General features: G+C 39.4%; 2 protein-coding genes and 2 long non-coding RNA genes across 18 annotated transcripts; 1 reads left to right on the top strand and 3 right to left on the bottom strand.

Annotated features, from left to right (window-relative positions):
- Window positions 1-5,225: 5,225 nt before the first annotated feature.
- Window positions 5,226-9,729, top strand: LOC145093639 (uncharacterized). Of its 14 annotated transcripts, none has more exons than XR_013702992.1 (6): window positions 5,226-5,486; window positions 5,564-5,711; window positions 6,057-6,158; window positions 7,018-7,388; window positions 8,136-8,468; window positions 9,608-9,729. It is a non-coding gene; the product is annotated as an uncharacterized LOC145093639 (long non-coding RNA). The 14 variants fall into 14 exon arrangements; XR_013702983.1 differs by adding an exon at window positions 5,921-5,942 and having other exon boundaries at window positions 5,227-5,711; XR_013702988.1 differs by having other exon boundaries at window positions 5,227-5,711; window positions 8,136-8,314; window positions 8,419-8,468.
- A 13,556-nt stretch (window positions 9,730-23,285) lies between these two features.
- LOC145093641 (putative disease resistance RPP13-like protein 1) lies at window positions 23,286-27,775 on the bottom strand. Its single transcript, XM_079031837.1, has one exon. It carries the CDS (start codon window positions 27,150-27,152, stop codon window positions 23,370-23,372), a length of 3,783 nt encoding a protein of 1,260 aa, XP_078887963.1. The 5' UTR covers window positions 27,153-27,775; the 3' UTR covers window positions 23,286-23,369.
- A 744-nt stretch (window positions 27,776-28,519) lies between these two features.
- Window positions 28,520-31,592, bottom strand: LOC145093642 (uncharacterized). Of its 2 annotated transcripts, XR_013702996.1 has the most exons (7): window positions 30,598-31,592; window positions 30,187-30,286; window positions 30,057-30,109; window positions 29,716-29,944; window positions 29,232-29,374; window positions 29,068-29,140; window positions 28,520-28,776 (listed from the first exon to the last, which is right to left on the bottom strand). It is a non-coding gene; the product is annotated as an uncharacterized LOC145093642 (long non-coding RNA). The 2 variants fall into 2 exon arrangements; XR_013702995.1 differs by having other exon boundaries at window positions 29,716-30,109.
- Window positions 31,593-39,415: 7,823 nt separating this feature from the next.
- On the bottom strand, window positions 39,416-39,889 carry LOC145096065 (uncharacterized). The gene has a single exon (XM_079033837.1). It carries the CDS (start codon window positions 39,887-39,889, stop codon window positions 39,416-39,418), a length of 474 nt encoding a protein of 157 aa, XP_078889963.1.
- Window positions 39,890-72,089: the final 32,200 nt, after the last annotated feature.

Genomic DNA, 72,089 nt, shown 5'->3' on the forward strand with positions numbered 1-72,089 from the left:
TCTCTAAGTATGTGAAATCTCTCCCAAAAATCTCTCTGAATGTCAAATCTCTCCAAGTATGTCAAATGTCTCCTAAATCTCTCTAAGTATGCCAAATCTCTCCAAGTATGACAAATCTCTCCCAAATCTCTCTCAACTTTCTATAATCACTCGGGGCATCCCGACCCTCGAATTTGGCGAAAACAGCCCAAAAACGGAAGTCTACGCGAAAAACGGACTTAAGAAGCCGAAACTCCTCTTAGGAAGCGAAACCCCTCTCAAGGAACCGAAACCCTCTCAGGAACCGGAACCGAAACCTCAGCAGCCGAGACCGAGACCCTGAGAACCGAGACCTCCTGCAAGCCGAACCCTCCTGAGCCGATCCCGAAGGCTGCTCTCGGGCCGAACCTCGCTCAAGCCACCAAGACCGAGCCTCGCTCTCGGTTCCTCCTTCTGCACTTTCGGTCTTCCCTTCTACTCTCGGTCCTTTCCCCACTTTCGGTTCTCAACTCCTTAAGAGCCGAGGCCTCACGACTTCGGCCAGGAACTTCGGATTTTGACGTTTTCACCCATTTTCAATATTTTTAACATTTTAAGCTCGTTTTTCGAGATTTTAACACGGGATTTTCACCCAAAATCATATTTTAACATAATGAACCCTAAATATTCATAATTTAATCATATTTTCTTGAAAATCCTTATTTAAATAATAAAATCTAGTGGGTGAATAATTAAGGTGGAGTGTTGACTTTGCTTTACTTTATGACACAAGCAACCACCCCCACACCCACTCTATGACCAGTCACACCTCCCCACCTTACCTAGGTCACTTCAATGTCCTTTCCACTCAATTATCATCTTTCCCCACGTTCTTAGAGCTGGAACAACCCATCCTCTCTCCTCACTTCTCTCATTTGCTCTCATTTCACCAAGGATCCAACTCCACTTTTCTCTCAAACTTCCTCTATCAAATTCAAGATTCAAGGCTGATTATCAAGCTTTCTCACACTCTTGGTAAGTATAATTCATCCTCTCCATGATTATTACACTTTCCTCATTCTCAAATCAATGATTCCTTACACAAACATCATCACATTCTTGTTAGATCTTCGAATCTACAAGTGATTCTTCAAGTGTTCTTGAGTTGAACACATCTTTTCTCCATCATCCATCTACTGAAATCACTCAAGGTGAGTTCATACCCCTACATTTTCATGTTTTCTCAAGTTTTTACCGGGGGGGGGGGGGGGGGGAATACAAGTTAAAACACCAAGAACATAACTATACCTTTCTAACAGCCTTCATCAGAAAAGTTCAACTCCATTCACGGACTGCTTTGGACAACTTAAACATTTTAGTTTTAAACATTTTTTAGGTGCACGTAGTTCCACTTCTTAGCTTTAAAATGACTACTTGCACATCTTCACACGATGTTTCTACGATTTATGGTGATTTTTGCAAAACAGCGTGTCTTTTCAAACACAAATCCGGACCAGTCTGTGAATATGAGAGTTTTAATACAAGTTAAAGGCTTCCAAAAATCATGATAAAAATTATTAATAAACTAGACACATTTTAGGAACTCTCAGAATTTACGGATCTAGTTTTCGACTTCGTATGATTTTTCTATGATTTTTCTAAACCAGTGCAGAAAGGTTAAATTTAGTTAACAGCTTATAACTTTCAAAACACTTTGTAACATGTTGTGCAAAGTGTTAAATCTTGGATGACTTCATATATTACATGTATTTCTTGTAATGATATATTTATATAATAGGAAATTACTTACTGAATTTATAAGAATCCTCCATCATAACCATTAGTACAAAAAAAAAAAGCAAGATAAACATTGTTATGTTGTACTATACAATTGACTTACATAGAAAGGGTTCTTATACACCACAAATAAACATACTAAACTATAATAAGTATAGTTAGGTTGTATATACATTTCAAACATTTTGATAAACTATAATAGGTATAGTTTATGATCATTTACATTACAAAAAGATTTTCATACGAATGGGGTACATTCCAAAGTACCGGGTTTTCATACAAATGGGGTACATTACAAAGTACAGGGTTTTTATACAAAAAGGGGTACAAATACAAAGTACTGGGTTTTTATACAAAAAGGGGTACAGATACAAAGTATCGGGTTTTTATACAAAAAGGGTTACAGATACAAAGTACCGGGTTTTTATACAAAAAGGGGTACAGATACAAAGTATCGGGTTTTTATACAAAAAGGGGTACAAATACAAAGTACCGGGTTTTTTATACAAAAAGGGGTACAGATACAAAGTACCGGGTTTTTATTACAAAAGGGGTATAGATACAAAGTACCAGGTTCACATAAATAGTTGTTATGATATTACAACTATATTTCATCTAGAATTGTTAGACTTCAAATATAATCGTTGAGTGTATATGCTTGATTCGTATAAGAATTTAGTCTCGATTGGCTTAGAATTGGTGGGGCCCGCCTCATCTCCTGTTCCTCGTTGGGTTGTGGACCTAGGGCAGACCCACTATATTCAACGTTTTATCTAACTTAAATCTTATATAACTTATATACGCTGGACGATTATAGGGGAAATCTACTGGTCATTCGAGGGTTCATTAACGCATCATATAGAAATATTTTGTTCATACTTAACTAAGAAAATATTGGATTTTCTGGAAATCAAACTCTATCGATTTTACAAAGAAAACGGTTTCTACTTCAAACAAAACTCTTATGAACTCACCAACTTAATTGTTGACACTTTTTCAAAACTACTTGTATTCCCAGGAAATCAGTGAAACAGGAAAAACTTCAGCGCTTTGAAGATGGGACGTTAAACCGTCAACAATTTACTTTTGTCATCATAATGTAATTGATATTTGAAACATGTAAACATATACTATGGTGTAACTTTTTCGATTATATTTATGATGGTTGTATTTACTTTGAACACTATTATACACGTTGTTGTGATACTGTACATGAAGTCCTCCACCCCCAGACGTTTCCGCCATCCTTGGTTTAGGGGTGTGACAGATTGGTATCAGAGCATTGTTTATAGTGAACTTAGTATATCGAACCACATCTCTAAATATTATTAAAAGAGAAACCTTATGACATCATCTTAAACAATCAGAACCTTTGATTACATTTCATTTATAACATTTCCACCCTTAGATTATTTTAATGACATCATCATGACCAAGTCAAAGACCGTTTCTTTTGAACAATCCGTAACTTCTCTATAGGAATGAAATGTAATCAAATCCCATAAAATCAGGTTTTAAATTAGGCATTGAAATGATAATTTTGATCTGTTTTCTTTTTTTACATTGTTTTCTTCAATCAATTTTCTCTTAAAATCACATATATATCAATTACGAAATATATATCAAGGGAATCAAATTGTCAATTCTCCTCTGTTTGTGAAGATGAAACATTGTAAACCCTCCTGCCAAGGATTTAGCCACGATGGTATGCAGTATGCACAAATCAACTATGTCGAGTTATGTCAGGTGATTTCGTAATCTCCTACGATTTTTCTCTGTCTCTTATCACTCAGGTTTATATATTTCTTTCATTCTCATCACGTTCGCCATTATCTATCTCTCTCTCTCTTGCGTTTCTTTGATAGATTAAGAAGGTTTAAGATGATGTCAGGTTAGAACTATGAAGCTTTCATGTAATCTCTTTACAATCCAAAATTTTTTGTAATTTTTTGACATTCTAGTAGATTTTTTGTCCGAGATTTATTTATCGATTTATTTTAATACATTTTCTCTGCTTTGAAGGTGCTTCTTTTGCCGCTATTGCCAGATTATACTTAGCCATGCAATATTCTTCTTATTGAGGGCATTAGTATGTTATAACAGGTGAAAGCAAGCATTCCTAACTCCAATTTTTTTGATTTTCATGACATGGTGTCCATTTGAAGAATGATTTACTTTGAAACTACAAACATTTCAGTTGGTATATTTGAAGTAGTTCAAATTTGGTGCTGAATTATTTTATAAATAAATATTTTTTCAGACAAAGAGGAAAATATTGGTCATTTAATGAAACTTGAGCATGTTGGATTATGAAGGCCTTTGTTTTGAATTTACTGGTTGTAGTAGGGTCCTTTATATTGTATTACATCTCCTTTGTTGTTGGTATTTTCAGATGATTCTCAGGTAAACTTTTTTTTCCTGCATTTTTAAAGGTTGCAATTTCCATTCATTTATATGGAAATGGAAACTTAGGCTTACTTTTATTGCTTACAGCCATATGTGAATTGGATATAAGAAAAATAATTTTGCAAGTTCTTATCATTTATTTTACAATTTTTTCTTTGAAATTGGGTACATGGTACCTTTATTTTTTGGCACCAATTTAAATACATCTTATGGTGTTGTTTAGTATATATTGTCACCTGATGAGAAAGACATCTTCCTCCCTTTCACAGAACACACATGCGTGTCAATGTAAAGATATATAAGTATGAACTAAAACTAGATTTCTAAGGTTTTGTTTCTTTTTTTTCCTAATAAAGTGTTGAATGTGCAAAGTGGCAACCTTATTAGAAGTTTTAGAGGAGAGATCCGAAATTTATAAATTATTTTGGGTACATGTGATGGACAATCGTTTCTCTTTGAGGTTTATGTCAATTTCATACATGAAAATATTGTGAATAGCCTTGGGATGGTTTTGGAGTTTCTGAAGGTTAAGGGTATTCTGGTCATCAATGAAATTCTGGTCATCAATGAAAAATACATGAAAAATGAATTTAAAAGAAACAATAATGCATTGGAAAACTGGTTTTTTTGAATAAAATGATATTAAAACTGAAATTTTGATTTTAAAGGGCCAAAAGATAGAAGAATTTGGTTTGAAGTTATAAGGGCAATAACAGTTTAATGTGCTATTATGATTTTTAGAACCGGAGGTTTTATTTTTAAGTGGGATAATTTGGTATGTATTGAAACGATAATACATTGGGAAACTGGTTTTTTGAAATTCAAATTAGCTTTGATGTGACTTTTAGGATGAAAGGTGCATTTTTTATTATTATATATATAATTAATTTACAGCATCCTTATGAACAGTACCTAACTCGGGGTACTGTTCAACGGGTTGCTTTGACTCAACCATAGTTTCTTTAACATGTCCGCCGATCCACCGCCTACCCGGATACTGTTCATGAGTTTGTTTACCGTGGTTAGTTTAATCCCCACCTACTTACTTACCGTTCCTTCTTTCACCGCCTCAGGTACATCTTGAGATAGATTGTTTCCAGCTACCACCACCGCCTCAATAGAATTGCCTTCGCCCCTCCTTCTCTAATCGATCGACACTTCTCTCTAGAAATTGATTTAATGGCCGATCTACAATCGGACGCACCCTCCGACTGGAAGAATCCAAAGCCAGTTACCTTCATGAAATAATCTTGTCGGTTCTGCCCTCATGTAGGCGACGCGACACCTCTATCTTCAAACCCTCCACCTTCGTTAGATACTCTGATGTAAGTTTCAATCTCGATTTCTACTTTGATTTCTACTATCCGATTACGCTTTCATGTTTGATGGCCTGATACGTTAGCGAATTGGGCTAAACCCCATGGAAGCATAGAGAATAGGGCATAAACAAGTACGTGCCATTTAATCGACGTTCATAATCAGGAGTTAAGAAGAGCAAAAGGGTATGCGCCATTTAATCGAAGCACCTCGAGTAGGAAATTGCTAAATTGGTAAATCCGATCAAAAATCTTGAAAAACGCATGATGTATAGACTGAGGAGCCCTCTAAGGCTCTTTTCAATCGATTTTCGACTCAATTGATCACCTTCAGTCCTTCTTAGTATTGTGATTTTCGATTTTTATGAGTTGTAAGCTGGACCTCAATTTCCAATAACCTGTTATTGTATTCTGAGTTGTTTTTTTTTTTTTTTTTTTTGAAGCACACCTCTAAGGGCATCAAAAGTGAGAAGCTTTTGAGTTTTTTTGTTCTTTTATTTCTCTTCTGATTCAAATTCATCTCTAAACCTACTGTCATCAATCATCATCTCTTCATCTGTTCTTTTTGGTTTGTTATAGGATGATTGTTTCCTATTAGGGCTCCACTATTGTAGAAAGGATTTGTGACCTGTTGGAGTTCGATAAGGTCTTGAAGTCCAGTTTCTCATTCTATTTCTCGAGGTATATGTTTTCAAAAATTGAAGTTATATTAGTTTTATGCATTATGAAATTATAATTTTTCTGGTTTCTGATGAGTGGTTATTGATATTATGATTGTGAAGAAAGAAACCGACTATCTTTTTACATGAACATTGTGGTTATTTTTGTGCTATTTTTAATCTTAATTTATGTGAATTTACTTGGATCCTTCTCGGGACAAAATATTCTTTATGGCAGTTCCTTAGTGCATTATATATTTATCTGTTGTGTAGGAAGATTGTGTTAAAAAGAACTATGAAGTTGAAGTATTAGCAATGCTTGGTGTTTTATGTAGAAAAAAGTGACTTTAATATTTAAAACCATTAATAAAATCATTTCCACAAGAAAATATTCTTATACCAAAAACATTAAAACGTTAATTCTTAAAGCTTCATTGGTTGGATTTTTAGGATTTATTAAAGATTTAGTTTCTGGGTTTGGAACCTTTTATCCTTCATTGTAAATTATGAGTTTTCTAAGATATGACTTTTTTTCATTAATTGTGGTGTAGGCTCTCCATTTATAGCCTCATATATATAGCCACATTGGTTTGCAAGGCGTGTATTTGTTTTTTTGTTAACTGGATCTGAATTGACTATTGGTAGAGTAATTAATTTTTGTTGTTAACTGAATGTGACCAATATGGTGCTATCGTTTTTTTTGGTTAAAATTTAAAATTCAAGTGAATTGTACTATTAACTTCCAATTTATTTCATCTTATTTTTCAGAAAAATAATTGTAGGGTTATATGCAAGAAACAGCATGATACTTCTGTTATAATTTAGACTTTTTAAAGTATAATAGTTTTAATATGTTTCTTTTTTTTAAAACTCATTTACAGGATAGCTTAAGAGATCCTAACCGGGAAGGTGTTGATGATAATCACCTGAGACAACTTATTAGGCCTGCAATACATTTTATCATCTCTTATGCACAATTTTTTTTATTTTTTTATTTTGCATTTATTTGTAAATTTTTGTGATGACATGTACGAATGATATATATTCTGGTGAAGAGAAAGAAAGGGTCTCATGCTAGAATGTTTGACATTACAAAGACACCAGAGCAATTATACATATTAGTGGTTAGCTTTCCTTTTTTACCCTCCAGTAAGTTTCTTATTCAAGCAATATTTTTTTTTTGGTTTTAGGTACTTGCAAATTGGAATGCACGGGGACAGGAGGGATATCATCGAAGTTCAGGGATATGCCTGTAATTTCACTGTGCTATGATCTTATCTAAAGTGACATTTTACTTTCTTTGAGTCTATTTCATTTTTTTTATTAAAATTGCATTGTATGCTTTTGCTATTTAAATTCACATCCAACCACCTACACTAGTTTATAATTAATTTATAAATTGCTTTTAGATAAACATGATATACTTTTTGACAAACTGTTCCAATGTATTATACAAATAACAATTTTCAATATTTTTTATTAATGATTAACTTCTATAATATTTATATTATTTTAATATTTATACCATGTAGTATCCTCATGTATGATTAACTTCATTTGATTGTAATATCCTCACGTATGCTAATTAATATGTTTGTTTGGTAAATAACATTTTCTATCCTTGTGGTTAGTTGCATTTTCGGATATACGCCAAAAAGACACTTTCTTTGTTTGATGGTATAATCTGATCATGGGTATTAACTATTTGTGTGTGAACTTTTCCCTTTTGACCAGATTATTACGATCATCAAATGACATTTTTATTAAGCTTTTGTTGATTTTGATGTTCCAAATTATTTTGCATGCAACCTGTTTCTACAAGTGTGTATGTTTTCAACGAAATATTTTTAAATTGTGTATGTACTCTATTGTCCATTCTTTGCTTTTATGTCCCATAAAATATATTTTCAAATGTTTTGTTTTCATTCAAAAATTATTTATTTTCTATCAGATTTTACATTTCATCCTTAAACTTAGAAGCTAAAATGTTGTTGTGTAGATCCATTCTAAATATGCTTGGGCAGAGGTACTTTTATTACTGCATGCATTAAGATCTATCCAAACCTAGTCAACAAATCTAGGTTGCTATTTCTTTGATTGAGCTATACCAGTCTGGGAACAAAAAAACATCAAAAGAAAAGCTTCTTTCAAGCGATTTGTGGCTGCCCGGACTGAAAGGTTCAATCACTCATTCTTAACTACATCAATTCTTCTTTTTTGTTAATTTTAGTTGGACATAAGATGAGTGTTCAAATTCCTGAATTTATTCAATTTAAGGAAAGATATCGATAGTGGTTTCTGGGAACATCTACAAACTGATTGCAGTCTTAAGGTACACATATGATTCATGTACCTACTGCCATCTACCCTATTTATTGATGAAATTCTTTATTTTTTATCACATAATAGTTTGTTTTGTAGTAAATCATGTAGACTTGATTCCACTTTTACATCTCCACATGCATTTCTTATTCTTCTTTTGAGCTTATCTATTATGTATTTTATGCGCACTCCCTATTTGAGTAAGACCTTGAACCAAAAATATATATCAGTGTAGTTAGTAAGGTATAGTTTTTTTGTTTAGGTAAATGGATGAATGTGAGGACATTATACAATGAGCACAAGGTTTCTTGGATTGGCCAGATATGTTGGATTCTACTTTACATATAAACTTCACATCTTTTAGGTTTCTCCTGAATTATGAGATAGGATGAAATATATATCATTTCTTCTTTGATTCTTGACTATGGAATGTGATTATGTTTGATTAGGGATTAACTTTGAGTCTTGATGAAAAATTGTAAGAAAATGGCTATACATTTATTTATTTACCGACATGGCTACTTCTGTCTATATAGTTTCATTTGGTCGCATCCATTGTTCCTAATAAATTCAGTAATACTCGTGTTAAATTTTAGTCCTATGTGAAAGATACATATAATTGATCACTTTTCTCTATATTGATGAACAAATAGTTGAGAACACCTACTTGTGATTGATAGTTGTGATTAACTATCCCTTGCTATATATATAAAAAAAAGCTTCAGACCTATTTACAATTTAGGGATTTTGGTTGATGTAAAGTATATATTTTATCGTAAAATTGAGGTGGGCTTGGTTTTAATTCATCAAAGAATACAATGGAATTAAGAGCACTTGTTGTAGGGTTAAGCATTCCTTCAAGAGCATTGGCTTCGTGATAGGATTCTTCTACTAGAATTGGATTTTACATGATTCCAACTAACAGGAAATTGTTCTTTAGATTAGGAGGTAACATACTGATTAATATATACATACCCATTTCGACTTTTATGGGTTATAAACATGATTTATCCTTTTTTATGTTCTAACGTCTACAAATGTCATCATTAGTTGAACTTTTCTAGATTCATGTATTTCTTATTGATTTTGATAAGGTTACTAATAGTAATATCCTTTTTTATTCTACATATTTTTATTTTCTAATTGTAGCTATGGGATACAAGACAACAATCTTGCTGAAATACGTTTAAAGTTCTTGTACGTCCTCTTTCATTCAATGTGTTACAAATAGTGGAAGTATAAGAAAAAGTTTATAAAGTTATTCCCTCTTCCATCGCCTTCTTCTTTTATCTCATGGAATTGTTGTGGTTTGGTTGAAGCTTTAGCCCCTGCAATCATTTCTTTTTAAAATTTGACTTCACTTATATCTTTGTGTGATGTTCTTATATAGAGATTACATTATGGATGTTGTATTTTATCAAAATTTCTATTTCAAGATTCGCCAATTATTGTGGTTATGTTGAAGCTTTAGGCATATGCAATTACAGGATATCTTCTTTGTTTAAATTGGAAATTTAGTATTACACTTTACAACTACCTCATTTGTTGAATTTTTATGGTTGGATTTATTTTAATTACTCTTTTCAGTTGAATTTTTCATGCCCTGTATGTTGCTAAAGAGACGTCGTATTCCTGAATTATTGTTGGATTGGCTTGGATATTATAACAATTAAATTAAGATTAGTACAACAAAAACACCTCTTCTTACAAACATAGCAACATATTTATGCCTAAATCTAAAATAGCAATTTATTGTAATTATCAATGATTTTTGTTTGTTTTTGAAGTTTTTTTTTTAGTTTATACTCAAGAGTTTATACCATTTTTAAATAGGCATCTTATATTCCAAATGCAAATGAAGCTCAGTTTGGCCCATAAAAGCACCATACTTATGGCTCTTTACCGATAATAGCAATGCATGAAAACTTTACAGAAATGGTCCATGTGCAAAAAAAATATTACACAATTGGTCCCTAGGAAAAAAACATTATAGTAAGTTATCGTGCAGCAAGAAAAATATGCAGGAAAACATTACCAATGAAACATTGATCGGTCGTTGCCATTAACAAAAGTCAAGGAAAATCATTAACAAATGTTGGATTATACTTGCGTAGACCCGACTCACTCATGATAAGTTATATGTGGATGCTTCTTGTGTCACAAGTAAAAAAAGATTGAAGGTATTCATATGTGACAAAAAAGGTTGTCTAACTAATAAAACAAAAAATGTTGTCTACAAAGAAGTCATTCAACGATTATAGATATTTAGACATTTCATTGTTTTTTTTTTCGAAATATTTCAATGTTACCAATAACGCCAAGTCTGATTCTGTTAATTTATATTTTTTTATTATTATTGTAACAATCATTTTCAACTGTTGGATTGTACTTGCGTAGACCCTTCTTCACTCATGGTCAATTATGTAGCCGTTTCTCGCATGCTTAGTAAAAAAGGATTGAAGGTACTCATCTTAAATAAGGAAGGTCATTTAACTAATAAAACAAAAAATATTATCTACAAAGAGGTCCTTTAGATATTCTAGATAATCAGACATTTCATATCATTTTTTAACCATTTCAATATAATCAATAACGTGGTGTACGAAAGTAGTGTTGTTTTTTCTTACATGTAGAGTCTTTTTCATACTAAAACATCGTGATCTAATAAAATTAGTTTTCTTGTCCAAATATTAATTTATCATGTAAAAAATCCAGTTACTAAATTTATGGATTTGTTATTTTACAATTTCATATTTTTGGACATTTTTGTACTTAAACAAAACATAAAGTGGGTTTCAATAGTAAATGACATTTTTTTAACTAATATACTTTCGATATAGTTGCCTTGAAAGTTTTTGTCGACAACTATATCAGGTCAAAGCATTTAGGATTAACAAACTTGGACTTCAATGTACCATGGGAATACAAATAGAAAATGGCAACGAATTTGACTATTTTACCCCTGCTCGAAAACTGCTTTTAATAAAAGCATGAATTTGTTGTTTTTGAAACAGAGATAATAAATATGAAGTCATTGTACTACGGGATTAAAATCTAATAAATGCCAACAAAAGTAATTGTTTTTTCCCTCCTCAAAAACTACTTTTAATATATATATATATATATATATATATATATATATATATATATATATATATATATAGCTCCAAAACTACTTAATTAATCATATTATTAGCACAATATTCTTTCTGTCAGATTAACACTTTTTGTTCGACTTTAATAATATTTTCAGGAAAATGTCAACACAAATTGAATTTCAAAAATAGCAACGAACTTTCAATACATACTCCACAACAACAATCTACTTCTGACTAGGATGTACATTTCTATTTTTATGTGGGTATTGAAGGTTTGTTGGTGTTATTAAGTGTAGATATCATTGAAATAAAAACAATGCTCATTTTATCCACTATTGGACATATATGCCCTTACACAGTCAAGTTGACATATTTGCCATTCCCGTTCTATTTTCCATATTTGACCTGCATAGTAAATTTACATATTTTCCACATATTGAACAATAATTACCCTTAAATATTCAAATTGATATATTTTCCACCTATTGGACATTTTACCCTAAAATATATTAATGTGTTTCTTTCGGTTGTTGTAAGTCTTTGGAACAAATTGGACATTTTACCCTAAAATATATTAATGTGTTTCTTTCGGTTGTTGTAAGTCTTTGGAACAAATAACATTGTACTTTAGTAAGTCAACTATTTTTTTCTTTCTTTTATTAGTAAATAAAAATAAATATTATTTAATGTTTTATTATCACAACAATTTACTTTAATAATATACTCATTATATCATTGTAGTCTTAAATTGTTTTATATACTAACCTAAGATACAATAATGCTTATTTGTTGTATTTATAAATATGTAAATATATGTAAATCTCTTGTTGGTATGTTGGTGCTTGCAAAAAGTGTTAAAATTAAAAAAAAATCTTTCAAAATTCCTTACAAATCATTCCCAGGATAAAAGCCCAAAAAAGATGGTTGGTTGCTAGATCCATAAAGCCAAATCGTAGTTTAAGCCCATTTAAAATTGTTCAACCAAAACGTATCCCTAAAAGCAGTTAACTCAAGATTCATGTTCTTCTCCTCTATAAAAAAAACTGCCACATCTACAAGAAGCAACATCATGATCCACAATATTTTCAATTAAGGTAAATAATCTAACAATCTATTATTAATTTCAACATATATTGTGGATTTTTGAAATAAAATCACAAGGAATTCAACCTAAAAAGTGAATTAGAAAACATTGTCTTCAAGATGTTTGAATACAAAAATTTTGGTTTTAACATCTTCATATCCGTCAACAAATTTAGAGTTTGTATCTCATCTACGACAAAAAACAGTATAGATAGTTTTGTATGATTTTCATATCTTTCTTATTAGCCCTAGATACCGTTCAACAATATGTAAAATAAACATGTTTGGCATTATTATAATGTGAATTAAAAACAACATGTAAGTATACAAAAAATATTTAATCATTGATTTTTTCTTTTAAAGTAAGATATTTTACAACATAATGTGCTTATAAACATCAAAGTTACACGTTATTGAAATAAGAAAGTGATTTGTAGGACTGACTTCATGGCGTATACTGATGGTCAAAAAGTTGAAATCTCTTAAAACGAACCAAGAGGGATCCTACTATCCTGCAACCATCAAGAGATGTAGATCTAATAGAATATTTTTTGTTAATTATCAAACCCTGCTTAATCACGACCTCATGCCACTAAGAGAGTTTGTAGAAAAAGAATAAGTGAGGTTAGTTCCTCCTCAAATTATGGTGGATGTATATAATATCATATCAATGGTGGATACAAATGACAGAGATGGTTGGTGGGTTGGTAAAGTGGTGGTAAAAGTAGGGGACCTATATGAGGTGTATTTCGAGCTAACTGAAGAATACATTGTTTTTCCCAAATGAAAAGGTAACAGTGGACCAGGAACGGGAAAATAATTCTTAGGTTTATTGATTACGGTAATGTACTTTGAATTGTTATGAAATTAAAATAGTTATTATAATGTATGTTAATGAATTTAAAATAGCTATGGAAATGTACTTTTAATTGTTATGTTTCCTGTGGTGTAATATCTATATACAATTCTATGATTTTTATGCGTTTCCCCGCGTTTAACGCGGGTCATAATCTAGTAAGATATACAAACTATAAATGCATTGGGACTAGAGTCTCTTATTTAAAGTTTTCAAAACAACTATACTTTTAGAAATAAATAGTTTTTTATTAAAAGTATACATGCATGCATACATGCTAAGGTCAGCATCGTTCTAGAACAAAACAAAAGTAATGATTGTTGGATATCACAGGTAAACTCGGGGATGTATGGTCAGTCTTGGGAGTGGCATAGCCTGATCAACTATGCTGGTCCGAGGAGTGATTGGCATATGCCCAAGAATGGTTGTGATGTGACAACAAGTCTAAAAACTTACCAACACTACCACAATGAAATACCATAGGGGTATTTTGCGTTATTATAAATACTTATCTGAGAACTAAATAGATTTTTATCAATAGGTCAATAATTGCTTAGTGGATACATTAAAATTATATGTATCCAGGACGTCATAGACGTAGAATTGTGGATCTTTGCTTTACTTCCTGTTCTCGTTGGATTGGGGATTTAGAGTTAGGGTCGCTTATTCGAAGGTCTATCATGTCCCAAATACATATGACTAGTATGCACTAAACAATGTATTGAAGTACCTGATAAAGATCATCTTATAATTATCTAATTAGTACGCCTACTTAGTTATTTCTTATATTCCCATTTCTCGCGAAGATATCATGGCTGGATTCTATCCCTACGACGACTCGTACTACCCCAACCACGGCAATACTGAATGGCTCGGAGAGGAGTCAGGGAATGATTACCCAATCCCTATGGATGGTCACCAAGCTGAAGACTTGGTTGATGGTTCTGACTCCGACCCTGAAGTGGAGAACCTACCCCGATGGCTCTTGTTCCGAATCCTAACCCTCGTCCGACTTTCCAAGGCCCGACGCCTCTTTGGGTAGAATGCTTGGAAACCTGGAGCGAAGAGCAAGCCCAACCTATGCCGTTTAGTGGAGACCGAAGCTTCTACGACATAAGCGAAGGAAGCTCAACAGATAGAATTCTTTCAATCTAGGTCAGTAGAGTTGCCCGAAATGAGATTCAGGGCAGAACAACTCTCCATCATATCGTAAAGGTCGATGCAAATGCAAGAATGCATACAATCCGCACCAATCGCCTTGAGCACACTCGTAAAAAAATCTGAGAGAGACCATGAAACCCGGCTGCAAGCACTGGCTAAAACACGAACCGAAGTCATAAAAACTTCGAGTACGCCAGAGGGTGTACGAAAGGCACATGCTTGATAAGGAGCGGCAACTAGCTGAACTAAGGGTTCACCAGAGGGATGACCGCCGCCAGTAGTAGATACCTTACTTTCTTTCCCTGTTAAAAATGAATCGTTTTTCCTATCTATGTCCTATGTGGCATCCTCTATGAAACTATCTTGTACTGTAGGTACTTTTGGTTAGGCCTTTAGGCGGCCAAAACTCTCCTGCTCCGGATGTGATGTAAGACCCTCTACAAAGTCAATTTTCCCAAGCCTGTTACATCTTAAACATCAATGACATTGTCAGTCAACTAAGTTCTGTGTCACCCCTTGTCCAAATACTTTCATCATGCTACCATAGAAGTCTATCTGAAACCCACACTAGTCAAGTTGTTGGACTAGAGTAACTTAGCTCCGGGATCGTTCCTAATTCTCTTTCAAAGGTTGGATCAAATTTCAAGGTTTCACTTGGATACAAAACCTACTAAACTCATGAAGTTCATTCATATGGACTTCCTTTATGAATTACATATAAGGCATTCTTAAATCGGAGCATAATGCAGAAAAATCTAATTCAATAACAACTGACTTGTCTTTGCTAGTATAAACTTACCATCTGATCATTCTTTTGCAATTTATGATAGAACTATGCCGCCAAGGAAAAGACCCAAACCTTCCGGCAGCACAGCACCACCATCTCCAACGCCACCTCCTCAGTTTGATCCCGCAATGTTCCAAGCTGCAGTAACAGCAGCCGTGGCAGCTGCAATGTCACAAATTGGTACAAATGGTGCTGGCGGTGCTGGATCGGGAGCCACAAACTCTAACCACGGGGACAATACAGGACGCACAAAGGAATGCACTTACAAGGACTTCACAAATGGCAAACCCGATTCTTTCGATGGAAGTGGGGGCGTCATCGCACTAATTCAATGGTTCGAGAGAACCGAAGCAATCTTCGAAATTTGTGCTTGCCCCGAAGCGAGCAAAGTCAAGTACGCGGCGTTCACCTTCATCGGAAGAGCTCTCACTTGGTGGAACGGCAGAGTTAAGTCGCTTACGCTTATAGTGGCTAACTCGTTAAGTTGGGAGGACTTAAAGAAGATGATGCTGAAATAATATTGCTCAAGAGGCGAAGTGCAAAAGCTGGAGCAAGAATTTTGGAATCTCAGAATGGCAGGCTCTGACCTTACAACTTACACCAACCGATTCTGTGATCTAGCACTCCTTTGTCCCTCTATGCTCACCCCGGAAGACAAAAAGTTGGAGCGATACCTCTGGGGATTGTCCCCCGAAATTCAAGATAGCGTACTGGCCTCAAGACCAACTACCTTCGACAGCGCCAAGGAGTTGGCACAACAACTCATCGACCATCGTGCCAGTCATAACACTACGACAACCACGCCAATTTTTGCTGTTCATGCTGCCACAACCCTCACCACGCCAACTCCCATGAAACAATACGCTGGAACCCTTCCGAAATGCAACAAGTGTAACTTCCATCACACTGGGGCTTGCCGGAAGATACATTGCAAAAACTGCGACAGAGAGGGGCACACTGTCAGTTTCTGTAAGGCACCAGCACGACCCATCAATCAGGTCTCTGGCTTTAGAGCAACCCCAGCCTGTTTCAAGTGTGGAGAAACGGGACACTTTAAAAGGGACTGCCCAAGAACAAGAGATGCCAGTGGTGGTGGAAGGGTGCTTGCGATCACCGAAGGAGAGACCACCCCAGAACTGCCTGCAAATATCAGTACGTGACTCTAACATCGACGTTTAAATTCTAAATTTTTTTATATGTTAAATCTAGCATCGATTAAAGCATGCATAGTAGTAATGCCAAGGAGAAAATTGAGAGCATAAACAATAAGAAATTCCAAGGCCGACATGTGACATCAGGCAGGTTATTCCTCACCATAATCAATTTCTTATATTGCGAAAAGTTTCCCTAATCTTTCCTCCGAATTCTTGGATCCCCATTCAAAGTGCAAATTTCGGGACGAAATTCCCTCTAACGGGGGGATGATGTGACAACCGTCAAATTCTAGTCAATTCAAAGTCAAATAAAGTCAACAAGTCAAACCGGTCAACTCAGCTAACCCTTGTGTACTAGGGCTTACATTATGTATTTACTAAACAACTCGCTATTCTAATGAGAGATCATAAATCGAAAAGTACGTACGTCTAGATCTCCTTAACCTAAAATTGTTGTAAGTGACGAGCCAAATCGATAAAACAATGTTGCATACTCATCAGGAGTGTGTAAGATCCTTAAACAAGGCTTAACAGGGTTTACGGACCTTGCATTGCGAAGCCGGACACCCACATTTGTCACAAACGAAACCTCTCTCAATCGTTTTCACTCTTTCTCTTCTTATCGAGAATCTCTCCCAAATCTCTCTAAGAATGAGAAATCTCTCCCAAATATATCTTTGTATGTGAAATCTCTCCAAGAATGTGAAATCTCTCCCAAATATCTCTTTGTATGTGAAATCTCTCTAAGAATGTCAAATCTCTCCCAAATCTCTCCAAGAATGTGAAATCTCTCCCAAATATCTCTTTGTATGTCAAATCTCTCTAAGTATGTGAAATCTCTCCCAAAAATCTCTCTAAATGTCAAATCTCTCCAAGTATGTCAAATGTCTCCTAAATCTCTCTAAGTATGCCAAATCTCTCCAAGTATGACAAATCTCTCCCAAATCTCTCTCAACTTTCTATAATCACTCGGGGCATCCCGACCCTCGAATTTGGCGAAAACAGCCCAAAAACGGAAGTCTACGCGAAAAACGGACTTAAGAAGCCGAAACTCCTCTTAGGAAGCGAAACCCCTCTCAAGGAACCGAAACCCTCTCAGGAACCGGAACCGAAACCTCAGCAGCCGAGACCGAGACCCTGAGAACCGAGACCTCCTGCAAGCCGAACCCTCCTGAGCCGATCCCGAAGGCTGCTCTCGGGCCGAACCTCGCTCAAGCCACCAAGACCGAGCCTCGCTCTCGGTTCCTCCTTCTGCACTTTCGGTCTTCCCTTCTACTCTCGGTCCTTTCCCCACTTTCGGTTCTCAACTCCTTAAGAGCCGAGGCCTCGCGACTTCGGCCAGGAACTTCGGATTTTTGACGTTTTTCACCCATTTTCAATATTTTTAACATTTTAAGCTCGTTTTTCGAGATTTTAACACGGGATTTTCACCCAAAATCATATTTTAACATAATGAACCCTAAATATTCATAATTTAATCATATTTTCTTGAAAATCCTTATTCAAATAATAAAATCTAGTGGGTGAATAATTAAGGTGGAGTGTTGACTTTGCTTTACTTTATGACACAAGCAACCACCCCCACACCCACTCTATGACCAGTCACACCTCCCCACCTTACCTAGGTCACTTCAATGTCCTTTCCACTCAATTATCATCTTTCCCCACGTTCTTAGAGCTGGAACAACCCATCCTCTCTCCTCACTTCTCTCATTTGCTCTCATTTCACCAAGGATCCAACTCCACTTTTCTCTCAAACTTCCTCTATCAAATTCGAGATTCAAGGATGATTATCAAGCTTTCTCACACTCTTGGTAAGTATAATTCATCCTCTCCATGATTATTACACTTTCCTCATTCTCAAATCAATGATTCCTTACACAAACATCATCACATTCTTGTTAGATCTTCGAATCTACAAGTGATTCTTCAAGTGTTCTTGAGTTGAACACATCTTTTCTCCATCATCCATCTACTGAAATCACTCAAGGTGAGTTCATACCCCTACATTTTCATGTTTTCTCAAGTTTTTAGGGGGGGGGGGGGGGGGAATACAAGTTAAAACACCAAGAACATAACTATACCTTTCTAACAGCCTTCATCAGAAAAGTTCAACTCCATTCGCGGACTGTTTTGGACAACTTAAACATTTTAGTTTTAAACATTTTCTTAGGTGCAAGTAGTTCCACTTCTTAGCTTTAAAATGACTACTTGCACATCTTCACACGATTTTTCTACGATTTATGGTGATTTTTGCAAAACAGCGTATCTTTTCAAACACAAATCCGGACCAGTCTGTGAATATGAGAATTTTAATACAAGTTAAAGGCTTCCAAAAATCATGATAAAAATTATTAATAAACTAGACACATTTTAGGAACTCTCAGAATTTACGGATCTAGTTTTCGACTTCGTATGATTTTTCTAAACCAGTGCAGAAAGGTTAAATTTAGTTAACAGCTTATAACTTTCAAAACACTTTGTAACATGTTGAGCAAAGTGTTAAATCTTGGATGACTTCATATATTACATTTATTTCTTGTAATGATATATTTATATAATAGGAAATTACTTACTGAATTTATAAGAACCGTTCATCATAACCATTAGTACAAAACAAAGCAAGATAAACATAGCTATGTTATACTATACAATTGACTTACATAGAAAGGGTTCTTATACACCACAAATAAACATACTAAACTATAATAAGTATAGTTAGGTTGCATATACATTTCAAACATTTTGATAAACTATAATAGGTATAGTTTATGATCATTTACATTACAAAAGGATTTTCATACGAATGGGGTACATTCCAAAGTACCAGGTTTTCATACAAATGGAGTACATTACAAAGTACCGGGTTTTTATAAAAAAAGGGGTACAGATACAAAGTACCGGGTTTTTATACAAAAAGGGTTACAGATACAAAGTACCGGGTTTTTATACAAAAAGGGGTACAGATACAAAGTACCGGGTTTTTATACAAAAAGGGGTACAGATACAAAGTACCGGGTTTTTATACCAAAAGGGGTACATATACAAAGTACCGGGTTTTTTATACAAAAAGGGGTACAGATACAAAGTACCGAGTTTTTATTACAAAAAGGGGTACAGATACAAAGTACCAGGTTCACATAAATAGTTGTTATGATATTAAAACTATATTTCATCTAGAATTGTTAGACTTCAACTATAATCGCTGAGTGTATATGCTTGAGTCGTATAAGAATTTAGTCTCGATTGGCTTAGAATTGGTAGGGCCCGCCTCATCTCCTGTTCCTCATTAGGTTGTGGACCTAGGGCAGACCCACTATATTCAACGTTTTATCTAACTTAAATCTTATATAACTTATATACGCTGGACGATTATAGGGGAAATCTATGGGTCATTCTAGGGTTCATTAACGCATCATATAGAAATATCCTGTTCATACTTAACTAAGAAAATATTGGATTTTCTGGAAATCAAACTCTATCGATTTTACAAGGAAAACGGTTTCTACTTCAAACAAAACTCTTATGAACTCACCAACTTAATTGTTGACACTTTTTCAAAACTACTTGTATTCTCAGGAAATCAGTGAAACAGGAAAAACTTCAGCGCTTTGAGGATGGGACGTTAAACCGTCAACAATTTACTTTTGTCATCATAATATAATTGATTTTTGAAACATGTAAACATATACTATGGTGTAACTTTTTCGATTATATTTATGATGGTTGTATTTACTTTGAGCACTATTATACACGTTATTGTGATACTGTACATGAAGTCCTCCACCCCCGGACGTTTCCGCCATCCTTGGTTTGGGGGTGTGACAGAGCCTTCTAGCTACAAGGAAGCCATGGCAGGCCCTGAGTCTACCAAGTGGAAAGAGGCATTGGACAGCGAGATCCAGTCTATATATGACAATCAAGTTTGGAACTTGGTTGACAATTTATCAGGTCGCAAGACAGTTGGGTACAAATGGATCTTCAAGAAGAAGAACGACATGGATGGAAAGGTACACACGTTGAAGGCACGGATGGTTGCGAAAGGCTTTACTCAAACCCCACGGGTTGACTATGATGAGACCTTCTCATTAGTGGCCAAGATCAAATCTATTAGGGTTATGCTAGCCATAGCTGCGTTACATGATATGAAATATGGTAGATGGATGTCAAAACCATTTTCCTTAATGGAAAGTTGGTTGAAGATGTTTACATGAGTCATCCAGAGGGTTTTGTGGATGCTAAGTACCCCAATAGAGTGTGTAAGCTTGAGAAATCAATCTATGGATTGAAGCAAGCTTCTTGCAGATGAAATATTTGCTTTGATGAGAAGGTCAAAGAGTTTGGCTTCTCTAGGAGTGAGGATGAGTCCTATGTATATGTCAAAGCTAGTGGGAGTATAGTTAGCTTTGTAGTATTATATGTTGATGAAATACTACTTATAGGAAATGACGTTCCAACCTTATAGGAATTTAAGTCCTGGCTTGGAAAATGTTTCGCTATGAAGGATCTAGGAGAAGCTGCTTATATTCTAGGAATAAGGATTTTGAGAAATAGGAGTAAAAGACTAATTGGACTTAGTTAAAGTACTTACTTGGATGTAGTGTTGAAGCGTTTTAGCATGGAGAACTCTAAGAAAGAAGAATTACCTATCCAGAGCAGCACCAAGTTGAGTAAGACTCAGAGTCCGAGTACCAATGCTGAGATAACAGAAATGAGTCGAGTTCCATATGCTTCCGTCGTTGGCTTGATCATGTATGTTATGACATGCATTCGCCCTGGTGTGGCTTTTGCTTTGATCATGGTCAGTCGATATCAAGGGAACCCGGGTAAAGCTCACTTGATAACAGTTAAGAAGATTCTTAAGTATCTACGAAGGACAAAGGTTGGGTCCTTGTACTTCGTGGCAATGATGACTTGAGAGTTACCGGTTATAGTGACGCCAGTTTTCAAACAGACCGAGACAACTTCCGTTCTCAATCTGGTTGGGTGTTTACACTCAATGGAGGAGCAGTGACTTGGAAAAGTTGCAAGCAGGAGACCATGGCTGATTCAACATGTGATTCGGAGTATATAGTTGCGAGGGAAGCGTCAAAGGAGGTTATATGGTTGAAGAACTTCATTGGAGACCTTGGAGTTATGCCAACCATAAAACAGCCCATAGAGATTTTCTACGATAATGAAGGAGCAGTTGCCTTGACCAAGGAACCAAGGGATCATGGAAGATCCACACATATCGATAGAAAATACCACTTCATCAGACATTGGGTAGAAGAATGACTCCTCGTCGTCAAGAGGGTATCGTCAAAAGAGAATCATGTAGATCCCCTCACAAAGTGTATGAGTAGGATTAAGCACGTTCAACATGCAAGGAGCATTAGTCTGAAGGACGATATTAGTTTTAGTGATTAGATAGATATTTTAGAAACCTGTAACAATATAAATGTAATTGACATTTGATGATTAAGTAATGAAGCTTTATTTATGAGTATTGCTTACTATCTTTTGTCAGTTGTTTATTTTGTGTTTCAACTTTGCATGTTTTACTTCCTGAATAATTGGATTGTTCAAAATTTCCACAGTCAATCATACTTTGGGAGTAAGTATTGAATTAAGATTGTCATGAATTGGCTTGTAAATTGTCTAAGTGTTTAGACATAGCAAATGTTTGATGTAACGTTCATGAGTACTCCTGAAATGGGGATTTGAGTATTGGATTAAACTCATGCTCATTGAACTGCTTCATGAAATTTATCACGGGTAATTATGAGACGATAATATCATGTAGTCTTTAAACCGAGATATATGAGTTGTTGTTTACGAGTTGGTTGTGCCAGGCCCGGTCTGAATTGATGTGTTCAATTAAGTTCTTCGTCATACAAATCAGAAATCGGAAAACAAACTGTTGGACAATAAGAACGATTATATTCCATGTCTTTGTCCAATAACAACATTTTACTTTTGTATTATAGAAATTAAATATTCTCCACTTATTATTCCTATTCATCCTCCTATCACTTTTAGATGATAGCATGTATATTAAAAAATTATTATTTTTATTAAATATGACAAGTTTCATAAAATTCCATTCTAACCTTTAAAGATCTTGAATCTATGTTGATGTAGCTCCAATTTATGTGGTTAGCCTTGTTATTTTAACACCTATATGATGCGTTTATATTCTTTACAATGAGTAAATAAGATAATCATGAATCAGTGAATTTACTAAACCATAAGACTGACCTGATTGGTGTTCTCTCTTTTTGCTCTGTTTTTAATCTAACTTTCAAACATAGACTTATGCCGACCTATTAGTTAAACAACCATCCATTTAACTCATTTGAATTTGAATAGGTTGTAAACTTGAAATGTGTCTAGTTAGTATTCATATTGTTTTGTTTGTACTTTATTATATTATTCCTGTGATGATTTCAAAATCCAAATTGTACAACTTCAACAAATAATAAAAATTCTAGGATCAAACCTAGTACACAATTTATTTTGGAATTTCAAATTGATTGTTTTTCTGAAAACTTTAATATATTATACAGGGCCTTCCATGTACACAATTTCAATCATATTCAACAATCATAAAACCAAAAAGAAGCAATTGCATGTTCATGTTAGCAACCATATATTGAGATACAAACCAAAACTTATATAATATTTGCATGTTGTTGATTAAAAGAAAGAAGAATCAATTATTATTATTATTATTATCAAAGGTAGAGGGAGGATCATACATAGCTTTAGATTAAGTTTACAAATGTTCAGCTCAAGATATGTAGATACAGGGGATAAGCGAGATGAGGGGCCAGTAGGAGTCTCTTCTATCACTCCTTTCTTTCAGATTCGGGCATCTAAGTATAGTCAAACTCAAAAGTGAAGTCAACAACATTCCTGGTAGATCTATCGTATTTGGGCAGTAGTAAATAGAGAGATGCTGGAGGGAGGTGAGGTGTTGGAGTCCCACTGAAACCAATTCCAGTTTCTCAAATCCATGTATGCGAAGAGAAGTAAGAGACGAAGGAAGAAGATGAGACAGTTGACTAAAATTAGTCACATCTTCTGACTGTCCACCCAACCGTAGGTCAACAAGTGAGATTGGAAAATTCTGTGGGCCCCACTCTGAGATAGGCGTCTTCAACCACCCTATTGAAAGGGAACACAAGTTTCGAGGCCAAAGTCCACGAGGAAAGGAAGCATCCATGCTTGGACAATTTTCTATTGTAAGATGTTTTAAAAAAGTGAGATTCGGTAGCTCGTGGTCAGGAAATGACTCCATATTTTGACAATTTTTTATTTCCAATTCGGTAAGGTGAATGAAGCAACTCAGTTGAATGATAGATGTCATATTTGGGCAATTACCTATTTGTATGTATTCAAGCATCTGCATGCTTGAGTTGATAAGCTCCTTTTGCAACAATTTCTCACAACCTCGAATGGAAAGTGACTTGAGCTTCTTCCCTCCATTTCGGAAGGAGACGGATGTAACTGAAGCACAATCAAATATACTCAATGACTCGATGCTATCCGGGCAACTGAAATGCTGCATTTTTTTACAGAAATATATCCTGATAAACTCCAGGTTGCTCCCATGGCCAAAATTAACCTCCTCTTTCTCTCCTAAGCTCACCAAATTTGAACAATAAGTTACTTCCAGCTTCCTTAAATTCACAAGAATGTTACCTGCCTTTGCATCTGATTCCAACAAGTGTCTTATTTCATTACACCATTCGATTCTTAATTCTTCAACTGCCCCAAGACACTGTAAAACACCTCCCCACACCTGATCATTAAGTCCTGAAATATGCCTGATATCCAACTTGGTGACCAAAGAAGCTACACGAATCAGACTTGTTAACACATCAGGACCACAACGGTTTATTCTTAGAACCCTTAGTGAAGGTTGGGTTTCAAGTGAGATTTTAACCAAATTAGGACATCGATCTAGCGAAAGCTCTTCAAGGCATGGAAATGTTGCATTTGTTAACCATGCCTCCCAACCCTTCATATCTCGAAAACTCAGAATTTTAAGTGAAGGGAATGCAAGACTAGTCCCACGAAACTCCGGGCCCACAACTTTAACCATAGCCATACCTTCAATAAATAACTCCTTAAGTGATGGAAGCTGCCCAAGTGGTGGTAGAAATGTACTATTTTTACAACCATTTATCGACACATGAGCCAACCGAAGAAATGACGGATCCCCAACCCAATTTGGAAACTCTTTACCTCCATATGACACAATTCCGAGCTCTTTCAGACTATCATTATGAGGCTTCAACACATTGAACAACTCCTTTTCAAGTGTTCCCTTTCGAGAATCATCAAATACATCACTCCATTCAAATTCTAACTCACTTATCCGCTTTTGGGATAAGTTTGCTTCTTGTGCATGCATTACGCTTTGCACTTTGTCCAACCCCTGAATGGAAATTTTTCCTTGGAGATCCTTTAAATCTTTAAGCGCAGTTATTGAAAACCCATTGTCACCTTCAATGATAAATTTAGAGAGAATTCTTAGACTTTTCAACCCACCAATCCCTAAGGGCATCTTTTTCAATAGTGGAGTATCCCTCATGTCAAAATGCTGCAAATTTTTAAGCTTTGAGAAGCTCTTGGGCAACTCTTTTAAACTACGACAGCCAAAAATGATCAACGTCTGTAGATTATAAAGATTGCTGACATTATCGGGTAAATGTGTGATTCCAGTTCGAGATAAATTAAGATACCTCAAGTGCTTCAAAATACCAATAAATTCAGGCACCACATTTATGTTAAGACAACTCAAACTTAGGACCCTTAATAATGGTAGCTCACAAAGTAGTTCGGTTAGAATCTTATTTGATATGAAAAATATTTCCCGACTTTTCTTCACCGCAACTGAGGTTGCTAAGAATGTCCTCAAATTTTTAGCTCCTTTGCATGCCTCAAACCTTTTGTAAACCATGTATTTCTCACAAACAAATGACATATGGCGATATTGTTCCATACCTTCCTTCCTAACTTCCTTCTTCATCTTAATGTCTAACCTTGAAAAAAGATCTCCAGCAACAGATGTCGCCAAATCATTCATGAGGTCATGCATCACAAACAACGATTTGTCATCAGGCGCATGTTGAAAAAACGACCTTGACACCAACTCTTCAAAATATTCAACACCCACACGTTCCATTGACTTGTTTGTATGTGATCGGTGCAAAAACCCTTCTGCCATCCACAATAGAATCAACTCCTCCTTGTTGAACACGTAGTCTTTGGGGAACAAAGAGCAGTATGCAAACAAGTGCTTCAAAGAAGCTGACAAATCATGGTAGCTTAGTCTAAGAGCTGGAATAATCTCATCTCTCTTTCCTAATCTCCATATCTCACTATCCAACAGCTCCTTCCATTCTTCCTCGTTTGTTTTTGTCCTCAATAACCTCCCAAGTGCTATCAAAGCCAACGGCAAACCATCACATTTTTCCACGATACCTTCGCCATGTGATTTAAGTGTGGGATGTGAATCAAAGCTACTTTCACCAAATGCATGTTGAGCAAATAAAGATAGAGCACTCTCATGTGTCAAAACCGAAAGACTGTAAGCTTGAGTACTGTAACCCAATTGGGTTAACAACGAAAACTTCCGGGTTGTAACAATAATCTTACTTCCTGGTGCCCCAGAAAGAAACGGGCGTTCTAGAATTTCCCATTCGGTATAGCTTTCACTCCACACATCATCAAGAACAAGCAGAAATCGTTTCTTTGAGATCTTCTCTTTTAAAGCTACTTGAAGCATATTTAAATCACTAAAATCTTGGTTTCCCCCGCCTATAGATTGGAAGATAGTTTTGCTTATTTTGAAGATATCAAACTCATCAGAAACACAAACCCATGCCTTGAGTAGGAAATGATCATTCCCTTGCATTTCATCATACAAAAGTCTAGCTAGAGTGGTCTTACCTACCCCACCCATACCAACTATGGGCACAATGCTAAAATTTCTATCACATGGTTCATCCCGGAATAGCTTTTGGAGCAACGCATTCTTATCACCATCACGCCCAACAATGCTAGATGCATCTACTAAAGAGGTCTGTAATCTTCTACTCATATTCATATGTCTTGGGCTTTCACCTTTCACCCTTAAACCAAGATTATTTTTTTCCTTTACTAGTTCTTGTAAATTGGTGGTAATACTATCTAACTTGTCGTGCATCTTCGTACTTAGTGAAAAGTTCATGCAACAAGTTGGGATTAGCTTTCTTACCATGCTGCTGGTGGCTCCAGATTCCTCTGTGAACTCACGATGCATAGCTTCCGTTGCCAAATCGTCAAGTAGGTCGTCAATGTCGTAAGCTAAATGTTGGAGACCATTTAACCATCTTCTAACAGCTTCATTGGTTATTTCCTTCTCGGAAGCATCATTAAGCAGATCTTTGATTTGGATTAATGACCTCTTCAGTTTCTTGAGCTCGGAATCAATTCCCTTGTAGCGTGCAATCTTCTTCAAGGAATCAGAAGCCAGTTTTTCAAAGACCACCGTTAAGAAGCCAGAAAGAACAATTTCAGCCATTGTTGATGATACGAGCAGAAATATAGTAGAGATGTGGATGAAATGGATGAACAGAGAAAATGATTTCAATTATTGGTATACTAGAGATGTGTATGAAATGGATGCACATGAAGAAAGGATTCGGTCATTTATTAGCGCATAGATAAGGATGAAATCAATGTACACCACAATTTTGTGGACCCGAAAGTTGTAAGTTGCCATGGCCGAAATTAAACAATAACAGGTAGAAAAATATTTACCAAAACATTGCAAATTACAGCTTATTCATCATACCATGTAAAAATTATGTGAGGGTGGACCCTATAAATTTTCTTATCAAAAGGAAGACGATGAACAATTGAACCTCGCTACTGAGTCAGCAGCTCATATAGGGTTGATCAGGTTCGAGTAGATGTGATGGGTCCGGGATTAGATGGATCGCCTCCACCTCCGATTCTCCTTTTCACTTTTCCATGGCACTCACCGTTCTCTTCGTCTTGGCCTTCTCTCTTTACATCCGCCGCGTCCCTAATCCTATCATCTCAACAGTTGGGTGTGGTGTGGGTGACTGACGATTTTGAACCGACTCAAATGAGCAATTGAGTTTTCTGAGAATTCGCCGTTGAAATCCTTTTTATGTTTTTGTTTTGTTATTTAGTTTCTTAACTAGGGAAGAATCCCCGCAAAAGCGGGGTTGCATACATGAAAGAAATTGACAAAACGGTAAAATTTTATTGAGCTACATTGAGCACGATTCAAAACCTCTTATAACAAAAGGGAAAAATTATGTTGGTACTTAACACCTTAACTGACAGCAGTCAACACTACCTACTTGCATATTTCTCATAAAACCAACGTATTAATACTACTTCTGAATCTTTGAAGTATGTATTCACCTAAAACTTCGATGAATTACATCAAGAAGACAAGAACGGTTACATTTGTGATGAATTGCATCAATAATTAAAATTACACCAAGTAACAAAAAAACTCAGGAGGTACCGTTAGTGAATGTAGCAAAAAAATTTGAACACAGAAGACGATATGCTTCAAGTAGTAAAGATTTCTAGAACACTAAAAATATAGTCATCTTACAGCAAGGTTAAAAGCTGGTGGAGTACCCAGCAACCCTAAAAGTTGCAGATACATTGATATCAACATTAGAGCCATATTGACTACATTTTCAAAATTGTGATTACTGATTTAAGTATACTATGAAATGTAAACTTAAGCTCCTAAAAAACTTTTACGTATAGTAGTTTGTTACAAGAAATTCTACACCCATCACATTAGACTGTATCAATATCTTATTCCAATCGATTTAAAAATAAAAAAAAAAGCAAAAAAGATCATGTATGATGTTTTAACTGAGTAGAGTAAAAATAACATCGCAGAAAAGGGGTTTTTTATTCCATCTAGTGTATGTGTGTAATTTGTATTTCAATAGGAACAACCATTGGAAAGTTGGAAAACCACATCCACAGAATTCAGAAAACAGACAATAGATACAAAACATGTACAGGTGTAGAAGATGATGGAACCGGTTGGTCGTTGATGACGGTGCTAACTGAACAGAACCGCCGACTCAATCGTCGTCCTCGCCGATTTTAGTAATCCATTGACGCTAAAACAGGATGAAATCTCCCTGATACAAAGATTTTATTTTATTTTATTAATTTTTTCCAATAATACTATAAAAATACCTTTTCTTTTTATTCATTACAACCAATTACCAGACAACTGTTTCCTTTTTGCTAAACCAAAGAATGAAGACAAACCATTTTCATAACTAATAAATTCTTTCTAAGCAGGGTCAAATTAGTATCAAGTAAAATAGACAACATGCAACACAATTCCATCACTATCCATCATTGATGTTCAATTTAACATAATTCAAATCGACATAGATTGGATATCACTCATAAAAAACACTTACCTGATATAGATAATATTCCACCACCTCATCGTCCTGTATTCAAGCCTATCTTGCAATAATCCTCTATCATTTCCTAAACATGGAACTCTTAACAATCTGTTGAGACAATATCACAAACACTTGTTGTGCAACCATAGAAGCAAAAATTAGGACTGAAAATTTACCAATAAGCAATGAACTTTTAACATGCCTTCAATGCAAATCAAAAGATGATTTAAGACTGGAAACAACTTAATTTTGTTTCCCTCAGAAATGGCAACCACTCAACGCCAGAAGTCAACCGCAGAGTGACATTTTTGGTCGTCACCTGTAATAATACAAAGGGCAAAAGAATCAATTCCAAATCCAATAGACCACCTGCGATCATGTTGCTCATCAACGCTTCCAAATGCGCCTTTCTTCAATTGGAGAATAAACCTAATGTGATATGCTGTCCTTCATCTGCTAATCTAAAACTCAAATGAAATCTAAAAATCAAATGAAAGTAAAATTCAATACGAAGATTGGAATTAAGTTCAGTAAAATGGATGTGGATAGATGTACGTGGAAAAACAGATAAGAGGTTATAAGGGAAAATTTGTCCAAATCATTCATAAGGGCAATAGCGTCTTTTTTTTAAATAGTACACGGGTAAAGTGAAAAAACTACCTTCATCTTGTTTGATGCTTCAAATCTATCCAACTGAAGAACAGATAGATTGAACTATTGCTGTTGATTTTGAGAATTTTCGGCGCCAGAGCAGCTTATTTTGGATGATTTTCTTGTGTTAGTGAGAATATTGGAAGTGTTGAGGTCATTGAATTTGAATTTGGAGGAAAATTTGGAGAAAATAGTGGAGGGGGTAAGGAACAGGGTACAGCTATGCAGCTAACCATATCTGAAATTTTCAAAACAACAAAAGCTGAAAATATTGTTTACAGTGAAATAAACTTATCTGAATATTGAATCCATTGCTCCTCAAAAATTGTATGTATCCAAATTTTTTTTACTTTCTTCCATTTGCTTTGTCTCCAAGATCTCAACACTATTGAATCATTACTTGCTGCAAATTCAATCAAAAATTACTGCATTTTCAATGTTGTATTTAGATCCTTATGAAAATACTAAGTAATGTTTTACCAGAATATAGTAATTTGTGGCTCCAACAACGAATGGCAAGTGATTTCAAGATGTTATGCCATTGATAAGCTGATTGTACCCAAGAGATGATGTTGCACTCCTACGTAGAGTATACAGAAAATCACAGATGATTAGCGGCATTTAAGAGATATGAAAGCAACTTTGAGTGCCTTAAAGCCTTTGAATACAAACTTATATGTTTTTTTTACTCTAATCTGTACATTTCACTACCTGTGGATACTTTTTGCACACGTTTCAAGGAATGTACGCCTACCCACAACAGAAAAATATGATTTTTATATTTTGTGTGCAAATTCAACTGTTTTATGAAGTGGGTTTGGGGCAAAATTGAAGAATTGTCAAAATGTAGGTCATCAAGAACAGTAAATTTGAAGAAAAAAGAGGCCGTACCAGAGAATTGAGTCTCTTGAAGGATGACGATGAGGCCAGCATCAAGAACTGTTAAGATTTTTCCAAAATTTTAATTATTCTGTGTATGTTTGGAAGTAATATTGTAGCGTATAGAGAGAGAAAGTATGAGAATTTGGCCTTAATATAATAAAACTTAAAGAGTTCTTCCATTTCTTTCTCCTCCTTTTCTTTCTCTCTGTCTCTCGGTAGATAAGATTTTGCATAGACCCTCAATCAGAACTGCAGAAGCTTAGGGCACCACCCTTGCTGCTGTAATTGAAGATGCAAAATGATTCCATCATCATGCTTTGCTCTGTTAATCAACAGGAAAAGAGTCGATATACCCAAATAAAAAGAAATAGTGAAGCAAATATAATTAATTAACTTGCCTGTATTTGTCAGAAGAATTTTGATAAACGATTCGAATTTCCCATTGTGAAATAATGAAATTAGGGTACCATGGTGGTAAGGTGCGACGGTGGAATCAACATTCTTGAAGATCTAGGGCTGATAATTGAAAATTCTAGTACCATCGACTCCTACCGAGAGTTGTGAAAAAAAATGGAATCAAAGATAGAAAAGAGGGACCCAGATGAGTGGCAAACACCATCGACAAACGCCACCTTGCCACCTTCCTCGGACCAACACCATCGAAAAACGCCATCACCACTTGCTTCCTTCGTGTTTCTTTTTGAGTAGTCAAGGATTGAAGGAACCCACCTCCATTTTTCTTTCCCGATCAGTAACAGATGGGAGCCCTCAAACTTTGATTTAAAGAGTCGGTGAGGAACAGTGGGAGAGATAGAAAATAGGTGTGCGAAGCAGCCATCGATTTTGAGTTGTGCAGACGATGTAAAACAGTAAAGCAAGGAGGCAGTGGAGAAGAACTGGGAGGGCAGTACACGTAGAAGGAGAAGAACGGATAAAAGAACACGTATGGGGAATGAACAGTAACGGAACCGAACCATTATGATGGAAAAATACAGATTAAAAAAAAAAAAAAAAACCAAAACAAAAAATCCAGCCAATCATAGATAAGAACTGTTCAAATGTCACTTTAGAATTAGTATGTATATATAATTGGATAATTTTATTTTATTTTATTGAAAGACAGGGTTTAGTGGTTAGAAGAGATCATCATTGTCTCGATTAGAACCCGAGATCTCCACTTTAAAAGGTAAAACCTCTACCAAATTGGCTAGTTTTACACTTTAACCGGATATTTGGATTATGAATAAAATATTTTATGGTAATAAATAAATAATAAAATGGAAAATGACTTGAAAAGGTAACTAGGATCAGTTGTGTTTATATTTAGTTACTGAACTTTTTTCTGCGCTTGATTTACCCCTGAGTTATTTGAAATTATTCATATTTTACCCTTATGATCGTTGTAACCGTTTATAAGGGTAAAATGTGAATAATTTCAAATGATTCATAGGTAAATCAAGCATGAAAAAAAGTTCAGTGACTAAATGTGAACAAAGCTAAAAGTCTATTACCCTTTCAATTCACTATCTCATAAATTGTTCTAAATGTTATTAAGAATGAGCACAAACGGAATATTGAGGTCATACAAGTGAGTATGTTGTAATATTCATATGATATACATTTAGTATATAAGGTACAAAAAACGACACTTATAAATGTAATAGGAGCAACCATAGAAACTGAAGGAAAATAGATTGTGGTGGGTTCAAGCATTTACTGAAGACATAGGCGATAGTTTTCACTCTAGAGGATGAAAATGGTCATTGTAGATTGTACGAGGAAGAGAGACATCATAAAAAAATGTGAAGATAATTTGATGTTAGTTTTGAATAAGGGTTTTCTCTTTACAATAAAAAAGAGATTTGATTAGAGAGTGTGGATGCATGAGATCATGGTTGTGTTGTTGTAAAGAGAAAAACCTTGACTACTCATTTACCGCTCCATGACCATGATCTTATGCATCTACGCTCTCTAATCAAATCTATTGTTCTTGTAAAGAGAAAAACCTCATTCAAATCTAGCATCACAGTATCTTCACATATCTTTATCAAATGTGCTTTATTCCTCCTACAATCTACAACGACCATCTCCACCCTCTAGACTGAAAATTGTTGCCTATGTCTTAAGTAAATGTTTGAACGCACAGTCCTTTTCCGTTAGTTTCTAGGCGATTGAAGTCGCTCCTACTGCATTTCTAAATATTGTTTTTTGTACCTTATACACTAAAGGTATATCACATGAATATTACAACATACTCGTGTGACCTCAATATTCCGTGTGTGCTCCTTCTTAATAACATTTAGAACCATTTATGAGATAATGACTTGAAAGGGTAACGAACTTTCAATTTTGTTTATATTTAGTCATTGAAAATTTTCATGCTTGATTTACACCTGAATTATTTGAAATTGTTCACATTTAACCCTTATGAAAGGTTACAACCGGTCATAAGGGTAAAATGTAAACAATTTCAAATAAATCAAGGGTAAATCATGTACGAAAAATATTGTAGTGACTAAATGTATGTAACACCCCAACTCCCAGGTACAAGAATTTTATCTAAAAAGAACAATTTTGACTTGGAACTCGTCGAGTTGATGGCCTCCACTCGACGTGTAGGGAATTCTCTACTCGACGAGTTGAGAGGCAAAACTCGACGAGTAGGAGATGGAAAATGAAACCCTAATTTTAAGGGTTTTGCACCCTATGTAAAGGGTCATAAGCCTCCCTCAGCCTCCCTTGCCGTCCCCCTTGAGATCAGAAACCCCTAAACGTGTTTATCTTCCATTTTTGTGTGTTAAGGAGCTTGGAAGGTTGATTTTGAGAAGAAGGAGTGAACTCTAAGGAGCTTGGAGCAAGGAGAAGCTAGTGGATTTGAGTTTACTGCATCTTAGCTTCATATTGGAGGTGGTTGAGTTTAGATCCGTGTTTCGAGAGCTTGATTTTGTGTTTCAGTTCGACATTCTGAGGTGAGTTCTCCTCACTATACTGACAGGTTCTACAACACCAATGTCGGCCCTTTTTGGATTTTTATCCGGATTATTGCATGATATGCTTATTGATTTACATCATGGTTGTTAGGATGGTGATATGCTTAGTGACATGGTTAGGTCGGTATCCTGGTATATAGGATGATGCTATGTTAGTGACCGGTTAGGTCTGTAGCCTGGTTATAGGATGTTGCTATGATTAGTGATCTGTTAGATCGGTTTGACTGTTGTATATGCTAGAGTATGATATTTATGTGCACATGCTTGTTTGATTGGGGGTTGGGTTGAGGCGGTCATGCTTTGTGCCGAAGGCCAACATACCCAGGGCGGTCCGGATAAAACTGAAGGCCCTGCGAGGCGGTTCAGTCAGGCCGAAGGTCCGCCGAGCGGTCCGGATAGGCCGTAGGCCCTACGAGGCGGTCCAGACGTGCCGAAGGCTCGGAGAGCGGTCCAGATAGACTGAAGGCCTGCGAGGCGGTCCAGTCAGGTTGAAGGCTCATTATGCATGTTGTTTGATTACATGATATGATTATGATTGTATAGCGTTGGTATTTTAGGGGTAACTCACTAAGCCTTTGAGCTTACATTTATCGATTATTGTTTCAGGTACATCTGACGATCGTGGGAAGGCGAAGGTGTGATCATGCACCTCCTTATGTTTTATGATTTGATTCTGGGAAACTCTGACATTAAAACATTTTGAAAATTGATGTGACCTTTCTCTTTCTCTATTCGCAAACTTCTCTCTAACGTCTAGCTATCACTGCAAGATCACAAAGAATAGAGGCCGTCAGCCGTTTTCGGGAGGACCTCCCGGAAGAACGCTCTGACGGTCAAGTTAGAGGGTGTTTTAGGGTTTGTGTGTATTCTCTCTAGAAAGCCCATAGAACTTACCTCGCAGGTCTAAGAGCACATCCTTTTATACCTAGCGCTCCTGCCTGAGCCGTACCAGACAGGATCGCTTTTAGGGAGACAGGATCAGAGGCGCTGATTGGAGGGTGGTGCACCTTCAACTGCTAGAGCGTTCTCATTGGCTCCGACGGTAATGATCTAATCCTTCTGCTTATCTCCTGACCGTATCTTTTGTCTTGGAGCAAGGAGCGCCTCTTGGTGGGCGCGAGCCATCCGCTTGCGCGCTTCGCTCCCGGGTACGCCAGCGGGCGCTAAGCCTGCTGGGCTGAGCCTAGTTGGCGTGCCCGGCTCTTGGGCTAGACGCGGTTCTGCTGTGCTGCCCCAGGCACGCCATCAAGTCCCCCAGTCCAGTAGTCGTAGCGTTGCAGTGCTAGTTACAGCATTCTGGGCTTAATTAACTGACGTGTGTCGGTTTTTCTTTATCCGCCACTCCGTCCTTAATGGCGACGTGACTGCGCATGATGACTGGCAGTTTCGTCATTGTGCCAGACATTTAAATGTCCCGCTTCCTCCACTTCTTTATAAGGGTATTTGCATGGTTTCTCTTGCCTCATCTGTTCCTCCTTCTCCTCTTTGTGTTTATCTTCCAATTTTCTTTCATGGCAAACCTTCCCGGAGTCATTCCATCTGCCGCTGAGTATCGTCAGTTGGAAATCACTTATGGATTGTCTTCCTTAGAGGGTGTGGAGTTTCCCTCTCCTGGCTCTAGCATCTCTTCCCCTCCCCCTTGTAAGATTGGGGTTTACTTGAAAACCCTAGACGCTGGTATACGCTTTCCTCTAACGGATTTTCAGGAGGAGGTCCTCCAAAAAGATGGTTGCAGTCTTCAGATGTTGACTCCCAATGTAGTTAACAAAGTGGTTGCGTTTGAAATGATCTGCAGGGCCAACGGTATCTTCCAGATTACTTTGTCTTCAAGTTTTTCTTCCGATTCTGTGTTACCGGAGATAAATGCACCTTCTCGGTCCGACGAGGGGGACACGCCTTAGTTCCCGACGGGCGTACCCCCAAAAACTGGCAGGATAAATGGTTGTTGGTGAATCAGGAGCTGGTTGGGAGTGGTCGCTATCGTGCCAATGCTTTTGCCGATACCATCCCTAAACTCTTCCCCCACAACCAGGGTGTCGCTGACTACTTGAAGAGTGTGCAGGTATCCGCTGAAGATTATTCCGAGGCACTTCTTTCTGGGGTAGGGATGAGCCACTCTTGGAGGCAGTGTGGCAAAATGGTGGTGTTCTTCTCCGTCGTTGATGGTGAGTGTTGTATCCCTCTTTTCCTTTTCGTCCCCTTATTACTCCTGTGTTATTTATATTTCCGTTCTGCTTTCCCTAAGTGTTGAGTCTTCTCTGTCCATGGATGAGGTGTTGTGAAAACGTTATCAGGGCAAGTTGGAGTTTCGCGAGGTGGATCTGGTCGATCGGCTTCCTCCCCCTCGCCGGATGGATCAGCTTGCTCTAACCGCTGCCCCTCCCGTTCCTCCGACAAGTTCATCGGCGTCCGAGGAGAATCCGCTGCATGATCACCCCATTTCTGCTGTCATGCCCCTGGGTGGCGTTCCTTCTTCCTCCATGGAGGCTAGTGAGGACAGCAAGGAGGGACTCATCAATGATGTCCGCGCGGATGTAGGCGAAACGAAAATTTGTACAAGCCATGGGCGAGCTAGTTACTGGTGCGCCCACTGCTACCAAGAGGGTACATACTAGGCGCAGCTTTTCTCGCCTACTGATCTCTATGATTTCCACACCAACGGGTGTGGTAGTGATCCCTGATGACGACACGCAACAGTCCGATGGGATCAACAGGGCGATTGAACAGCCCGCTATTTCAGACTTCTCTACTATTCCTTCTCCAATTGTTCCGTTTGTTCCTTCAAGGCTTTCCCCAGCAAAAGGTTTTGGTGTCCCTGGACAAGCTGTAGTCTCCAAGGATGGTGGTTCTGGAGATGGTGCTTCTGAGTCTACTGTTTTTGTTCCATCATGGGATCTTCGCAATGACTCTCGGCTCTCTGTGCGTGCCAATGCTTTGGAATTTTCATGCCACGCCTTTCCTCCGGCTGCAGTTGGAGATATGGAGGCGATGGGTAACCCTGCCCTTGCTCACAATATGGCCTACGCTGCCGCACAAGCCATGTTTTATCTTGTTGTAGGTTCCCGACGCGTCCATACCCTTGGCGAGATGGAGACCGCGCATGCCGCCTGTGGATCACGTGTGGCAAGTATGGAGCGCTGCCTTAGCGAACTTGGTGATGACCTTCGTTTATCTGAAAAGAAGTGCGAGTTGCTAGCGTCTGAGAAAAACATCCTTGAAGAAGCCAGAGCCGTGTTGGAGGCTAAGGTTGACTCCCTCACACAGATGAATGAGGGTTAGATGATTCAGGTGGAGAGTCTTGAGCGTGATGCCGCTAATCGTGACAAGCTTGTGCCGTCGCTACAGTCGGATATGGACGCTTCTTGTCGAGACCTGGATTAGTTGGTACGTGTTGGTGTTGTTCCTATTGTTGATAAGTTGATTGAGCATCCCGATTTTACCAATGCCATAAGCCTCATCTGCCATGTTGTGTTTGTGGTTGGGGTTAAGTCCCTTCAGAAGACTTCTACTGGTGTTGGTGGTGGGGGGGTAGTTGCCGGTGCTTCTTTGGTTGGTCCTGCGGTTAGTGTAAATGATGCTCTTTTGTCTTTTTCCAGTATGGATAATGCATCTCTGTTGGGTTCGGGGGAGTTAGGTATTGAAGGTCTTCGGTAGTTATGTTCTTTTGGTGGTTCTGAGGGTACTCCAGAAAGTGTGATGGGTCAGGAAATTATGCTGGTAGGTGAGGTTGATGTGGGGGGAATGGTAAGGGTGGTGAGGCTGGTGGTGAAGGTGATCGTGGTGTTAGAGTAGGTATTGGTGATGGTAATGTTGGTGAGGTGGTTGTGGGTGATGGAGAGGATGTTGGGGAGGGTGCACCGGCATCGTGTGCTACCCCTCTTGGGGTGTATAAATTTATCTGCTTAGTTGGTTTAGGTTTTGATGCTTTTGACTTGTGTAATGTTTGGACTTTTAAAAACAATGTTTTATTTTCCTGGATGCGTATTTTGTATGCTCTAAGCATTGTCTATTTTTTTTCTCGCTTTGCTTATCGTTTTGCTTGCTTGTTTATTATACATTATATAGGAGATACAACACCCTGATGCGCTAGGCATTTCGTTTTGCCCATGCTATCCTTGACACACTAAGTGTCGGTATTGGGCGCTCATAGCACCCAACGATCGAGTTTTGCATGTGAACATTCAATCGTTATAAATTAATACACTAAGTATCAACAATCAACAATTGCATTATCATTCTACATTGACCGCGAACTTTTAAATACACTAAGTATTAAACTCATGTCACTAAGCATGGACATATGTACTCTAAGTACTTGGGATGTGCTACACTAAGCAGCACATCGATCAGCTGGGATTGCATCTCTTTCCCTCTTTCTTGTTTAAAAGAAATACTTCTTCAAGTTCCTGGCGTTCCACGTTCTTGGAATCTGCCTTCCTTCCATTGTTTCTAACACATATGCGCCATTCATGTTTGCTTCTGTGACTCTATAAGGGCCTTCCCATGTTGGGCCCAACTTGCCTTGGGGCTGGGCTCGGCTTGCTTCATTTTTCCTCAAAACGTATTCACCAACTCTGAACGCTTTTTCCTTTACTCTTTGATTTTAGTACCTTTCTGTTGCATGCTTGTATGCAGCTTGGCGCATTCCAGATTTTTCGCACTTTTCTTCTAGGATATCCAGGTTTATCCTTAGGTTTTGTGCGTTGCTTTCCTCTTCCTTGTTGGCCACCCTCAGTGTGTTCACTGCCACCTCCATGGGAAGCTTGGCCTCTGTCCCATACGTTAGGCTGAAAGGGGTTTCCTTCGTGCTTGTTCGTGGTGTAGTTCTGTACGACCACAGCACCATCGGTATCTCCTCCGCCCAATTCCCTTTTGCTTTGCCCAACCTCTTCTTGATTCCATTTACAATGGTTCGATTGGATACCTCCGTCTGTCCGTTCGCTTGCGGGTGTGCTACCAATGTGAAACGTTGGCTTATCCCTTTGGTGGTGCACCATTCTCTAAACGGGTTCTCAACAAACTGTAGGCCGTTCTCGCTGACAAGAACTTTAGGTGTCCCAAATCTTGTCATGATGTTCTTCCATATGAATTTTATCATGTGTCTCCCCAATATGCACGCCAATGGCTCCGCTTCGATCCATTTTGTGAAGTAGTCCACTATCACCACCATATACTTTAGCTTTCCTGGCGCTTCTGGGAATTGACCTACTACATCTATGCCCCATTGGTAGAATGGCCACGGGCTGGATATGTTATGCAGTGGCACCAGGGGTTTCGCTTGGACTGGGGCGTAAGACTGACACTCCCCACATTTCCTAGTCATTTCTATCGCATCTTGCTGTATCGTCGGCCGGTATACCCCCATTCGCAACACCTTGCCCGTTAAGGCCCGTTCCCCTTAGTGTGCTTCCTGTAACATCTCTCTCTCTCTCTCTCTCTCTCTCTCTCTCTTTGTCTTGGTCCACACACTTTAGCCATGGGGTCGTGAACCCTTTCTTGTATAATTCTCCGTTAACCATTGCGTACGAAGGCGCTTTTATACGTATTTTCCTAGCCTCGCCATGATCGTCTGGCAACACCCCCCTCTGTAGGTATTCCCGGAACGGTGTCATCCACGTGGGCCCGGCTGGGGCTAGGGCGTTCACCTGCTACTTGTCTATGCTTCTTTCACGGAGTACCTCTACCAGGACCTTTTTTGACAGGTGGTCGAAGCACGTGGATGCCAACTTGCTTAAAGCATCTGCCCTCTTGTTTTCACTCCTAGGTATCTGCTTGATTGTAAACTGTCCGAACGATCCTACCAATTGTTTCACCATCTTTACATACTTTCCCATTCTCTAATCTTTTACCTCGAAACTCCCATTAACTTGGTTTGCTGCTAGCCTCAAGTCGGTTAGGGCCGTTACAGCTTTCGCACCCATCTGCTTGGCTAGACGCAATCCTGCAAGCAGCGCTTTGTACTCTGCTTCGTTGTTTGACGTGTGGAAATCGAAACGGAGAGCGTAGGTTACCTCTTCTCCTTCCGGGCTGGTCAGGATCATCCCCGCCCCTGAGCCTTCCCTGCTGGATGCGCCATCCGTATACAAAGTCCACGAACTGTTATCAGCCGGGCCCCCTTCAACTGCCCACACTTTCTCTTTGGTCGGGTCCCCTCCGTCCGGAATTTCTAGTAAGAAATCGGCTAGTGCTTGTCCCTTGATACTTGTCTTTGGGCGGTAATTTATGTCGTTCTCTCCCAGTTCGATTGCCCACTTCGCCAACCGGCCTGACGTCTCCAGCTTGAGCAGTATCTGTTTGATGGGGTAACTCATGAGCACCTCGATCTGGTGTGCTTGAAAGTACCGCCTTAGTCGTCGCGCCGCATAGATCAGCGCCAGGACCAACCTCTCCAGCGTAGGATAGTTGAGTTTCGGTCCTTGCAGCGCTCTACTAACAAAATATACCGGTCTCTATTCCCGTTCCCTTTCTACAATCAATACTGAAGATATCGCTTCGCCTGATGTCGAAGGTACACTTGTAACGTCTCTCCAGGGACAGGGTTAGCTAGCATGGGTAGTTCATGTAGCGCTTCCTTGATTCTTTGGAGCGCTTTTTCTGCTTCATTCGTCCATTGGAAATTGCTCTTCTCAATGCATCCCTTCAATATGTGGAATAACGGCATAGCCTTGTCAGCGGATTTCGAAATAAACCTGCTTAGAGCTGTAAGTTTCCCATTCAGACCATGTGCATCCCTAAGGGAGTTCGGGGTTGGTGTTTCGATGAATTCATCGAATTTGGTCGGGCTGGGCTGGATACCTTGCTTGGTGACGTAGTATCCCAGGAACTGCCCCTCCTCCACCCCAAACGTACATTTGGCTGGGTTCAGTTTCATCTTTACCGCCTCTAGGGTCCGGAAAGTCTCCTCAATATTTTGCAACATCTTGTCTTCATGCGGGCTCTTAATCACCATGTCGTCCACATATACCTCGATGTTTCTCCCGATTTGTTTAGCAAATATCGAGTCGACCAGGCGCTGAAATGTGGCCCCTGCATTCTTTAAGCCGAAAGGCATCTTGGTGTAGCAGAAAGTGCCATGCTCTATGTAGAAGGCTGTTTTCTCCTCATCTTCTTTGCTCATCAAAATCTGATGATACCCATTGTATGCATCCAAAAAACACTTTAGCTTAAACCCTTGTAACGATTCCACTTTCTGATCAATCTCCGGGAGGGGGTAACAATCTTTAGGGCATGCCTTATTTAAGTGAGAAAAGTCTATGCACATATGCCACGACCCATCTTGCTTGCGGGCCATAACTGGGTTCGCGATCCATGTCGGGAATATTGCCTCCCGCACTATCCTGGCTTCTGCCAGCTTGGCCACTTCTGCATTAATTGCCCTATTACGGTCTCCTCCTTGCACTCTCTTTTTCTGCTTAACCTCTTTTGCGCCTGGTTTAATTACAAGTTTATGCTCGATGACCTTCCTTTCTACCCCTACCATGTCTGTAGGAGTCCATGCGAACACATGTTTTTATTGTTTGAGCAAGTCAACCAGCGCTCTTCTTGTATGACTTGGGAGATCGCATCCATTGCTGACTGGCTGGTCGGGGTATCTTTCATTGATTACTTCCTTCCCTTTCATGGGGTTGTGTTTGGGCCTCTTGGTCTCTTTGGTTATCTCTATCGGCTTCATGACTGTATAGCATTGCAATTCTTTAGGTGGGGTGGCCAGCACTGTAGCCGCGCCCATTGGGGTGTCGAACTTCATGATCCCATGCATAGTTGATGGTACTGCCCCAAGCTTCAAGAGGGCTGTTCTTCCCAGAATGATATTGTGTTCCGCCGAATGCCGAATGACCATGAAGTCTATCAGGGCGGTTTTCTTTCGCTGTTTGTCGTGGCTAGTAATGGTCAAGGGGAGGTGGATTGTGCCCATCGGCCATAGGCTATGACCAGTGAATCCTACTAGCCTCCTGGTTGTGGGCCGTAAGTTATCCTTCCAACGGTCTGGGAGGAGCCGGAAGCAATGCTCGTAGATGATGTTCTTCGAACTCCCGATGTCGACATAGACCCTATGTATAGTTATATCCCTGATGGAGGCTTGTATCACCAGCGGGTTGTCGCCCTTCCATCCTTCCGGTCGGGGGTCTTGTACGAAGAACGTGAGTGTGCGTGCTAAAAATTTGGCGGTCTACTGCTCCCCCCGTTGTTCTTCCCTGCTTCTCTTACTTCGTATCATGAATATCTCCTTGGACTGGATCCCCTCACGAGGTGTGCCCTTGGTGTTTTCAGCATCAAACTTGGCGCGCAGGCTTCGCACTACTTCTACCAGATCTCCTTTGAGTTGCTTCTCTTCCATCTCTTTCTTTAATACCAAATAGTTGGCCGTATCGTGTGTCTTACTCTTGTGATATTCACAGTATCGGTTCTTGGGCGACTTGGTCGGCTGCTGTTTCTCGGACACCGTGTACACTTCTGGGCGGCGACTGCGTCTATCTTCCTTCTTGCCTGGCCATAGTGCCTATTCCCCCCCCCCCCCCCCGGCGAAAATCCATGTGGCCCGGATTGTGATGTCTGGTCGCCATGGCATTCAAGTAGGCCTACTTGGCTGCCTCACCATCTTCCTTCCGCAGATACCTTTCTACCCTTTCCTTCAATTCGGCCCGTGTTAAGGGTTTCTTTCCCATGAGTTTTTGCGACAAAGGGCCTGGAAAGAGCCCCCATGTAAAGGCGCCAGCTATGAGCCCCTCATCATCTCCCAGTACATCCAACGTAGCATTTATGAACCTTGTGAAATATTCTCGTACAGTTTCCCCCTCTTTCTGTTTACAGCCTATGATTGAATGAGAATCTCCCTTGTACTTACGTCACTACATGAACTTGGTAAGGAAGAGGTACTTAAGATGAGCAAAGTTTGAAATGTTGCCCGGTTGCAACGTCTTGAACCACGTGTCGGCGTTGCCATCAAGGTCGTCGGGAAGTACGTGCACCAGAACTTCTCGTTAAGTTTCAACGACGTCATCGTCCATTCATACGTGTCGATGTGGCTATCCGGGTCGGTGGTTCCATTGTACGTTTTGAGCGTCGGGAGCTTTGTTGTGTTCGGTATTTCATAATCCAACAATTATTTAACAAACGGAGACGTCACACTACAGGAAAAACAATCTTGGCCTAGGACAGTCGACGCTCCCTGTTGGTATTGAGGGTTCATGTCATGTGATGGCGGTGTGAGATAGCCAGGACTTGGTCCATAAAAGGGGTATGGATGGAATGGCAGCTAGAGGGGATAACTAGCGGAAAAAGGGTGCACGGGGGCTACTGGGTTGATAATTATCGGCTGTTGCAGGCTGCCGTTGGCGGGGATAGTCGGTCCAGTCCATGCGCCGGCCATCGGGTAGATGGGTGGTGAGTGGTTTATCATGGTTTGCGCCAACGGCGGTTAGGAGTTCGTTGAACTCTATCCACCCATAATCTGGAATGACAATGGCGTTGCAAACGACGGTGAGATGTTGAAAACGTGACTCGATGGAAGTGTAGTTGAGTGGACCGGTTGTGCCTACTGCAGCGGCGGTGCAAAGAATGGTGGTATCTGAAGGTGTGTAGACGGAAGTGGCCCCACCGGAGTCGTTCCTTGCTGAGAAAGCGGCGGTTGTGGAATGTTTCCGGCGATTGCTGTAGAACTTCCTTCACCTAAAATGGCCATGTTGACCATTGTAGACGGTGGTGTTTCGTCCAACGCCGTCATGGGACGTATGGGACTGGTCGGTCGTCCCTCACTGCCGTTGGACGCCATTGACGTTTTCTTTTGTGCTTTTCGCTTGTGTTCTTCGTCTCACAAACGGATGGCGCCAAATGATGCGACCTTACTATTTCTCTATCCGCAAACTTCTCTCGAAAGTCTAGCTATCACTACAAGATCACAAAGAACAGAGGCCATCAGCCATTTTCCGGGAGGAGTTCCCGGAAGAACGCTCCGACGGTCAAGTTAGAGGGTGTTTTAGGGTTTGTGTGTATTCTCTCTAGAAAGCCCAGAGAACATACCTCGCAGGTCTGAGATCACATCCTTTTATACCTAACGCTCCTGCCTGAGCCGTACTAGACAGGATCGCTTTTGGGGAGACAGGATCAGAGGGCTGAGCCTAGTTGGCGTACCCGGCTCTTGGGCTAGACGCAGTTCTGCTGTGCTGCCCTAGGCACACCATCAAAAACATATTTGTAATAATTATCGGTTTTTGAATGATTTAAAAAGTTTTAAATTAGCTTGAATTTTTCGGATTTTACAAGTTGGTATCAGAGACTTGGTTTGAGTGAATTGGAGGAACACCCGTATGAATCCAGTCTCAAATCAAGGAAAAGATCTTCAAAATGCTTTTTTTAAATGGTCTTCAAAATACTAAAGGAGGATGCAAGTGTACGATCAGCCGGAGCTCGCAATAGACCCCAAAATACCTTATGGAATATTTGGTTTTGTGATATGTTAGAATAGCATACTAGTACTGGGCTAGGGATCTTTAGGAATTGCATCACAAAATTTCCTGATTATATGGTGCCTGATAGCCTAGGGTTTTTCCTTATATGAAATTGACATCATTACTGTAGTTGCTTAATGTATGCATCACAGATGTACATGATCAACATCATATATTCTGAGAATGGTTGGTTTGGCCTTATTTCCTATTCTTGTTTGATGAAGGGCTTAGGGAAGGATCAGGTATTTGAAATTCAGTGGGGCTCAACGTAATCTATGCCTAGCATACACTAGTGTTGCACAGTTGGTGGAAGTTTCATGGATGGCTGGGTTATGCGAGGTCGATAGGCCAGTTATGAGATATTTAGCATTCCTCTAGGAGTGAGGATTAAGCGCTCGCTATGTTTATGTATATCGTTAGGGCATTGTGATGATACTTGAGACAAATGTGGGTAGGTGTGCATGGTAGTATGGCCTGTACTACTGAAAGCACAGGACCCATACGCGTATCAAGGAAGTCACAACCCCTATGACTATGTTAGGAGTTGATTCCCCGTTATTATAAGAGATGCCTGATATCTTCTTGGTATATTTTCAGTATGGTGGTCACGAGACATTTCGAGGCTGGATCTGGATCAGGAGTTGGCAGTCAGGGCGAGCCAACGACAGTGATGGGGACTACTGGTCAGATGAGACCAGAGGATTTGGATGCCAGGATCCGGGAGATCCTGCATGATGAGGTTCTTGCACTATTTAAGGCAGAGTTACCAGAGATGTTTGGGACTATCAAGACCGCCATGGTTGAGTATTAGTCCTTACTGAGGCGGTTGTCGCAGTTGTAACATCGACGGGAGGAGGAGCCAATCGGGCATTCCTATACCGAAACTTCGATAACACGAATCCCCCGACTTTTGATGGGACTCAAGAACCCATCAAGGCCATGAGGTGGTTATCTAACGTGGAGGGGTGTTTCTTCACATGTTCATGTCCTACTGACCAAAAGGTCAGTTGTGCCCTGAACCTGTTGAGGTCTGGGGCAAAGGAGTGGTGGAGGTTGACTACTGGGTCTTGCATTGATGATCAGAGAGCCACAGTTACTTGGGAGCAGTTTAGGGATATGTTCCGCGCTCGCTACATTCCACGGGTCGAGCGGGAGCGGTTAGCTTAGGAGTTTTAGATCTAAGACAGGGTACTGAGTCAGTGACAGAGATCACCCAGATGTTCATAGAGAGGGTGATGTTTTGCCTGGATTTTGCTTCTGAGCAGGCTCAGATGACATGTTATCTGAGCATGCTCAAGACTGACATTAGACTGTTTGTTGCTACTTAGCGATGTGATATTACTGTTAGAGTTACAGGAGGCCGCTAGGCGGCGTGAATTGGAGATTGAGTTACATCTATGGGAGAAGAGGCAGGCCCCGGCACAGCCCTAGTCGGCGCCGAAGCGGTCAAAGACCACTAATACTAGGTCTAGAGGGCAGCAGGGCTGCACTTGTGGGAAGTACGGGAAGGTTCATTCGGGAGTGTGCCGATCTGGTAGTAGGTGTCACAAATGTAGCAAGGAGCGACATTATGTGAGGGATTGCCACCAGTCCGCCCCTACCCCATGTGGGATGTATGTGTGATTGTGGGTATGGATTAGCTTAGTCGTTTCAGTGCCATGATCGACTGCGAGGGTCAGTGGGTGGTATTTCAAACCTCAACTTGGGGAGAATTGATTGTCTACGGTGTGGGATCCAGAGTGAGATTAGGCTTTTGTTCAGCTGCCAGGGCTCAACAGTACATTCAGCACAGGTGCGCGGGTTATCTAGCGTACGTGGTGGATACGTGGGTCGGGGATCAGACCTCGGTTCCAGAGGTTCCAGTGTTCAGAGAATTCGCTTACGTGTTTCCAGAGGAGTTACCTGGAATGCCTCTGGAGAGGCAGGGCGAGTTCAAGATCGACCTAGTGCCAGGTGCAGCCCCTATCGCCAAGGCGGCGTACTGATTGGTACCACTCGAGATGTAGGAGCTGTCATCTCAATTACAGGAGCTGTTGGGCAAGCGGTTCATTTATCCGAGCAGTTCTCCATGGGGAGCACCGATGCTCTTAATCAAGAAGAAGGATGGTTCACACCGGATGTGCATCGACTACCGGCAGTTAAACAAGTTGATGGTGAAGAGCTGTTATCCACTCCCAAGGATACATGATTTATTCGATCAGTTACAGGGCACATATTAGTTTTCCCAGATAGACTTGAGGTCCGGGTATCATCAGGTCAGGGTTAGAGAGGAGGACGTGGAGAAGACCGCGTTCCGGACACGTTATGGACATTACGAGTTCGTGGTGATGCCGTTTGGGCTGACCAACGTGCCAGCAATATATATGGACCTTATGAATTGGATCTGCAAGACTTGATGGAAAGATACCATCAAAGTGCTCATCAAGAGAGGTATGAAATTATCTCCTCCATGATAACAACTCGCATGAAGGATGGTGAACCCATCACGGGCCACATGCAGAAAATGCAAAGATTTGTGGACCGTTTGCTGAAGCTTAATGTGAACTTCCCCGAGGAGCTTGCAATAGATATCATTTTGCACTCCTTACCTTCATGTTATGATCAATTCCGCATGACATACCACATGAACAAGGAAGAGGTCACACTCAGCCAACTTCAGGGACTCTTGAAGACCGCGGAAAGTGGTATTAAGGGTAAGGCAGTTGTTACTACTCCTACTCCTACCAACTCCGCCCCTGTCTTGGCAATCGGGAAAGGACAAGGGAAGAAGAGAAAGAGTTCTTCGAAGGGTACCAAGGTTAGGACCCTTGATGGCTCTTCTTCAAGTGGAACCAAGAAAGGTTTCATCACTCCTTCTTCTAACCCAAAACAGGTTGAATGCTTCTATTGCCATGAAAGGCACATTGGAAGCAGAACTGCCCAAAGTACCAGCAAGATGTGAAGGATGGGAAAGTTAAACCCATCCATGCAGGTATTTACACTATCTTATCTAATAACTCACCCCATTCTAATTCTTGGGTCCTTGATACCGGTTGTGGTATTCATATCTGTTCTGATTTATAGGGACTAAGAAGAAGTGAGGATGTGGAGCAAGGAAGAATAAACTTGATCATGGGAAATAGGAAAGCTTCACCTGTCACCAAGATTGGAGTTTATACTTTATCGCTAAGTAGTGGGTTTAGTTTAGATTTGAATAAGTGTTGTTACTCGCCGGAAATGGCAAGAAATATTATTTCCTTTCATGCATTGTATAAACAAGGTTTCACCTTTTCATTTGATAATAAAGTTGGTTCGATTGATGCTTTCTTTAATAATGTTCTTTATTTTAAAGCATTACCTTGTGATGGCGTGTATGAAACAATATCTGTGGTTGATAACTTGGGAAATAATGTATTGTGTATTGACTCTGTTAATAATAATAACTTGGATAAAGCATCATTATGGCATTGTCGACTTGGACATATAAGCAAGAAACGCATAGGCCAACTCCAAAAGGATGGAGTCTTGGAGTCATTTAACCTAAAGTCAGATGATAGTTGCGAATCATGCTTACTTGGGAAAATGACAAAGTCACCCTTCACAGGTTCTTGTGAAAGGGGTGAAGGTTTGTTGGACCTTGTACACACGGATGTGTGTGGACCATTCAACCATGCCACAAGGGATGCTAATCGTTATTATTTGACTTTTACTGATGATTATAGTAGATATGGATATGTCTACTTAATCAAGCATAAGTCAGAGACTTTCGAAAGGTTTAAGAAATTTAAACAGGAAGTCGAGAATCAATTGGGCAGGAACAATAAGATGCTTCGATCCGATCGAGGTGGTGAGTATCTTAGTTCAGAGTTCCTCGAGTATCTTAGGGGATGTGGGATTGTCTCACAATTGACACCTCCCAGGACACCACAGTTGAATGGTGTAGCTGAGAGGCGTAATCGAACCTTGTTAGATATGGTTCGTTCCATGATGAGTCGAGCTTCGCTACCAATCTCATTTTGGGGGTATGCCTTAGAGACTGCCGCCCATATTCTTAATCTAGTCCCTACAAAGAAAGTTGCCAAAACTCCTCACGAGATGTGACTGGTAAAGTACCCAACCTAGACCACATCAAGATTTGGGGTTGCGAGGCTTTTGTGAGGCGCGAAACTCATGATAAGCTAGAACCCCGAAGTGAGAGGTGTATTTTCATTGGCTACCCGCAAAGATCCTTTGGTTACCTCTTCTACAGACCTAGTGATTGTTGGATTAGTGTCTAAGTCCATAACTATTTTGGTATGTACTTGACCTGATTATGAGCATGGTCCTTTTGGGTTGCCTTCACCATAGCAATATGTAGGATGATTTAAGGAGAGAAAGGTTTAAATATGATTTATTAATATATTATGAGAATAATATATTAAAGGAGAAATCAAATTGTTTAATTAATATTAGTCAAGAATTAATTGATAATTAATTTTATGGCTAAAAGAGATTAATTAAACTTAGGGGACTGAAGTTGTAATTATAAGATAATTATAATTGGGCTATGGATCACCTAATAATATATAGGTTGGACGAATTCTATGGGAAGCCCATTAGAAATCGTCCAAGGGATATGTTTAAGGAGTCCATGGGCTGCTTAGGGCCTAAGCAGTCAAATTAGGGTTTCCTAGTTGTAAACCCTAATAGCCTACATGTATATAAAGGGCCCCTATGCCCCAAAAACGTGGACAAGTCTTCCATTAGGGTTTCCAGCCATTTTTGGTGCCTCCCCTTTCTTCTCCTCTTCATCCAAGTTGCATATGGTGTTTGTAACTCCATTAGAGGTGCAGCACTTGAGGCACTAAGCTTTTGAAGCCAATCCAAGCAAGGAATTGATTGTTATTGCTATATAACAATCAAAGGTAATTCTCTAAACCCTAATTCATTCTATAATATGTTAGATCTAAGTTTATTAGTCTTGGATTCAAAGCATATACAATAGAGAAACCTAGATCCAAGCATTAGGGTTTGTATGAGCACATAGGATTGTTCTTATGCATAAAACCCATAAGTGATAATGTGGTCTTTGTAGCAAGAAGAGGAGTCTTTCGAGAGAGAGAGTTTATAAGCCAAGGAGACAGTGGGAGGAAAATTGATCTTGAAGAAATTCAAGAGTCAAGCGGTGAAGGAACTTCAAACCCTAGCCCTCAACTTGAGGAGGAAACTCCTGTTGAGCTAATTGACGAGTCTGTACCTCTGAGGCGTTCCACGAGAGTTAGGAATGCACCTGAGCATTACTATGGTTTCCATATTACTGCGGAAGGTGAGACACTTATTAGCGATGAGACACTAGTAGGTATGGATGAACCTAACAGCTACACGGAAGCCATGGAAAGCCCTAAGTCTGCAAAATGGAAAGAGGCTATGGATAGCGAGATACAATCCATGTATGACAATCAAGTTTGGAACTTGGTTGAGAATGTACCAGGTCGTAAGACTGTAGGGTGCAAATGGAACTTCAAGAAGAAGACCAACATGGATGGTAATGTACACACTTATAAGGCACGACTGGTTGCAAAGGGTTATTCTCGAACTCCGGGAGTTGATTAAGATGAGACCTTTTCACCAGTGGCCAAGATAAAGTCTATTATGGTTCTGTTAGCCATTGCTGCATTTCATGATTATGAAATATGGCAAATGGATGTCAAAACCGCTTTCCTTAATGGAATGTTCGCTGAAGATGTTTACATGGTTCAGCCAGAGGGTTTTGTCAGTACAGAGTACCCCAATAGAGTGTGTAAACTCGAGAAATCCATTTATGGATTGAAACAGGCACCTCGCAGATGGAATCTTTGCTTTGATGAGAAAGTCAAGGAATTTGGCTTTTCAAGGAGTGAAGATGAATCTTGTGTCTATATCAAGGGTAGTGGGAGCATAGTCAGCTTTTTGGTACTGTATGTGGATGACATACTACTCATAGGAAATGACATCCCAACCCTGCAGGAAGTAAAGTCCTGGCTTGGGAAGTGTGTCGCTATGAAGGACCTTGGTGAAGTTGCCTATATCCTGGGGATAAGGATTTTGAGAAACAGGAGTAAAAGACTAATTGGACTTAGTCAAAGCACCTATGTGGACAAAGTGTTGAAAAGATTCAACATGCATAACTCCAAGAAAGGTGAGTTACTCATTCAGAGTAATGCCAGATTGAGTAAGACACAAAGCCCTAGTACTGAGGCTGAGATAGCAGAAATGAGTCGACTACCTTATGCTTCAGTTGTAGGATCGATCATGTATGCTATGACGTGTACTCAACCTGATGTAGCCTTTGCTGTGAACATGGTTAGCAGGTATCAGGGGAACCCTGGAAAGGCACACTGGACTGCGGTAAAGAATATCCTCAAGTACCTGCGAAGGACTAAGGACTGGGTCCTTACCCTTGGTGGGAGTGATGACTTGAGAGTTGTAGGGTATAGTGATGCTAGCTTCCAGACTGATAGGGATAATTTCCGCTCTCAGTCGGACTGGGTCTTTACCTTAAACGGAGGAGCAATTACTTGGAAAAGTTCCAAGCAGGAGATAGTGGCTGATTCCACTTGTGAATCAGAGTATATAGCAGCAAGCGAGGCTGCAAAGGAGGCTATATGGCTAAAGAACTTCATCAGAGACCTTGGAGTTGTACCAGCTATAAAGGAGCCAATGGAGATTTTCTGTGACAGCAATAGTGCGGTTGCCTTAGCCAAGGAACCAAGAGATCATGGGAGATCCAGACACATTGACAGAAAATATCACTTCATCAAACATCGAATAGAAGAAGGAATCCTTGTGGCAAAGAGGGTATCATCGGATGAGAACCCAGCAGATCCCCTCACGAAGGGACTGAGTAGGGTTAAGCATCTCCAGCATGCTCGGAGCATAGGGCTGAAGGATGATATAAGTTTTAGTAGTTAGATAATTTATGAAATTTGTAAAGTTTAATTGACATTAGATGATGAATAAAAGGTGTTTTATTTATGAGTAAAGTGTTGCTATCTCTTGTCGATCGTTTACTATATTTTGTTTGCATGTTTTGACTTCCAGAATAATTATGTTTGGTATATCATATTATTCAAACCTCCACAGTCGGTCATATGTCGGAAGTAGGTATGAAAAAAGACCGTCATGATTGGTTGCAGAGGTCTAAGGTGTTGGACATGGCTACAACAATCATGAGTGCTCTTAAGTTCTGAGCATTGGACTCAACCCACGCTCACTGGAATCACTTCATGGAATTTATCTCGAGTGATCGTGAGACGGTAATATCATATAAGTCTTCAAACCTAGAGATATGATTTGTTACTTACGAGTTGGTTATGCATTGATTGTACGAAAATGCATTGGTAACTCGATGTTATAAAACGTGCCTTTGTGTATAATTCAATGAGTGGTAGAACAAAAATATGAGCCGAAGTTTATCTGTTCCTTCTAGGATTAGAAGCGATATCTGGGCCCCTCGATGATTTGTTTTGACCTATGTATCGGGCCCGGTCAGAACTAAATTGATGTGTTCAGTTAAGTTCTATGTCAAACAAATCGGAAATCGGGAAACAAATGCTGGACAATAAGTAAGACCATGTTCCATGTATTTGTCCGGCTGATATCTAGAACAGAGGATTATATGATCACTTATCTAAAATGGCGCGTTCTAGTTCAACAGAGTTTAAAGAGCTATGATTGCTGATCGGTTCCTGAAGTCATACTTGCAACTATAGTTATTAGTCTTATCCAAGTGGGAGACTGTTGGATATAGTGTCTAAGTCCATAACTATATTTGGTATGTACTTGACCAGACCCGGCATGGTCCATTTGGGTTGCACTTCACCCGAACAATTTATGGATAATCTTTTGAGAATAGTACAAGTTATGATTTATTAATATATTATAACTTCTAATATATTAATATAAGATCATATTATTTAATTAGTATTGATCTATAATTAATCTAGGATTAATTTAGAGATCAAAGATATTACTAATTAAATATGGGCTTCTATATTTATATAGTGTGGGCTAATGCTTATTTGGAATGGGCTAGGCTTGCATGGAAAGTCCATGGATACTCCATGGAGCTTTAACCCATGGATCTCATGGAAATGAAGAGACATGGGTATTAGGGTTTACATGGATGTAACCCTAATCCACCACACTATATACAGGAGGCATTGGTTATTGAAATAGGCTAGTGGACACTAGTTGAGTGAGAAAAGCAAGAGGGCCAATTTCAAGATAGTAGTGACTATTCTCTCAAAGTTCCAAGTTTGTGGTGATTTGTGATTTCCATTTGAGGCATCCACACTATTGGTGCTAGGCTCTAAAACTCCAAGGAATCAACTACAACTACAAGGTAAGTATTTCTACTAGCTTTATTTGATTCAAGTTCCCCATGCCATGCTAGTTAGGATATGAACCTTGGAAAAATAATTATTTGCATGTATCTTAGACAAACATAGATCCAAGGTTTATTAGGGTTGCATGTACACTTAGGAAGTGTTAGAATGCTCAAAACCCATCAAGAACACCAAGAGTAAGGTGTTCACGGACCAAGGAGTTCTTGGACCGTGAACTCCAATCAATAGGGCCAAAAGGTGCTTTAAACTCTCCTTAAGCCTTGGACACTAGCCTAGATTCATTCCTAGTTAAGTTAGGGGCTTGAAAACACCAAAAACACCCTTTCCATGGGAGATTACGACCGTAATCTCCAAGGGGTTTGGTCCCAAGGCCGTGAACTCCTCAAAGGAGTTATGAAATGCCCTAAACTCTTCCAAAGACCATGACATTAAGTAGAAATAGTTCTTAGCGTCTTATAAAGTCTCAAAACATCAAGTGGTCAAGTAAGTAGGAGCTTACGACCATAAATCCATGATTTTACGACCATAAACTCTTTTGTTGATGACATTAGGGCCGTGAACTCCATTAAGGAGTTTTACTTGAACCCTACACCCACTAGCCTTTCCCTACAACACTTAGATGCAATCCTAGAGGCTAATAACACTTGATAAAGGTGTATGACATGTCCTAGGGTGTCTTGACTTGTTTATTAGTTGTTTAAAGACTAATTTGATACATATATATGATATTATATGTTAACTAGGATCTTAGAGTGTGTTCAAGACTTCACTTGACACTTAGCAATCCTACATCTTCAAATCATCCGTACCACTCACAACAGGTGATTTCATACCCCTTAATCAATTTTTTAAATGTTTTTAAATGTTTTATGGGGGGGGGGGATACAAGTAGAATCATGTTAGTTATTATATCAATCACATGTGATTAATAAGCAGCATTCAAATGATTTACTACTCATTAGCTGTTTTACCAAACAGTTTTCTTCACATGATTTTCAGAAACGTTTTATATGTTTAAAACTCCTTATTAAACTGTTCATTTTACACTGTAGGTTTCATTTCAAACTCATTTATGATTGTGTTTCAAACAAATGTTTCTTTATACTTAAACTGCTTTATGAAACAAATACTTCAAACCCGTTTTATAGGCTGACATCATGTCGACCTTTTCTTACATAATAATCATGTTTAAAGGTGTTACAAATCTTATTTTATGCTTTTATATTGTCAATTGCATGCCTATATATGTATAGTTATATAAGAAATGTTTAAAGGACTTAGGAAAGCTATCCGCCTTATTTCCTTTTCGCCGTTGAGATGTGGTCTGGTGGGGTACCGGGTATCCGTCCGAAGGTTGTTTAAATATTAGTTATGTATCATGTGTACATATATAGTCATAAAGGTTCATCCAGTCCATTCAATACCCTTGGGTAGAAAGGGTATACTTCCATGTTCATACGTACCAGTTACTTCACTACTAAGTTACCATAGGGGTAGCACAGGAGGATACTAATATTATTACTAGAACAATGAAACATACCATGAGTCAATTCATTCATGAGTCAGTTCGAGTAGTACTCACACTACATTACTATACATGCTAGATAGAGAGAGAACACACATTACAGCTAGTACACACAATTCATTACTATACATGCTAGATAGATAGAGAACACATGTTACAGCTAGCACACGCAGAACATTATAGTACATTACTATACTATTACATAGATATGTTTACATGATTACGCTTACATGAGTACGTTTACATAGATACGTTTACTTGAGTGCGTTTACATATACGATAATAGGACAAACATCACTAAGTGCTATAGCATGGAACGATTTCAGGATCTAACTATACCAATGAATCACACCGCAATGTGATAGTTATATTGGGTATACATGATCATAGTAATGTGGATGTTCACGGCTTGAAAATATGCAGGGGTCGTGTATGGGTCCCAAAATCCCTTTGACAGGGGAGCGTCTAGCCCAGGATCTAGCCATCACATTATGCTTTATCCCTCAAATAAGGCTATATTTGTACAGAAGTAGTCATTTATTACAAATACTACAGTACTTACTAGATTACAATAGACTTAAGGTAGTTAGCACGGTTGTAGTTATTTGATACTACACCATAGTACTATTTCATTTTCCCATTACATTCACTTCGTGAACATTCACACGATGCACGGTAATGTAGAAGCTATAATTTTGATTAATGATAGTCAGATTTGGGAAAATACACACTCTTACAAGAGACACACACATAGATACTAGATGCCTTGGTAGAAGGATACTTTTAGTAGGAAACACATGGTTTTCTAGGATGTTCAAAACATTTTCATACTTATAGTTCATATGCCTACAAATGCTGACATACAAATTAAGACACTAAAATACTTATGATCTCACCAGCTTTAAAGCTGATACTCTCTTTCAAAATAACTTGTATCCTCAGGTCAACAGTAGACATGTACCGATGCAAGTTTTAGAGAAGATGGAGCTCGTTCAAGACTTATCTTTCATTTTGATTTATACTTTAGTGTTTATCAAAATTTGACAGAACACACTTGTATTAAAATTATATTATTAATGCAATGGATGATGTTGTTGCTTATTTACTACTTTTCATTGTTGTGATACTGTACATGATGTCCTCCGCCCCAGAACGTTTCCGCCGTTCTGGTTTTGGGGTGTGACAGATTGGTATCAGAGCATTGTTTATAGTGAATTAAGTATATTAACCCATAAAACATATACAGACTATAAATACAATGGATTAAAAATAATCTGACCAAGAGTTTATTCTTTGAATAATAAAATATTTAATTAAGTATACGTGCCTGCATTCATACTAAAATCAGTGTCACTAGGACAGTACAAAAGAATTACGATTGTTTGGTAACACAGGTGGACTTAGAAACATATGGTCAAAACTGGGAAGATATAGCCTGATGAGCTATATTATCTGAGGGTTAACTAGCATGTGCCTAAGTGTAGTTGTGTGGTTGCAACAAGTCTAAAATCTTACCAACAATACCACAATGAGAACAGTAGAACATAACATTAAACTTAAAATACTATAGGAGTATTTGGTGTTACTATAAGTACTTTATACTTGAGAACTAAAACAGGATCTTCATTACTAAGTTGATAATTGCTAAGTGGAGGCTATATGTAACTAGGATGTTATAGACTTAGAATCTGTGAGAATTTTGCTTTACCCCTATTCTGTGTGAATTTGGAGTTAAGGTCACTTATTCGAAGGCCTATCCTGTTTCGATTACATATAACTAGTATGCACTTCACAAATAGTGATGTAACTAATGAATATTTTCTAAATAATTATCTAGATAGTTCGTCTAATAATTATTTTCTTACCCCAATTCTCGCGTAGATAACATGGCTGGACTCCATCCCCACGGCAACCAGTACCTTCCGAATGAGGTCATTGCTGGATGGTTTGAAGAAGAACCAGAGAATGATCATCCTATCCCTGTGAATGATCACCATGATGAAGACTTTTCGGATGGTGCTAACTCTGAACCCGAGGTTGAGAACCTACCCTAGGCAGATCACTTTCCAAATCCTAACCCTCGTCCGGCTTTTCATGGCCCGACGCCTGAGTTGGTGGAATGCTTGGAAACATGGAGCCAAGGACAAGATCAGACCATGCCATTTAATGGTGACCAAAGCTTTTATGACCTGAGCAATGGGGGCTCAGCAGACAGAATCTTGCCAATCTTGGTCCGCAGAGTGGCCTGAAATGAAATTCAAGGCAGGACAACCCTACATCAGATCACAGAAGTTGTCTCCGGAGCGAGAATGCATACCCTCCGCACCATTTGTCTAGAAGATGCTCGTGAGAGATCTGAGAGAAACCATGAAACCCTGCTGCAAGCACTGGCTGAATCATGAGCCGAAGTCATAGAACTCCATGTACGCCAGAGGGTGTACGAAAGACACCTACTTGATGTGGAACGTCAACTGGCTGAACTGAGAGTTCACCAGAGGGATGACCATCGCCAGTAGTAGATGCTTTTCTTTATTTTCCTTGTTAAATATGTATAGTTTTCTGTCTATGCCCGATGTGGCATTTTCTATGAAACTATCTTGTACTGTAAGTACTTTAGTTAGGCCTTTATGCTGTCAAGAACTATCTTCTATGGATATGATATAAGACCTTTTTACAAGGTCATTTTCCCGAACTTGTACGTCATGAATATCAAAGATATTGACAGTCGGCTAACTTCTGTGTCATTCTTTATTCAAGTACTCTCATCATACTTTCATTGGAGTCTATCTGAAACATGCTTTAGTCAAGACATTGGACTATAGCAATTTAACTCCGGAGACATTTCCAAGTCTCTTATAGTGGTTGGATCATGTTATTCACCAACAAACGATACCTCGGAATGAACGTCAAACGTCTTGAGACCATTCTACAAACTTACTTCCACTCATTACTAGGACTGCATCATAGGGATGTAGGTCAAACCTTCGCGAACATACTTCCAATCCGTACTAGGACTGCATCATAGGGATGTAGGTCAAGCTTTCGAGAACATAGTCTTACTCTTTACTTGAGCAATCGAAGTACATCTAGAGTCAACCAGAATCGCTCACAAAATCTTTATCTTTCGTGTTACAGAATAATGTCGTCATCCGGAAACAATCAGCCGAGCAACGAAACCCCTATCCTTCATATCGATGCCGCTACATTACAAGCTGCAGTAGCAGCTGCTGTGACAACTTTCCTTACACACATCAACTCAGGCAACACAAACAAGACTGGCAAAGGAGTCAAGAGTTCCGATGGTAGTACCAAACCGGGAAACCGATAAATGGCAACAATCATAGACTTGCGAAGCCATAAGACCGAAAGGAAGAGACGATATCGTCAAGCCAAAATGGAGCGCAAGAGATCCCAAAGACTTGCCATGCCACAACAACAAGTGGCAACTCCTGTAGAACGCTTTAGGAGGCAATTTGTAACGTCCCAAAAATACGAGCCAAAAATTTCATTTTTAAAATATATACTTAGCAAACATTAGAAATAAAATGTTCACCGATCATAGCATTTCATAAAAGTTATCGCATGTCTTGAAAAACATTTTATAAAAACATAATATCGTCAGAGTACAAATTCCCAGGAGGATCTCATAGTGCGGAATACAAGGCATGTGTGTGATGGGCCGCTACCGCGCGAACTCCTTCCCCTTCGAAGAAGAGGTACCTGAAACCAAAACTGAAAACTGTAAGCACGAAGCTTAGTGAGTTTCCCCAACATACCACGTACCATACAATCACATAACATACATATATTGTCAGGCATATCTGGGTGCCCGGGCTACCCCTTCAGTCCTCTTGACCAGATACTGTCTAGTATATCTGGGAGCTGGCGTCCCCTTCGGCCCTTTCGACCGGATACTGACCATTATATCTGGGAGCTTGCCTCCCCTTCGGTCTTCTCGACCGGGTACTGACTAGCATATTTGGGTGCTAGTATCCCCTTTGGTCCTCTCAACCGGGTACTTGGGACTATTTCACCCCTTACTACTACCACATAACACATATATCATGTAATCTATCTAGCATGGCTGGGCATGACCACCCCTTCGGCCCTATTGACCGGTAATCTGGGGGACTATCTCCCCCTACTATCACTAGCACATAGCATCATATCATACTAGCACAATAACATATCACAGGTAGTAGCAACCCTAGACGAATATCACAGAGACAGTCATCTATAATACAACTCCTACTGGTGGGCCGGCACTGTGGCCATAGACCCACCGCTACTGGAAGGTAACTCACCTCAAAGTAGCTGTTGATCTGTGTGGGAACTGACTGTCTTCTGTTGCTGCTGCTCCGGAAATCCTCCGGCTATAATCCCCACAAAACACTCAGTCAAAAACTGCTAATCGACCTCAGGGTAAAATGACCATTTACCCCTAACCAAGCCAAGAGTCAAAGTCAAAGTAAACTTCCAATTGACCCGACTCGCCGAGTTGGCCTGCCAATTCGCCGAGTCCCTATCCTTTGTCTGACCATAAACCCGTCTTTACTCGTCGAGTTAGGCATTGACTCGACGAGTTTTCCTTCTAAACCAAAGTCTAATAGTCCTTCATCCTACTCGCCGAGTTGTATGAACAACTCGTCGAGTTCTTCTTCATCCGAAGAGCACTCCACGCTGAGGCTCGCCGAGTTGTATGAACAACTCGCCGAGTCTGTTCTTGAGGCAAGGAGATTGCCTTGGACTCGCCGAGTCAGGGCATTGACTCGCCGAGTTTCTTCATGGGTGAGTCTGGCTTCCAACTCACTGAGTCACACCCATGACTCACTACTCCACTCTAAAACCACGAAAAGGGGGAAACTCGGGGACTCGCGACTCGACTCGCCGAGTCTTTCGCATGCAAACACTATATACTCGATTTTGCTCGAATCCAGCTCATGCCAAGCATAGATCTGGATTTCTAGGGCTTGATTAACATGTAAAGTTTCCAACTTTACGTGTAAATAAACACCAATGAAGGATTTAGGGCTCAAAATGCACTAAAAGAGTAGATCTAGGGCTTTCATGCAATATGGATCCATAAAGGCAGTAGATCTGAGCTCCTGGAGCTCAATCGTGCCTAGATCTAAGGGTTAATCAACTTATTACAAACCCTAATTCGTGATCAAGCTTGGAAATGGATCAAGGAGGACTTTAATGGAGCTATAAGGGAGTATAAGCATGAAAACAGAGGGAAAATGAGTCATACCTCAAGGAAATCACTGAGATAACACAAGGATGTCTGGCCTCCTTCTTCTCTTCTTGATCTACTCTTCTTTATTCTTAAAATCTTCAAGAAACACACCAAAGCACTTCAATCTCACAAGGAATAAGGGTTTGAACGATGTTGGGAGCTCTGAGGGTGAAGGGGGCGAGGTTGGTTTAAAAAGGGTACAACCCCTTGAAATTTAGGGTTTCATCAGACAACAGGGACTCGCCGAGTCCAGAATGTGGACTCGCCAAGTCGCCAACTTAAACGTGCTCCCAAACCCGTCTCTACTCAGCGAGTCGGGCCTACAACTTGCCGAGTCCAAGGCTAAAAATGTAAAATACTTAGATAAATTTTACGTACTAGGAACCAGGTGCTACACAAATTCCAAAATGGAGTAATGAGGAAGGCACTCGTGTCCACGTAACCCTGGCTAAACACCTCACTCCGACCACCAATGCTAGTGCTAGCCAATCATGCCACCAATGCGGTGAGATAGGGCACTTTAACAAGGATTATCCTATAACAAAGAACTTCGGTGTAGACGGCAGAATACTAAGGATCACTACTGCAGGGGAGACTACGCCAAACCCACGTAAAAGTAATTAAGGCGTTTCATTGTAGCAGACTTATAAACCATCCAAAACTAGTGCAACTAGAGTCTTACATTTTGCGAGATCCCATCGGTATAGGGATGCTCGTCCTGCGTATACTTGTCTTTTGTAGTATACCTTATCCACATCAATAGTCTTGTAGTAAGTCTAAAGTACTGTAACTTTGTTGATGGTTGCACGTTTGTGTTTGTCTGTAACGCCTTATGTTCAAGTCTAATGTCTTTATGTTTCCTTATGATTCTGACATTATCATACGACTTGATTCAATTTGATCCGCACAAAAACAGCCTCATACGTACATCTCTTTCTTCGAAATCGCCTTTCCAGCGAAGTCGTCATATCAGAACACCGAAGTACTCATGCATGGAGTACCTCATAGTTGTTTTCCTTTCCGAAGAAATCCCCGAAGTACCACTCGTACAGTACGTCAAGTTCAATCCAAAGATCCATACGGTGGATCTGTCGCAGAAGAATGTATACATAGGGGTGATATATAATCAAGGTTCTACAGGTTTAGAATTGATGATTCCGCTTTAACTACTTTTTCCGCGATGGGATGTGAGCATAAAGAAGAATCAGTTATTTGACTATCTTTTCAATCTTAATTATATACGACTCATATACACGAGATTGTGATCGTTGAACCATGTATGGATTCTAATAGGAACTTCGGGACGGAGAACTGCCCAAGACTACGAGTATTCGCATCGACATGTGAACAAACTTAGAACCCAGTACGACTTCTGTAAACCAATCACCCTATAGTCTAAACACCTACGGAGATACAAGAACAGTCCGGACAACTTAGCGAACTACTCAAAAATAGAATTGGAAGACCAGGCTTCTCACCCTGGAGAGCTCCAGTCTTATCCTTCCAGGAGTAGACGGATTGTATCATATGTACCTCGGCTATCGAGGACTCCGTCAAGATTTCCATTAGAAATTGTTATCTTTGCCTCACATAGATGAATCGGTTGAGCAAATGCAAGGAAAGAATTACTTTCAGAAATGGACCTGAGATCTGAATATCACCGATTCGAGTGTTAGGGAAGGATGTCCTAAAAACTGCCCTCCGAACTCGACGCAGACACTTCGAGTCCGTAGTGATACCCCTCGGATAGGACCAATAGGCCCATAATATTCATGAGCTTAATGTGTAGGGTACTCCATTCTTACTTAGATCAGCTCGTCATTCTCCTTGTAATGACTTACTTATCTACCCTCGTAGTAAGAAGGAACCCATGGAAACATTACCCTCGGAGATACTTTTCGCAAAGTTCTCTAAACACGAGTTTTGGAATTGAAGAGTCAAAAATTTCCTAAGACACACTATTAGTGATGTGGAAATTCTTGAGTACTCTTTCAATTTATCAAAACCGTTGAGATTTTGTCGACACCGTAGACGCTGATAGAAATTCGCCAAATTCTAGGTCTTGCAGACCTACTATCGTAGTCCATTCAGAACTCCTCGCAAATTACAGAAACCCTTATGACTTTGACCCAGCAGGGGGTGGCCCTTGATTGGGAAGTTAAGCAAGAGAAAGAACCTTTGGAATTCCAAGTGAGAGACCAAATTATTTAGGAAGTCTCACTCTAGGAATGGCTTAATACGCTTTGTAAAGCGTGGAAAGCTAAATCCAAGATAGTTAGGACCTCCGAGATTCTTAACAAAATCGGTCCTCTATCTCACAAACTAGACCTACTCCGCGAACTCAGTAATGTACATTTTACCCTTCGCGTCTCGATCTTGAAACCGTACCTTTCCATTAGGACTCTCGTAAGTCCACTCGACGAGATCGAAATTCACGAGATCCTTGCCTTCGTATAAGAACCGTAGTGACCCTCGACTGAGAGGTCAAGTGGACGAAGCAGCGCCACCTCCCTTTAGTGAAGGTTCGTTGGGATACCAACCGAGGACCCGAATTCACTTATGAGCGCGAGAAACAATCGATTAGGAAGTTTCCCACCTCACAACTCGATCATTCATACCTACTTCCTTACCTAAATTCTAATTTCATGACGAAATTCCTTTTAACAGGGGGATGATGTGACAACCCGAAATTTCCATTATGTACAAACAATATCAAGTCAATTGAAGTTAGATCAGTAGCAGTAATTTTTCAGACTTTTGGTATAAGTTTGAGTATTTCAGGATTCACAGTGAACGGGATATCAGGAGAGAGGATGCACTAGGGTATTGTGCAACTCTATTATTCCAAAACTCGATGATATTAGAATTCAATGCCTGAATAAAAATATTTTCTGCCAAAAACCCCAGGAGTATATATATGATTCTGAGCCATAATTATTCACTTGTTACATTTCCAACTAGAGAAAATCCAATTTCTCTCTCACAGATCTTCGGACTTTCGTCCCAAAACGTGAGTACTTCTATCTAAGTGTGTTATAAGGCTTGTTATGTGTCTAATACACTAGAAATCATAGGAAACCATCAAGATTTAAGAGTTAACGGCCCAAGAACATCTTGGAACGTAAACCCTTCTTTAAGAGACAAATGATGCCCTAGTCCCTTCCACTTGCAAAGTAGCTAGCTTAGACTCGTATCCTAATTTATTTAGGACTAGAAAACACCCCTAGAACACCAAGAGTAAGGTATTCACGAACCAAGGAGTTCTTGGACCGTGAACTCCAATCAATAGGGCCAAAATGTGCTTTAAACTTTCCTTAAGCCTTGGACACTAGCCTAGATTCATTCCTAGTTAAGTTAGGGGCTTGAAAACACCAAAAACACCCTTTCCATGGGAGATTACGACCGTAATCTCCCAGGGGTTTGGTCCCAGGGCCGTGAACTCCTCAAAGGAGTTATAGGATGCCCTAAACTCTTCCAAAGAGCATGCCATTAAGTAGAAATGCTTCTTAGGGTCTTATAAAGCCTCAAAACATCAAGTGGTCAAGTAAGTAGGAGCTTACGGCCGTAAATCCATGAGTTTACAACCGTAAACTCCTTTATTGATGACATTAGGGCCGTGAACTCCATTAAGGAGTTTTCTTTGAACCCTACACCCACTAGCCTTTCCCTACAACACTTCGATACAATCCTAGAGGCTAATAACACTTGATAAAGGTGTTTAACATGTCCTAGGGTGTATTGACTTGTTTATTAGTTGTTCAAAGACTAATTTGATACATATATGTGATATTATATGTTAACTAGGATCTTGGAGTGTGTTCAAGACTTCACTTGACACCTAGCAATCCTACATCTTCAGTTCATCCGTACCACTCACAACAGGTGAGTTCATACCCCTTAATCAAAGTTTTAAATGTTCTTAAATGTTTTATGGGGGGATAAAAGTAGAATCATGCTAGTTATTATATCAATCACATGTGATTAATAAGCAGCATTCAAATGATTTACTACTCATTAGCTGTTTTACCAAACAGTTTTCTTCACATGATTTTCAAAAATGTTTTATATGTTTAAAACTCCTTATTAAACTGTTCATTTTACACTGTAGGTTTCATTTCAAACTCATTTACGATTGTGTTTCAAACAAATGTTTCTTTATACTTAAACTGTTTTAACAAACAAATACTTCAAACCCGTTTTATAGGCTGACATCATGTCGACCTTTTCTTAGATAATAATCATGTTCAAAGGTGTTACAAATCTTATTTTATGCTTTTATATTGTCAATTGCATGCCTATATATGTATAGTTATATAAGAAATGTTTAAAGGACTTAGGAAAGCTATCCACCTTATTTCCTTTTCGCCGTTGAGATGTGGTCTGGTGGGGTACCGGGTATCCGTCCGAAGATTGTTTAAATATTAGTTATGTATCATGCGTACATATATAGTCATAAAGATTCTTCCAGTCCATTCAATACCCTTGGGTAGAAAGGGTATACTTCCATGTTCATACGTACCAGTTACTTCACTACTAAGTTACCATAGGGGTAGCACAGGAGGATACTAATACTATTACTAGAACAATGAAACATACCATGAGTCATTTCATTCATGAGTCGGTTCGAGTAGTACTCAGAGTACATTACTATACATGCTAGATAGAGAGAGAACACACATTACAGCTAGTACACACAATTCATTACTATACATGCTAGATAGAGAGAGAACACATGTTACACCTAGCACACGCAGAACATTACAGTACATTACTATACTATTACATAGATATGTTTACATGATTACGCTTACATGAGTACGTTTACATAGATATGTTTACATGAGTGCGTTTACATATACGATAATAGGACAGACATCACTAAGTGCTATAGCATGGAACGATTTCAGGATCTAACTATACTAATGAATCACACCGCAATGTGATAGTTATATTGGGTATACATGATCATAGTAATGTGGATGTTCACGGCTTGCAAATATGCAGGGGTCGTGTATGGGTCCTAAAATCCCTTTGACAGGGGAGCGTCTAGCCCGGGATCTAGCCATCACATTATGCCTTATCCCTCAAATAAGGCAATATTAGTACAGAAGTAGTCACTTATTACAAATACTAAAGTACTTACTAGATTACAATAGACTTAAGGTAGTTAGCACGGTTGTAGTTATTTGATACTACACCATAGTACTATTTCATTTTTCCCATTACATTCACTTCGTGAACATTCACACGATACAAGGTAATTTAGAAGCTATAATTTTGATTAATGATAGTCAGATTTGGGAAAATACACACTCTTACAAGAGACACACACATAGATACTAGATGCCTTGGTAGAAGGATACTTTTAGTAGGAAACATATGGTTTTCTAGGATGTTCAAAACATTTTCATACTTACAGTTCATATACATACAAATACTTACAGACAAATTAAGACACTAAAATACTTATGATCTCACCAGCTTTAAAGCTGATACTCTCTTTCAAAATAACTTGTATCCTCAGGTCAACAGTAGACAGGTACCGATACAAGTTTTAGAGAAGATGGACCTCGTTCAAGACTCATCTTTCATTTTGATTTATACTTTAGTGTTTATCAAAATTTGACAGAACACACTTGTATTAAAATTATATTATTAATGCAATGGATGATGTTGTTGCTTGTTTACTACTTTTCATTATTGTGATACGGTACATGACGTCCTCCGCCCCAGAACGTTTCTGCAGTTCATGGTTTTGGGGTGTGACAGATCTGGATCAGGAGCTGGCAGTCAGGGCGAGCCAGCGACAGTGATGGGGACTACTGGTTAGATGAGACTAGAGGATTTGGATGCCAGGATCCCGGAGATCATGCATGATGAGGTTGTTGCACTATTTCAGGCAGAGTTACCAGAGATGTTTGGGACTATCAAGACCGCCATGGTTGAGTATTTTTCCGAATGATAGCCATACTGAGGCGGCAGCCGCAGCTGTAACAATGACAAGAGGAGGAGCCAATCGGGCATTCCAGTACCGGAATTTCGATAACATGAAGCCCCCGACTTTTGATGGGACTCAAGAACCCATCAAGGCCATGAGGTGGTTATCTGACGTGGAGGGGTGTTTCTTCACATGTTCATGTCCTACTGACCAGAAGGTCAGATGTGCCCTGAACCTGCTAAGGTCTGGGGCAAAGGACTGGTGGAGGTTGATGACTGGGTCTTACATTGATGATCAGAGAGCCGCAATTACTTGGGAGCAGTTCAGGGATATGTTCCACGCTCGCTACATTCCGTGCGTCGAGCGGGAGCGATTAGCTTAGGAGTTTTTAGATTTGAGACAGGGTACTAAGTTGGTGACAGAGATCACCCATATGTTCATAAAGAGGGTGATATTTTTCCCAGATTTTGCTTCTGAGCAGGCTCAGATGACACGTTATCTGAGCTTGCTCAAGACTGACATTAGACTGTTTGTTGCTACTTAGTGATGTGATACACTGTTAGACTTACAGGAGGCCGCTAGGTGGTGTGAATTGGAGATCGAGTTACAACTACGAGAGAAGAGGCAGGCCCCGAAACAGTCCTAGTCGACGCTGAAGTAGTCCAAGACCACTAATACTAGTTCTGGAGGGCAGCAGTGACCCACTTGTGGGAAATACGGGAATGTTCATTTGGGAGTGTGCCGATCTGGTAGTAGGTGTCACAAATGTGGCAAGGAGGGACATTATGCGAGGGATTGCCGCCAATCCGCCCCTACCCCATGGGGATGTATGTGTGATTGTGAGTATGGATTGGCTTAGTCGCTTCGGTGCCATGATCGACTGCGAGGGTCAGTGGGTGGTAGTTCAATCCCCAAGTGGGGGAGAATTGATTGTCTACGGTGTGGGATCCAGAGTGAGATTAGGGTTTTGTTCAGCTTCCAGGGCTCGACAGTACATTCAACACGAGTGCGCGGGTTATCTAGCGTAAGTGGTGGATACGTGAGTCGGGGATCAGACCTCGGTTTCAGAGGTTCCAGTGTTCAGGGAATTCGCTGACATGTTTCCAGAGGAGTTACCTGATGTGCCTCCGGAGAGGCAGGGCGAGTTCAGGATCGACCTAGTGCCAGGTGCAGCCCCCATTTCCAAGGCGTCGTACTGATTGGTACCACTCGAGATGCAGGAGCTATCATCTCAATTATAGGAGCTGTTGGGCAAGCGGTTCATTTGTCCGAGCAGTTCTCCATGGGGAGCACCGACGCTCTTCATCAAGAAGAAGGATGGTTCACACCAGATGTGCATCGAATACCAAGAGTTAAACAAGTTGATGGTGAAGAGTTGTTATCCACTCCCAAGGATACATGATTTATTCGATCAGTTACAGGGCGCATATTAGTTTTCCCAGATAGACTTGAGGTCCGTGTATCATCAGGTCAGGGTTAGAGAGGAGGACGTGGAGAAGACCGTGTTCCGGACTCGTTATGGACATTACGAGTTCGTGGTGATGCCGTTTGGGCTGACCAACGCGCCAGCAATATATATGGACCTTATGAATCGAATCTGCAAACCGATGCTCGACCGCTTGGTCATCGTGTTTATAAATGATATCTTGGTGTACTCCAAAACCTGAAGAGCAGCATGAGGAGCATCTATGGGAGCTGTTGGGAGTTTTGAGACGAGAACAACTAATGCCAAGTTATCGAAGTGTGAGTTTTGGTTACGAAAGGTTCAGTTTCTTGGACACCTCGTGAACCAGGAGGGGATTTTTTTTCTATCCGGCCAAAATCGAGGCAGTTATGTAGTGGGAGGTTCCGAAATCTCCCTCGGATATCAGGGGCTCTTTAGGATTGATAGGGTACTACCATAGACTCATATAGGATTTTTCCAAGATTTCAATACTGCTCACTCGTTTGACGAGGAAGGGGGTGGATTTCTGGTAGGGCCCCGAGCAGCAGAGGGCATTTGAGACTCTCAGCCAACGATTATGCGAGGCTCTAGTCTTGACCCTCCCCGAGGAGGTGGAGGATTTTTTAGTGTTCTGTGATGCATCCATTACAGAACTAGGAGCGATTCTCATGCAGAGAGGACTAGTGATAGCCTACGCATCGCGGCAGTTGAAGTTGCACGAGACGAGATACCCTATTCACGATCTGGAGTTGGGAGCGGTAGTATTCGCTCTCAAGATTTGGAGACATTACCTCTATGGGGTCCGTTGTACCATATACACGGACCACAAGAGTCTGAGACACATCATGGATCAGCCGAACCTGAACATGTGACAGCGCAGGTCGCTTAACGTGGTCAAGGCTTATGACTGTGAGATCCTTTAGCATCTTTGTAAAGCAAACATGGTTGCGGACGCTCTGAGCCTCAAGTCGGCCGGATCTTCTACTCTAGCAACGTGTGTGAGGATATCAATGGAGTCTCCACTGGTGAGTTTGATCAGGGGAGCTCAGGCTGAGGGTATGCGACAGGAGAATTGGAAGCTTGATAGGATTAGGGGTGAGAACACCCGGTTTATGCGAGATAGTTGGGGATTATTGACTTGTTGCGGTCGAGTTTGGGTTCCGGCGTCTGGTGGGGTTAGACAGATTGTTCTGGAGGAGGCTCATAACTCTTGCTTCTCTATTCACCCGGGGGCCACCAAGATGTAACGGGATTTGCGATTGAGTTACTGGTGGCCGTGCATGAAGCAAGAAATCGCTTGGTACGTGGAGAGGTGCCTAACTTGCAGGATGGTCAAAGTTGAGCACCAGAGGCCGCATGGAAAGCTACAGCCTCTAGAGGTTCCCATGTAGAAATGGGAGTAGATCACAATGGACTTTATCACCAAGCTACCGAGGACGGCAAAGGGCTTGAACGCTATTTGAGTTACCGTGGATCAATTGACCAAGAGCACCCACTTCTTAGGGATAAGAGAGAGTTCATCGGCCGATAAGTTGGCCGAGGTATATATCCGCGAGATCGTTGCTCGCCATGGGGTGTTGGTCTCTATTGTTTCAGATTGTGATGTTCGATTCACCTCCCGTTTTTAGCAGAAGTTCCACGAGGAACCAAGCGGTCTGGATAGACTGTAGGCCCTGTGAGGCGGTCCAGACATGCCGAAGGCACGGAGAGCGGTCGAGATAGACTGAAGGCTTGCGAGGCGGTCCAGTCAGGCTGAAGGCTCGTTATGCTTGCTGTTTGATTACATAATATGATTATGATTGTATGGTGTTGGAATTTTGGGGGAACCTCACTAAGCCTTCGAGATTACATTTATCGATTATTGTTTCAGGTACTTCTAATGATCGCGGGAAGGGAAAGGCATGATCGTGTACCTCCTTATGTTTTATAATTTGATTTTCGGAAACTCTGACATTAAACCATTTTGAAAACATTTTGTAACAATTATTGGTTTTTGAATGATTTAAAAAGTTTTAAATTGGCTTGAATTTTTGGGATGTTACAATGTGAATAAAACTGAAAGTTCATTACCTTTTTAAGTCATTATCCCATAACAAAAACAATATTAATTGTTTTCACTTTTAAATAGTAATGTTCACGATATCGTGAGATTACGTATACAGATAAGAAACAATAATACATAAGTTGTTATTTGATATATAATTTTTGATAAAATATAAAAATTGTTAAACCAATGATTTTACTGGTTTAGTAAAAAAAATATGAACCTTAACCAAATCGAAAAACCGATGATTTTACTGGTTTGGTTAACCAAACTGGTAAGAGATAAAAAATATTGGTTCGGTTAACCTCAAAATCATTACGGTTTATTGGTTTATAGGTTCAATTTCCTGGTTTTGGATTTTTTGAACACCCCTATTATGTGGGTATAAGGAATATACAAGAACCTTGTATATTCAGTATTAAATAAGAGTATATTTATAGTACATAGATAATTCCAATGACTACATGAAAGGGATTTATAGCTATATATAATAATTCAAGATATTATGAAGGTTTATCTCTAATATTTCCCATCAAGCGAAGAGGTGGCTTTCAAACACGTATCTAGCCACGAAACTATTCGAACATAGAGTATGGAAGGCTCTTCGTGAAAATATATAGTAGTTGCAATGATGTAGGAACGAAACGGGTGTATAGGCGACCAGACACAACCAGTTCTTGAACAAAATGATAATCATTATCAATATATTTTGCCTATTTGTGCAAGACCGGGTTTTCACTGAGAAAAAGTGCATTATAGTTGTCACATAGTATAGTAGGACAATCTGGAGGTACTTTATGAAGTTCATTAAGTAAATGAGTAATCCTAAAAATTTTTGCAGCAATGTTAGCCATAGTTCGATACTTTGATTCACAACTGGACATAGACACAGTCGATTGCTTTTTAGCGCTCCACGAGACAAGGTTACCACCAAGGAAGATTGAGTATCCATAGGTAGAATGAAGGGTTTCAATACACCTTGCCCAGTCTACATTTGAGTAGTCAAGCAATTACGAAGACTTTGGAGGAGTGAAGTATAGACCATATGATAATGTTCCTTTGACATAAAAAATGATCAATTTTACAACTTGATAATAATCAATAGTAAGAGCATGAAGAAACTAGATGACTTGATTAATATCATATGATAAGTCTGGACAAGTAATGGTGAGATATTACAAAGGACCAACCAATTATCTATAAAGTGTAGGATCCGAGTAAGGGGAACCTTGAGTGATGAGATAGTCACTCGTTGATATATGAGTACATACAGGTTTAGAGTCAAGTAAACCACCCCGAGTAAGGATATCATGAGCATATTTGGCCTGAGTGAGGAACACACGATCATCATTTTCGAGATATGAAACTTCAAGACCTAAAAATAGTTCAATCAACCACGATCCTTAATGGAAAATTCAGCATGGATCTTCGTGATGAATGCACAAATGAGTTGAGAATCATTTCCTGTAAGAATGATGTCATCGACATAAACCAAAAGGTAAAGAACTTGTGATTTGCATTTGAACACAAATAGGGAAGTGTCAGCTCGACTGCAACTAAATCCAAGACTAACAAGAAATGTACTAAGATGTTCGAATCATGCATGAGGCGTTTGCTTTAAGCCGTATAATGCCTTTTTAGACGATAAATGTAATCAGCAAAACTGTCATTGACGAATCAGGTGGTAGCTACATAAAAACGGTGGCAATGAGATGATTGTTAAGAAAGAGTTGTTCACATCAAGTTGATGGAACGAACATTTGTGCATAATAGTAATAGACAATATAATACAAATTGTTGCAGCCTTGGCAACAGGACTAAAAGTGTGAGCAAAATCCAACCCCGGAATTTGGGTGAAGCCCTGAGCAACCAAGCAAGCTTTGAGTCATTGAAATGAACCATCTGAGTTGTATTTTGTTAGATAAAGCCATTTGGAGCCCATAATATTGGGGTGTTTTTGATAAGGAACCATCTCCTATGAATTATTAGAGCGAAGCACTAACATTTCGTCCTCTGTTGCTGAAAACCAACTAGGATGCTTTACAGTCGATTTGAAACCATGAAGTTCTTTTGTGGTAAATAAAGCATGAAATAACGGTGTATTGTCAAGTGTTGTGAGATCAGCAATATATTTTGGTATTAAAATACATGCTCATAAATAGGTAATCACTGGATGAACAGAAGCTAAAGATGGTGCAGAGGGGAGGACAAGCGTTCCTGTGGAGGCACTGGAGACCTACTTTATATCACTCTTCAATTCGAATAAGCAAAAGCAATGTCTCCTTGCATAATATGGATTCCAAACATTCTTGATCTGGATGTGAAGGAGTCGAATTACTTGTCCCCAAGTCTATTAGTGAACCTTCTCTCTAGGGATTATGAAACTAGAAATATTCTTGTTATTGCTTTGACTCATATTCCCCAAAAAGTGGATCCCTCTCTACTAGCTCCGAATAAATTAAATACGTGCATTAAGATAAAATTATTTGAATCCTGCCTTTTAAATAATTTCCATGATACATAAGAATAATCATTCTTTTAGGATTTAATGATCTCTAAGAGCAGATTCACCCCTTTCTTTTATCTTTTATAAAGGATATGTTGGTCCGGTCATTTGATTTGGTAATAGTAATCAAAAAAATGATATGATTCAGCCTCAAACCCATTTGAATGTAGCAGATAATAGCGGGGCTCGAGAATTGATGTGTATTCAAATCATAGGAGCTAGCAATCGCCGATATACTCATATTAGTGATGTTCAAAGGAGTGGGAGTTGTTGAGTCAACTAGAGTGACATCAACGGTTGGCGGAACGCTACCAGTTGGTGGCGAGATGACTGTTGGAGTGATTGGAGGTGGTGGTTTCTCATGAGTTAATCAACACGACGGTGGCGGTGGTGTCACGAAAAGTATGGAGCCTGTGAGCGACTCATCAAAGTCTGTGAGTATCATTGTTGCTTAACTGATTAAGGGTAGGATACCACTGAAAGGGAAAACATTTGCGTCAAATATAGTGTGACAAGTGATATAGATTTGGTTTGTTGTCGGATCAAGAGAATGGTAACCTTTGTATTGAGAACCATATCCAAGAAAGATCCAAGGGACACTCATTGGGGAAAGTTTATGTGCTGAGTAATGACGTAGGTACAAGAAAACATGATATCCAAAGGCCTAGAAAGTAGCATAATTGGGTGATACATGAAAAGGTAGCAAGTATGGAGTCTTTTGATCAAGCACTTTCAAGGGGTAGATGACTAATGATGTAAGTGGCAGTGCTAAAGGTGTCTACCCAAAAGGAAGTTAGGGGTACTAGAGTTGAAAAGAATGAAAGACATGTTTCTATAGTGTGTCGATGCTTACGTTTAGCCCATCCATTTTGTTGAGCAGTGTGCAGCCAATATAAGTGATGATGTGTGTCATTTTCCATTAATAAAGTGTGAACCAATTGTTCATAAATTCAGTGCCACCATCACTTTGGAAGGTTTTGATCTTACACAAGAACTGAGTTTGAAAAAAATCCATGGAAACTCGT

The sequence above is a fragment of the Lactuca serriola genome, chromosome 3, assembly GCF_051521515.1.
Source record: "Lactuca serriola cultivar US96UC23 chromosome 3, Lser_US96UC23_V15, whole genome shotgun sequence".
NCBI classification, from domain to species: domain Eukaryota; kingdom Viridiplantae; phylum Streptophyta; class Magnoliopsida; order Asterales; family Asteraceae; genus Lactuca; species Lactuca serriola.

Bases quoted from the DNA above. Each gene is read 5' to 3' on its own strand.
- LOC145096065 (XM_079033837.1), bottom strand. From the start codon at position 39,889: ATGAGTTACCCCATCAAACAGATACTGCTCAAGCTGGAGACGTCAGGC.
- LOC145093641 (XM_079031837.1), bottom strand. From the start codon at position 27,152: ATGGCTGAAATTGTTCTTTCTGGCTTCTTAACGGTGGTCTTTGAAAAA.